Below are 72,089 nucleotides of genomic sequence, written 5' to 3'. Positions count from 1 at the left end.
TGTTCAACAAATAGTGTCATGAATTGCCTTGGCCTGAATAGAAAATGAATAGAGAAGAAAGAAAGTAACAGATATCCTTTATGGAGAAGCAAAGCTCTACACTGAGAGCAAAAGGTATTTTTATCAGGAAGTGTCCAAAGAATGCGGAACAAGCTCAGAAACATTTTATAAATAGATCAGGAAGCAAATATACTAGAAATATAAAACCACTCATAAATATAAGTCAAATGCAATGTAATTTAGCAACTGTAGGAGTCACTAAATCCTCTTTTCATTGTCTCCAAACTTCTTTCCAACTAAATAAGGGTAGATTAATCTGATCTTCTGTGTGTCTAACCCTGGTTATAAAATGCCCTGCTTCTCCAGAGAACACTTGATGAAGCTCACCTTGTTCCAACAATTCCAGTGCTATGTTAAATATGGTGGGAGAACCTTGTTCAAGTTTGAGGCCGCCATGGCTCCCCCCAAAGAAACGTGCAATCTGCAGATGCTCTGGGAATATCTGTTGAACAAATGGTGAATGACTCAAACCAAATCTTCTCCCCCAAGGTGTGACCACATCCAACTTCCTCACATTGTTTCCTCTCCAGCCCCCTTCAGAGGTTTGAGAGTCTTGCCCTGGACAGGTGAATTGGAGTGAAAGTTTATGCAAGAATCCAGGAATCTTAGTCTAATCTCTCTGCACAGCCTTGGGGGAATCAGGCAAAAGACATCTGGGCAAGTATGCACAAAGTGATTATGTCATCTCAGCAGTCCTAGCATTGTTCAGTGTCCTCAGTCACCTGAAAGCTTTCCTGTTGCAGTTAAGCTATGGAGACACCAGCTGGCTGGCTGCTCGGTAGGATGTCATTGCAAAATGGCCTTACCAAGGTGAGGCACCAAAGGCTCAGGGCCTCACCTTTTCTGGATCAGAAACTTGATTAGACCTACTCTCTCAAAATAAGTGTATTAGTCAGGGTTCTCCAGAGAAAAAGAACCAGTAGGATATATAGAGATATATAAGAAGAGATTTATAGTAGGAATTGGCTCATGTGGCTATGGAGGCCAGGAAGTCCCATGATCTGCAAGCTGGAGACCCAGGGAAACTGGTGGCATAATTCTGTCTAAGTGCAAAGGCCTGAGAATGGGGAAGGGGGGTGATGGTGTCAGTCCCTCCCTGAGTCAGAAAGTTCAAGAATCAGGAGCACCAATATCCAAGGGCAGGAGAAGATGCCTCAGCTCAAACTGAGAGGCAAAGTCAGCCCTCCTCTGCTTTTGTATTCTATTCAGGCCCTCAGTGGATTGGATGATGCCCACCACATTGGTGAGGATAATCTTTACTCAGTCTACTATTCAAATGCTAATCTCTTCCAGAGACACCCTCACAGACACACCCAGAAATAGTATTTTACTAGCTATGTGGGCATCCCTTAGCCCAGTCAAGTTGATACATTAACTTAACCATCATAATAGGGGTGATCAAACTCTGGGAAACTGGGTTGCACTCCCCCAAAACACTTCCCAAGAGGTCAAAGATTCAACCAACCTGAAATTCAGTCCTTCTATCCTAATGAAATAAATGCCAAACTTTATGCACAAAAAGGTAAAGGGATTTTTTTTCTTTTGTTTATAGGAGGAGAGGATTAGTATGTTACATTCTTTTACGCAGTTTGAACTTCTTTTACAATAGACATGTTTTACTTCTATATTAAGATAATCATTTTTAAATTATTGCTGGAAATAATTCATCTGTGAGACCATTTTTTGGTTCTGTGAGGGTGAGGACTGTGTTTTGTTTTGCTTTGCCACTGCACCTCTAGCATGTAGCTTAATGTCTAAGACATTGTAGGTGCTGAATAAATACCCCAATAAGCTTCCTGACTCTTGTCAATCTATTCTAACTTTAAAAGTGGTGGCAGTTGTGTAAATCAGGGAAAGGCTGAGTTTATAGACAATCAGAGTCTTTAAACAGTATATAGTCCAGAATTTTCCAACTTGGAGTTAGTGCCTATCAGTGGTTTGTAAAATCAATGTGGTGAGTCATGACTGGCATTTAAAAAAATAGACTAGAATTCAGTAGAAAAAAAACAGTACCTTTAAGAAAGATATTGTTTCATAAAATTTGGTTTCCGTTTTTACATCACACTGTGTAGTGATGTAAAATGTATTTCTTAACTCTTGGTTGTGGTCAAAAAGTTTGAGAGCCTTTGATCTAGTCTAACTTAGACACACACACACCCTGCTGTCCAGCCATAACAAACCACTTTCAGTTCCCCAAAACACCGTGTCGTTCTCTTCTCCTGAGGACTTGGCACTAACTGTTCCCTTTACCTGAAGTGAACTCGCTCCTTTCGTCTACCTGGGGGCACCTAGCTTACTCTTCAAGATGCTGCACAAGCATGTTGCCTCGGAACCCCTGTGACCCTTCTGAGCAAAGCCAGGCTGCCTCTGCATGCTTCCACCTCCCCTTCCACCTGACTCATCGCAGCGCTGTGCACTGGACAGTGGTCACTTCCGCAGGTGGCTGCCTCTTCTACTAGTGTTGCTCCTGAGAGTGGGGACTTTGTGGTCCTCACCTCAGTATGGCCAAGGCCCCACACGATGCGTGTAGAACTCAGTACATGACTGTGGAATAATTACAGAGAAAAGCCTTTATAAAGAATGAGGGGGCTGTTTATGTAATGAAATAGAATAGCATCCAAATTTGAGCATCCAAATTTTTCAGCAGTAAGTGAAAAAAGCGAGGTACAGTGCAGTCTTCATAATGTGCTGCCATTGTGTGTATGTGTGCATTTGATTGTGGAAAGTAGCTTTGGAAGAATACAAAGGAAACAAGTAACAATGGTTGCCACCTGGGGACAGGCATAGAAAGAAGATGAATATTTCACTGTCTGCCTCTCGATTTTTGTGCTATGTGCGTGATTTACCTATCGCTAAAACTAATTGTCTTCCAAAATATTTTTATAGGCAGTGAATATAAGAAAGAGAAGATTTATGGCTTCCAAATGTCCCATATGTAGAAAGGCATAATTGTTTTTTCTTGACTGACTGAAAAAAAAAAGGAAAAGGGAGTCTTTATTGTCTGTGAGGCTTAAAGGTAAACATAGACTTTTTCTGATTTACAGTAAAAAGGAGAAGTGGCATCTCCCTCTAACCAGGAGAGCAGCCCAGTAGAAGAGGGAGACTGGGGTGGATAGAATTGCAGTTTCTAAGAAATAAGCAAACCTCCAATCTATGGAAAACCTCAGATCCTTAGCAAGGCCTGACTAATGAACACTCAGCGGTTGGCAAAGGCAGCAAATGTAAGAAAGGACAATCTAAGCTAATGTTGTAACCATTTGAAGAGCAAGGTTCTTCCACCAGTCCTCTAGCTGGGCTGTCCAAATTCTTCACCTCATTAAAATATTCTTTTATGTAAGCCTAATTATCAGAATTAAAAGAGCTGCTTATTACAGACCTCGGTTTCTATGACAACAGTAAAATAAATTCCAAAGTGTCTGAAGCATCGAGAAAAATAATGTACACTAATAATAGGGAGCCCTGTGAATCCTTTTAATAAGACAACTAATTGAGAACCAGTAACTCTACATGTTGTAAGAAGAATGGCTGCAGAGATCTGCACACTTTTTAAAACCCGGCATAACGTTCTCTTTTAAAGTCACTGACATGATTTTGAGTCAAAGATATCTTCCTGGCTACTTTAAGAATATCTTTAGGATATTCCAAGCCTATCAGTTAGTGGAAGAAAAGATCATTTTCCCTTTTACATTATATGCTCAAAATCTGTCTCTTGCATTCTCTCTTTCTCTTTTTTTCTTTTTTTGCTTAAGTGCCGGTTGACATCCTGGCAGGGATGATCTTGGCCCCAGGCCGGGGCCTGCCCTGTGGCGGTGTGTGAAAGGGCAGGGGAACTTGTTCCCTTCTGCTGCATATGCCATGTTCCTCTCCTTAGAATGGAAGATGCACTGCGAACAGGGATCCTCAGATGGGCCCTTCCTAGTTCATGTTTGCAAACATAAAGTTCTTTGCTGAAATGTTTTTTTCTTGACTTATTGTAAAGCAACTGGCATAATCCTTTGTATTAGTTTGGTGGGGCTGCCATAATAAAGTACCACAGACTGAGCGGCTTCAACAATGAGCAATTGTTTTCTCACCATTCAGAGGCTAGAAGTCCAAGGTCAAGGTGTCAGCATGGTCAGTTTCTTCTGAAGCCCCTCTCTTTGGGTGGTAGATGGCCATCTTCTCCTCCCTGTTTTTCACATTGTCTTCCCTCTGTGTGTGTCCGTGTGTTAATCTCCTCCTCTTCTTGTAAGGACACCAGTCATACTGGATTAGAGCCCACCCTAAAGACCTCATTTTAACTTAATCACCTCTTTAAAAACCCCATCTCCAAATACAGTCACATTCTGAGGTACTAGGGGTTGTGACTTCAGCACATGAATTTGGGGAGGGGGGGAGGGGGGGACATAGTTCAGCCTATGACAGTGAGCATGCTCCTTTACAGTATGACTTTGCTGTCCTTCCCATCAAGGTGGGCCTTACACAGTATGACCAGTGCCCTTGTTAGAAGAGATTAGGACAGACACACATAGAGGGAGAACACCATGTAAATATGAAGACAGCCGTCTACAAGCCAAGGAGAGAGGCCTCAGAAGAGCCAACCCTGCCAACACCTTCATCTCAGACTTCCAGCCCCGAGAACTGCAAGACAATAAATGTCTGTTGTTTAAGCCGCTCAGCCTGTGGTATTTTGTTGTGGCGGCCCCAGCAGGCTAACGCACTTGGAGAGATGGGGAGAATTTCTGCAGCTGCCTTTTCAGATCCTTTTCAATCTGCCACACCAAGACCTGCAGCTCCTTGTGGTTTGGGTTTCTCTGGTTCTTAAATATTAAATAAATATTGCATGTTATTATGCCTGTTTTTCAAGACAAGAAAAGAAAGAGAAGATGGTAAAGGATCAGAAAAAATATGAGAGAACCAAAAGAATGTTTATGTCATGGAAGCCAAAGGAAGAGAGAATGTTGGGAAGAGATCTTTGGAAGTCTCAAGGAGGACGGGGATTGAGAAATAGCCATTGGAAGGGCCGACCCCGTGGTGTAGTGGTCAAGTTCAGTGCACTCCACTCCAGTGGCCCTGGTTCATGGGTTCGGATCCTGGGAGCCAACCCACACCACTTGTCAGCCATGCTGTGGCAGCAAACCTCATATAAAGTGAAGGAAAATTGGCACAGATGTTAGCTCAGGGCTAACCTTCCTTAAGCAAAGAAAGAGTAAGATTGGCAACAGATGTTAGCTCAGCGCTAATCTTTCTCAGCAAAAAAGAAGAAGAAGAAGAAAGAAATAGCCACTGGATTTGGCAATTGGAAATTGACACGTGAAAGAGTTCACAACATGGGAAAGGCTGGGATTGGTTGCAGGGAAGCAAAGAGTGTTGATCAAGGAGAGCTTTAATTCTTACTATGTATTTCTACTGCTTGAAATGTTTTACCATAAGAATATATCCATGTGTAAAAATTTTTTTTAACTATATGGTAATTTTTAAAGAAAGAAAGTCAGAATCCTCTCTGGATCCTCCACCCCTGCTTTCTGGAAGTACCCACTTCTAGGATTTTAGTGCACATTCTTATAGAACGCTGAGGAGTGCCAAATGGCACAGCCCCACAGGAGGGCAATTTGACAAAAAACATCTAAATTATACCTCAATAAAGTTGTTTAGAAAAATTACAAATGCAGAGCTGGCCCCATGGCATAGTGGATAAGTTCAGCATACTCTGCTGGGGTGGTCCGGGTTCATGGATTTGGATCCCAGGCGCAGACCTACACCACTCATCAGCCATGCTGTGGTGGCGACACACATGTAAAGTGGAGAAAGATTGGCACAGATGTTATCTCAGGGCTAATCTTCCTCAGCCAAAAAAAATAAGAAAAAAAAGCATGAATCCTTTAGATATACTCACACACATGCAAAATAACACTATGTACAAGGATATTCATTGCAGCTTTATTTGTCATAGGAAAAGTTTGGAAATAATCCAGATGTCTTCCAATAACGGATCGTTAAATAAACTGTGCTACAACCACATGATGGAATCTCATGCTGCTGTTTAAAAAAAAAAAAAAGAGTAAGGCAGCTCTCCTTGTACTGAAATGGGAAGTTTTCCAAGATAGATTAAGTTAAAAAAAACAAGGTAAAGAGCAGTTGTATCCTCCTTTAATGTAAGCAAGAAGGCAAAAGAAGAACATACTTATACATATAAGTATAATATATATATTATACATTTAAAATATTTGCTTATATTTGCATAAACACTGGAGAGATAAGAAACAAATAGAATTGGTTATCTGGAGAGAAAGGTGTAGATAGGAATGGAGATGAGATTATACTAGATTATTTTCTCAAGTAGGTAGACAATCTCATTAGATTCTTACAGCGAATCTGAGGCAAATATTATTTCCTCATTTTACAGATGAAGATTAGAAAGACTAAGTCACTTGCCAAGTTCACCAACTTACACAGCTGGTCAACATGGAGCCTGATTCCAGCCTAGCTCTGCCTAACTCCAAAATCCGTGCTTTAAGATCATTCAAACTGTCTCCTGAGTCACGGGTCCCTGGTCTTCAGGTTATGATCATAATAATCAAAAATAAATGACATCAAAGGCAGAATAATGAAAAATCATAGCTAAACATGTTTTAAGGTCTTTAAACAAATACAAGGGGCTAGAGATTTGGAGATTTTTTATTAAGTGGGCTGGTTCTACTGGTGGTTTGTGTTTATTTGTTCCTTTGTTGGCTTCCTGGCTTTTTATATGTCTGTTTAGGAAGAAATAAGTGGAGGAGGGGATGGAAAGATAATCTACTTTTATTGTTTGTTTTGAGGAAGATGAGCCCTGAGCTAACATCTGCTGCCAATCCTCCTTTTTTTGCTGAGGAAGACTGGCCCTGAGCTAACATCCATGCCCCTCTTCCTCTACTTTCTATGTGGGATGCCTAGCACAGCATGGCTTGCCAAGTGGTCCCATGTCCACACCTGGGATCTGTACCAGCAAACCCTGGGACGCCAAAGCAGAATGTGTGCACTTAACTGCTGCGCCACCAGGCCGGTCCCAAGATAATCTACTTTATGTGGTACATACAGTTCCCTTAGGCAAGTAATTTTTTGTGGAGGTTTTTGAAGTTTAGAGTTTATGCTGTTTAGCTCCAGGACATGTTGTCTAAGAAAGTGACTAGAAGTATAAGGAGAGAAAAGGTGAAGAAAAGTCCCTTCCTGTATAAGGCTTCTGCTGTCACTGCTGCCAAGTCTCCTGGATAGGAAGGACTTCCTGTCTGAGCATGAATAGAAAAATCTGGAGTCCATCCATCTGTGAGAAGGCTTTGGCACCCAGTTAAGATACACTGTGTGTTCTAGATCTTTTCTTAACTAATTGTATCCTTTTTTCCCCATCATGAGGAAATCTCTCTTATGCTAGATTTATTTTCTAAATGGAAATATCCGGGGATTTAATGAAGTAGCTCCTGCTCTGAGCTGTCTGGATCCTAAAGTCCATCAGTTGCATATTCACAGTTTTTACTTAGGTGTAAAACTTGAGTCATCCTTCACAGGGGTCCTAATTAGAGCTCCTTGGATGGCAAGAGTTTTTTAAAAAAGTTTAGCGAAAAGTTCTTAGAATCCCAAGATCCCATAGTAGGAAGTGGAGAGTTCTTTCCTTGGATTACTCTCCCCCTTGATTTCACCTACAAGTGGCACTGGTTTGCCAAGATGCCAACTTGGGCCTATCCCGACTGGTAAAAATGGAAAAATAAAGTAATTCCTTCTCCCTGAGGTTGATGACTCCTGTCCCCATCACAGTAAGTCACAATGCCAGGACCACACAAACCAGTTGCCCTAACTCCAAACCACCTTATGAAAGTTTGCCCTTGTCTTGCAGCAAAGCAGATCTCCAAGCTTGCCCCACAGGCCCTCGTGCTGCCAGCATACTAGAGCAGATCTCATGATGCTTTTGTTCTGCAGACCAACCCTTTCCTTGGCTCATCACAACTCACAGAAGATGAAGTGAATCTCAGCCATGACACTGATAAAGTTTACATAGAGTAAAACATTCTCTTTGCAGTCTTTTTGTTATTGTTTTTGTTTTTTGTTTGTTTGTTTTTTCTGGCAGTAGTGCTCCTTTATTCTGAGAATAGCATGGAGTAGCACGGGGACAGGACCAACGGGCAGTGAAGAGCTACAATGGGTTGAGAGCAGGGCTAAATTTATAAGGTATAGGTATGTGAGTTATTTCTTTACAATACAAAGGAAAGATCATGAAAAAAATCATTACAATGGTGTCATTGCAGGTGGGGTCTGGTTATTGGGTGGTCCTATAACTTTGGATAAGAATCAGATCGGATCAGGTCAGGACGTCCTATGCTTCCTGGAGGATGATACAGATCGATATGTAGGGCAGGAGGCCTTGGGCTTCTCTCCCTGGGGCAGCCTTGATCCTCATCATAAACACCCCCTGAGCCCATCTGGCCCCAAAATCTTTTGGGGATATGGACGATGGTCAATCTTCCGTAACTGCTTTCGGCTGTATAATCTTTGCAGTCTTAAGGAAAAATAAGAACCACTGGTGATCTGCCACACTTGAAAGAGAATTAGCACTCCCTTGGCAATGGAAGAAGTATAACACCCAAATCCCCCAGTCACTATCAGCATCAAAGCAAGAAGGGGAATGTGTTGGCTGGCAAAATGGTTTATTGGCTGGGTGAAGGGGACTCATCATTTCACTCAGCGACCCTCAGCTCGTGAGTTTCTCCACTTGTTCGTTTGTTATTCATTTACTCATTCATTCACATGTATTGAGCCAGAATTTGCATTAGGCACTGGGATTACAAAAGAGAACAAGACAGAAACAATCCCTGACCTCAAGGAGTTTACAGACCAGCTATTGTTCCCGCCCCTCATCACTGTCTCGAACTTCAAGCTGCTCTCTCTGTAAGCTGTAAGTAGTTCTGCCTCTCTGGTCTATAGAAATGCCAGTTATCACTGGGGAACTCTTTTAGTATATCAGCTTCCAACTTAAGGACATAATGACGTCTAAATATTATTATCATTGTGTAGTTTGAAATACTTTTCTCATCTGTAAAACAACTCATTTGAGCCTCACAATTTATCTGAGCTGGGTAGAAATTACTGTTTCATTTTTTTCTTTCTTTCTTTTTTATAAAATAGCTTTATTGAGATATAATTCACATACCATGCAGTTCACCCATTTAAAGTGTACAATTCAATGGCTTTTTTCTATAAAAATGAATACAACATGGGCCAGCCTGGTGGTGTAGTGGTTAAGTTCACATGCTCTGCTTCCGTGGCCTGGGGTTCGCAGGTTTAGATCCTGGGTGCAGACCTGCACACCACTCTTCAGGCCATGCTGTGGTGGCATCTCACATACAGAGTGGAGGAAGGCAACGGATGTCGGCTCAGGGCCAATCTTCCTCACCAAAATAAAACAAAAGAAAATACACCAAAATATTAATACAACCATCACCACAATCAATTTTAGAACATTTTCATCACCCCAGAAGGAAACCCCATACCCATTAGCTAATCTACTAATCAATTTTATGTCCTTGTAGATTTAGCTATTCTGGATATTTCACGTAAATGGAATCACATAATACATGGTATTTTGTGTCTAGCTTCTTTCACTTAGCATAATGTTTTTAAGGCTCATCTATCTTTTAGCATGTGTCAGTACTTCATTCCTTTCATATGGCTGAATAATATTCCATTATGTAGATATTTCACATTTTATTTATTAATTCATCAGTGGATGGTGTATTTCATCTTGTAAATGAAAAAAACCAAAGCAAATAAATGGCTGGGTGAAACCATTCAATGCCGAGTCTCCTGATTCCTGGTCCAGTGCTCATTCCGTTAAATCTATGAGGTCCCATAACTTTAAAATACATGTTCATTTCTACCGTCAAAACACATTTATGTCAGAAATTCTGCAATAGAGTATGAATCTAAGAAATGCAATTTAGCTTCCAGAACTGCCTTCTGGGCAGTTTAGGCCACCTCCTCATTATTTCCTATTGCTATTTCAGGGTTTTTCTCACTTTTGAGGTAAAAATGAATTTTGAGGGTGAAAAAGAAGTCAATAAAAAAAATGGTTCTTTGTAGAACATAGCCCTCACCATTGTCCTGCCCTTTTCTCTGATTCTGTGTCTCTCTTCTCTGCTGTTGTCTTTGTACAGGTCATGGGTCATTAGAATGGGCTTGTGGTTGTTGAGAGAGAGAGATTAAATTCTTGATTAAAGGGGCTGGCCCCATGGCCCAGAAGTTAAGTTCACACGTTCTGCTTCAGTGGCCCAGGGTTTGCCCATTCGGATCCGGGGTGTGGATATTTGCACGGCTTGACAAGCCATGCTATGGGAGGCGTCCCACATATAAAGGAGAGGAAGATGGGCACATATGTTAGCTCAGCAAAAAGAAAAGAAGAGGATTGGCAGGAGATGTTAGCTCAGGGCTAATCTTCCTCAAAAAAAAAAAAAGGAGTACATCAGAGATCAACAGTCATCACCATTCTTCAGTTGCCAAGGCACAGGCTCCAGAATCCACAGCCCATATGCAAGTATTATGAAACCCATCCTGATTACCCTTGTTTCCCTAACAGTTTTATACACTTAGATGAGGCCCTTGGCAGGAGGATATCCTAGTGGAGGCTACTATAATATAATAATTTTTTTCTGTGAAGAGATTTTATTCAATTTTAAAAGAAAATGACTACTTTAGATAAAGATTTGGCCCTATAAAAAAGCAAATCTGTCCAGCTTTAAACCAAATACCAAGAGTAGTCTACTTCTGTTTCTTAGCAGCTGGCAACAATACCCTTAATGAGCTCTATTGACATTTCTATTTTCTTCATCCCATATGGTATAAAACAAAACCAATCCTGACTCCTTGATGAGCCTAACGTGGTCATTTGAGTTTTACAAATGGTTTCTCTAACGGTATGCCGAAATCCTTTTGTGCTCTCCCCAGACAGCTGACTGGAACATACGGCAGTGTTTACCCTGGTAGTGAGTCTTCTGTGAATAGTCAACCAATGCTCTGTGTTATGGAAACCAATCTGTATGCAAATGAGACAATCCACAGGTTCTAACCTGGAAATACTAGGACAACAGTCTGGATGCATTAAGCACAGAACCGTGAAGATCTGCTGAGGCTGCTGTAAGAGGATACCGCAGGCCGGGTGCCTTGTTGCCTTGTAAATGGCAGAAATTTCTTTCTCACAGTTCTGGAGTCTGGAAAGTCCAAGATCTAGGTGCTGGCAGATTCAGTGTCTGGTGAGAACCTACTCCCTGGTTCATAGATCGTTATCTTCTCACTGTGTCCTCAGATAGAAGAAAAGGGCAAGGGGTCTCTCTGGGGTCTCTTATAAGGGCACTGATCCCGTTCACGAGGGCTTCACCTTCGTGACCTAATCACCTCCCAAAGGCCCCACCTCCAAACACCATCACATTGACGATTAGAATTTCAACATTTGAATTTTGGGGGGACACACATCCAGTCTATAGCATATAGAAAGGATAATAAAGTTGAATAAATTAACTCAGAAGCATCAAAATTAAGTAAAAGCCAGGCTAAGAGAAGAAAGCTGATATAAACAAGAAAACATTGTCAGGCCTTATTGTGCAAAATACCAGGTTGAGGTTTTGACCTCAGTGAGTTTTTTGCAGTTCCTCTCTCGCTTCTTTTGTTTCCAGCTTTCCTCTCTTTGTGGGAGGAATTGGGGCTTCCTATTCCAGGATCCCAGTTAGCTAACCAGCCTAAAACTGGGCAGATCCACCAGCCAGACTGTTCTCGTCAATAGTGGCTGCTCCTCCTCTTGTGAATATTTAAGTGTGCTAAGATCTAATTCTAAACCTATTCTGATTCCAATGCACCTCCAATTCAAAAGTAATGCTCTGTCCTGGCATGGCTGGGGACATGCTGAGTCCACAAATGAGTAATTCTGGACAAGGGACCTCCTGGGCTTAGCGGTTTCTATCTATTCTATACTTTTCCCAGTACGAAAGGACAAGAAAAGTAGGGCCCACTTTACAAGAAGCGCCCTCAAGGGACCTCCTTCAGGGGAGGGAGCCCCAAGGGAGAGAGAGAAGGGTATGTGTTGGGTTGGATGAGTATGTGTCTAAAATGAAAAACCCCGTCTTTCCCTCCTGCTGTAGGGAAGAACCTCAGTTCAGTCTGTCTCCTGTCTGTTTCTTTCACTACTCACACAAAACACTTCACTTCTGATACTTCTGGTCACCAAATGTGTGCAGGTTTTTCCTCACAACAAGCAAGTCTCTGACCAGCTGGGTGTCCTACAATTTAACTCAATTCTGACACTCTCTACCCAGAGATGGCGTCAGATACTACAGGTTAAGGGCTCAGTCCTACAAAACCGCCCGCCCCCTTCCACCCCCTCCCCAACACCTCAGATGCCAGTCGCTAAGCCCAGGTTATCACCTGTGCTTCTGAGCAACCGACTATAGATAGGAGATTCCAATGACCCCCACCTTGGATGCAATTAATTTGCCAGAGCAGCTCACAGAACTCAGGGAAATATTTACATTTACTAGTTTATTAAGGGATATGATAAAGGATACAGATGAACAGCCAGACAAAGAGATACATAGGGGAAGGTGTTGGGAGGGTCCCAAGTACGGGAGCTTCTGTCCCTGTGGAGTTGGGGTGCGTGACCCTCCAGGTGTGGATGTGTTTACCCACCTGGAAGCTCTCCAAACCCCACACTATTGGGATTTTAGGGAGGCTTCCTCACATAGGCATGATCAGTCATTAACTCCATTTTCAGCCCTTCTCCCTTCTCAAGAGAACGGTGGGCAGGAATGAAAATCCCAAGCTCTAATCATGGCTTGGTCTTTCCAGTAACCAGCCCTCAACCAGGAGCTATCGGGGAGCCCACCCAGAGTTACCTCATTAGAACAAAAGACACTCCTATCACCCAGGAAATTACAAAGGTTTCAAGAGTGCTGTGTCAGGAAGAGGGGCAGAGACCAATATATATTTTCCGTTATCTCACAGTGTCCTACCATAATTTCTGAAAGGGACTAGAAGCAAGACATCAGGCATGCTAATAAAGTACTAGGGAGAAGTGACCCCCTGATTTGGGAGGGGGTGGGTGACCAAGGGCACCTGTAAGGGTGAACAAACCAAGAATAACCAATAAAAATTGCAGAATACTACATATAGTATGATTGCATTGGCTTATTTTAAAACTGTATGTCTCCAGGGATGTATCCAAATTTGGAAAAAATTATAAAGACACGGGAATGATAAACACCAAATCCTGGATAGTTGCTACTTGGAGGTGACAAAGAAGCAATGCATTCAGGGAGAGACACACGAGGGAATTCAACGACATTAGGAATTTTATTTCTGAAGCTGAGTGATGGGTACAGGAGTGTTAGTAGCACCATCTGTTCACACCAGTGTTTGTTTTTTGAATTTCTCAGTTTTAATAACTAATAAACACTGATAGATATAGCCCACATAAACAAGAGCTCTTTTCAGTCCTCAGTTTGTTTGTTTGTTTCATGTGCCCAGTTAGTCCTTTTTTTTTTAATTGTGGTAAAATACACATAACGTAAAACTGACCATTTTAACCAAACTGGTGTTCTTTTAATACTACTGGCTCACATGTGAAAGGTGATTAGGGAATGGTATCAACATAACACAGAAACCAAGTTGGTTTATATGCGATTTTTCCAGTATGTTAATATTTTGAAGTCATCAGGGCAAGCTTTCTGACAAAGAGAAAGCCTTCATCATATTTGAGGTCCCTAAGGAAAAAGCTGAAAATCCCACAAAAGCACCTTCCTTTAGTGGATATAGTGGCTGACTTAGTGGCTTCAAGAAGCTCTACATTTTTCACTATATTAACCTGGGGAAGTTGAGAGTACAGATCAGAAATTATGAAGATACTTCTCCTTATGTTTAAATGAAGTGATTTAAGAAAACTACTTCTAGGGGGCTGGCCCAGTGGCATAGCAGTTAAATGCGCACGTTCTGCTTCGGTGGCCTGGGGTTCACCAGTTCAGATCCCAGGTATGGACATGGCACCACTTGGCATGCCATGCTGTGGCAGGCATCCCACATAGATAGTAGAGGAAGATGGGCACGGATGTTAGCTCAGTGACAGTCTCCCTCAGCAAAAAGAGGAAGATTGGCAGCAGTTAGCTCAGGGCTAATCTTCCTCGGAAAAAAACTGCTTCTAGATTTATTTTTAATTTTGGTGAAAATAGTCTCTTTTGGAAGCAAACGTCTTTAAGGACCCTCATCTCTAAAGAGGAAACAAGAGTGCCCGGATATAAGGCTGCAAAGAAAGGCCCGGCCATGTGGTTGGCTGCAAATGCCAGTGGAGAGTGAACTGTGCCCGGGTCTTTATTAGGATGGTTATCTTTGTCATCAGGGCTCTAATTACAAACTTCTTAAGATTTTGAGTGGCCTGTTCCTAACTCTGTATTTCCCATAAGCCCTTTTATTTTTAGTGTATGCTTTGGCTAGACATGAGGTTTTTCAAAAATATAGAAGAATTGTTGTTACTCTCTCTATGTACTTGTATGTTCTAAATATTTAATTTAAAAAGTCAAGAAAAGGCTGCAAAGAAGAAATAACCTAAGTAGGAGAATTATTTATTTTCTTTTCTGCTTTCTGGGCTAATATTACCCAGGGGTTAGGGAATTCAAAATGGCTTAAACAATAAGGAAAGTGTATTATTTCACAAAATATAAAGTTCCACACATAGGGGAGGCATATGTAGAGTGGCATAATGATGTCTACAAGGACTGAATCATTTTCTGTCTTCCTCCTCTGCCATCTTCAGCATGTTGGCTTTCATCCTCAGCTTGTGCCTTCATGGTCACAAGATGGCTGCCATAGCTCCAAAGCTCACACTGTCATACAACTGTGTTCAAAGGGAAAAAGAAGTTTTTGCTTTAGAGTCGTTTTTTATTAGGGAGAAAACTCTTTCCAGAAGTCCCGCTGCAGATTTCCCTTCGGGTCTCTTTGGCCAGAGTTGGATCACATGGCCATGCCCTAGCTGCAAGAGAGACTAGTAAATTAGTATCTGGCATGTTCAGCCTTTAGAGAGTGAGGCAGCACTACCAGCAAGGAAAACACATTGGGAATGGCTCTTTGGTTGACAAAAAGCACTGTTAGCCAAGGTGGTAGGTAACCAGACAAGTCTGTCTGTAGACAGAACCTATGGCTTTAACCTCTGCTCTCCGATGTCACCTTTAAGATTCTTCCAGCATTTGAATTGCCTTGCCATCACAAACACTATAATGTAACCACACCCCCAAACTCACCCTGTACCTTCTTGCCTCCCATCTTCGTACATGCAGTTCCTTCAGCCTGAGATTCTGCCCCCTTCCATGTCTGCTTTTAGACATAGAATCCACTCTTAAAGATGCCACTCAAACACCAGTGTCTCAATAAAGCCTGTCAAATAACTGGTCAAACTTCGCAACTCTTCCCTCTAGTGTCCCCTAGCGCAGGGGAGCTCCCCACAGGGTCTAGCGCAGCGTCTGCAAAGGGAATTGAGTTGAACTGTTTTGTCCTTTGGGCTGCAGAAGGAAGGGTACAGAGAACAGCTTTCCCTTCATATAGTATAGTATTTGGGGGATTTGAGTGAAGTGATATTACGCAAAAGAGCTATTCCAAAAGTTAACATTATCTTTTTCTATTTTACACTGGTTTCCTTATTAAAAAGAAAAAAATTTCTTGCCCAAATCATTTAGGAAATTTACCTAAAAGCTGCTATTTTTCTCTCCCAAATTATTTGAATGACCGTTTTAACCCTTTCAGATTCCTTAACTGCTAAGCACTGGTCGTCTTGGATTTTTAAACTGCTCCTCAAAATTAGTAAAATGTTAATAATTGTTGAAACTGGGTGATAGGTACATGGGAATTCCTTACACTGCTCTACTTTTGTATATGTTTAGAATTTCCATACATAAACTTAAAAAGAAATGGTTTTTCCATGTTTTAGAATCTCCAAAGTACATGCCTATGTATTTAGGAGAAAGTTTAGCGGACATTCAGATGTTACACAAGGCAAATTAGTTGCGGGCATGTCAATTCATATGCAAAATCTGCAGCCCCTGTGGTAGACTTTTCTTCTTTGCTTCCCCAGATTCGACAAGTTATAAAGCTTTATTTTTCCATTTACTTTTGGCAAAAGAGTGCCAGTGTGGTGTGTGAACATATGCCAGCTCATCAGTGATGTTAAAGTTCTTCACTGTTGCTGTGCACTTGTTTTCTTTCGACTGGAAACTTCTGTGACCATGCTGGATCTTTGTCAGGTGGGTTCCTAATGTGACAGCTTCGTGTTTGCTCAAATAAACTGAGAACTTTCATTTAAAAAAAATAATAACTTTGACTCAGCTGATGCCAAATTTTGTCAACAACAGTTAACCAGGAGCAAAATTAACCAAAATTCTTTTAAGTGACATAACTTTACTGTTTCAGTGATCTCAGTGAATGTCTATTTCAGTTCATAAATAAGGAACTACAGAGGTTTCATTTTATCACATTTGTTTTGTACAAGATATAGACAGTGGAGCTTCCTCCCTTGTTTCCTCTGCAAGGTTCTGTCTATTCTCCAAGGCTCACTTTAAATTCTGCCTCCTCTGTGAAACTGAAATATACAAATATGTACTGGGGGGATTTGGGGAGAAAAAGCAGGGGAAAAAAAAAGAAGATGGAAAACATTTGTTAGTTCAGGTGCCAATCTTTAAAAAAAAAAAAGATTTCCAAGGGCCTTCCCTAGAGATCCCAATTTGGTAGCTCTGAGGTGGGCCCCGTGAATCTGTGCTTTAATAAGGACTCCCTGGCTATTCTTCAGCCCCGGCAAATCTGGGAAACCAGGTAGAACCGTCAAGCCATGGTCCCTGGACATTCCCTGGGTGCAAACTGCCTAGGTTTGAATCCTGGCTTCAGCACTCACAGTGTGATCTTAGAAAAGTTACTTAATATCCATAAGTCTCAGTTTCCTCATTTGTAAAATGATGTATAACTATCTTGTAGCATTGTGGTGGGGTTTAAAAGAGATAGTACTGGTACAAGATTTGGGGGACCTGATTTAAGAAAAATAATTGCAAAAATATCTTAAATTTGCAAATTTTATAAAAACATATGACCAAGTGAATACATTGCCAGAGCCCCTCCTCGGGCCCTGAAGTTTCATTAGCTTCATGGAAAATCCACTTCTTAAGTGTTATTTTATTGTACTCAGCTTCATATACATTGTTCCACTTTGTTCTTGCAACAACCTCATGAGTAAAGTGTTATTATTTCCACTTTATAGTAGAAGAATCAAAAGAGGCTTAGGGAGCTGGTGGCCTGACCAAGACTATACCAAAAACAGTGGTAGTGCAAACCCAGGTCTGCCATGTCCCAGAGCCAACTAATGTTGTCAGGATTACATACTGAATATGCATACTCTGCCTTTCTTAACCCTTTTTTATGTGAATGACCTTGTCAAAGCTAAAGAGAGATACAAGGAGTCTTAAATTAGTCAGCTCCTCTGGATTATGATGAGTCACCATGGAGCTGAGATTGTTCTCAGCTTTGCAGCCAGAATCTCAAGGTTTCCAGTTCACTCAAACTCTAGCAACTAATTGCTTAACCAAACTCACAGGAGGCTGACTGAACACATGTAATGCCAATGTGTTCACGGACCATGGGAGGGCGCCTACCTGGTCATCAACCCAGTCAAGGGGCCAAATCACAGGTCAGAAAACAGTTTGGTAAATCTGGAATCAGCAATATGAGTTGGGTGCCATGGTGAGATATTTTCGTCAAGCTAGGCTAACCAAATGAATGACTATTTCTCCAGGAGAGAAATACATCTGCCCAGTGAAGAGGGATGAAGGTCAGGAATCAGCATCAGCTCTCTTAAGAAAGCACTGGATTAAAGGCAAGAAATTCTTACTCTCTGGTCCTCCTTCTAAACCAAACCTCCATAAGCACAGTTTGTAGAACTATTTTGGTTGTCAGTGTCTAAAAACCCAGCTCAACCTGGCTCACACAATGTGTTGGCTCACAAAGCTGCAAAATATAAGGGCAGGCAGAAGACATGGCCTCACCATGGCCAGATTGGGGTTCAAATGACTTGTTCCCCTCCATGTGTTGCTTACTTCTCAGGCTCCCCATGGATAGCTACAGCTGCTGCAGCCACAAAGTTCAAGTTCAAGAACAACACACACAAAAAAGAGCCTCTTTGTAGTGGCTTCAATTTAACAGGCTTAAATTACTTGCTTACCATTGAACCAATCATGAGGCAAGAGGAATGTGATGCACTGATTGGCCTGTACCTAGGTCATGTGCTGTTTCTCTTGAGGCAAAGGTGGAACCCCAGACACTTCATGGTTTGTTGAGGGGTGGATGCCCAAAAGAATAAAAGGCACTCTTGCTGGAAAAAAGAGAATAGAGGTAAACAAATGTCCACTAAACTATGACTTCATGCCTGGTACATTAAGGTACAGTTGACAATGTTAGTTTTTTTCTGACAATAATCACATTCCATTCATACCTTCCTTAGGATACACTCCAGTCAGCTTCTTTGATCTTAGATGTCTCCCACAAACCATTTCTTAGCATGGGCAACTTCTGCAGTTGACTAAACTCCTTTAACATGAATGGTTCGATTTCCTCACCCATTAAAAATGAGAATATGCTCTTTAAAAATGTATATATAAAATATAAAAATATATGAAGAACAAAAAACTTATCCAGTCTCACCATGTAAGCATAAACACTATTTCTTATGTGTTTCATCCCAGTCTGTCTTCCATGGATAAATTTTGTTTTTTGTCACTGTCTTGTTCTACATTGTTGTTATCCTCCTGCACATACTTCTACTTTTTTCCTTAGCATTATATCATAAACATTTTTCCAGATTATTACATAGACTTTGTAACTTTTCATTAAAATATTTTAAAGGATTATTACAAAAGTAATACGTTTGTGAGAGAATAATTCAAATAACACAGAAGTGTATAAAGTTAAAAAGTAAAATCACCAGGTTTTAAGAATGTGAAATAAACTCATGCTGTAATCTCCACTTCCTTAGAAGACCCTGAGAAGAGATTTTTTTTTTTTTTTTTTTTTAAAGATTTTATTTTTTCCTTTTTCTCCCCAAAGCCCCCCGGTACATAGTTGTGTATTCTTTGTTGTGGGTTCCTCTAGCTGTGGCATGTGGGACGCCGCCTCAGCGTGGTCTGACGAGCAGTGCTGTGTCCGCGCCCAGGATTCGAACCGATGAAACACTGGGCCGCCTGCAGCGGAGCGCGCGAACTTAACCACTCGGCCACGGGGCCAGCCCCCCTGAGAAGAGATTTTAAAGACACAAAAAGGAAGGAAGAAAGGGAGGGAGGGAGGGAGAAAAGTGAAAGACAATACAGCTGCTCTTGAAAATAAGAAAGGCTCTCTCCATAAGGGCTGAGCCGCATTCCTCAAGGAAGTGGAGATGGGAAGCCGCAAAGTAAGCTGAGGCACCCCTCTCATCACCTCCACGTGGTAACTGGTGCAGCCAGGCTGCAGGGGCAGCCCCGGGTGTAGGCAGAGGTGTAACCCAGGTGGCAGAAGGGCAGCTCGCTCAGCCTCTGAAAAATGCCAACACTATCAAAAAGAAACAAAAATCTCAAAGAAAGAAGCAACTTGTACCTGAGAAAACAGTTACCAGAACAATGAGGTCTTAAAAATTAGGGATTTCAGATCCTCGGAGACAATGGTTCTCAGTCTCAGTTGCATCCTGGAATCAGCTGGGAGCTTTTACAAGTCTGATGGCCACTGCTCCCCAGACTTTGCTGTCCCCCAGGTAAGTCAGAATTCTTGGGATGGGACCCAAACATTAGTATTCTTTTTTTTTTTTTTTTTCTCTTCTTCTCCCCAGAGCCCCCCAGTACATAGTTGTGGATTCTAGTTGTCAGTGCCTCTGGTTGTGCCACGTGGGACGCCACCTCAGCGTGGCCTGGTGAGCGGTGCCCTGTCCGCACCCGGAATCCAAACCAGTGAAACCCTGGGCCACCGAAGCGGAGTGCAGAGCTTAACCACTTGGCCATGGGGCCGGCCCCAGCATTAGTATTCTTCAAGTTCTCACGTAATTCCAGTGTGCAACCAAGGTTGACTTCAGATATTCAGTAGGGAATGATGTCCATAAAATGAGAACAGAAGGCTTTAAAATAACAAGACATGATCATGAGAAAGAATCAGCTAGGGGCTGGCCCCGTGGCCGTGTGGTTAAGTTCGCAGGCTCCAGTTCGGACCCTGGGTGCAGACATGGCACTGCTCATTAGGCCACACTGAGGTGGCGTCCCATGTGCCACAACTAGAAGGACCCACAACTAAAGTATACAACTATGTACTGGAGGGACTTGGGGAGAAAAAGCAGAAAAAAAAACCCAAAAAACAAAAAGAATCAGCTAAAGATGCTAAAAATAAAATACATATCATTGTTGACAGAAAAAATCAACAGTGGTCTGTTTTTTGTTTTTGTTTTTGTTTTTTTGATGAAGATTAGCCCTGAGTTAACATCCACTGCCAATCCTCCTCTTTTTGCTGAGGAAGACTGGCCCTGAGCTAACATCCGTGCCCATCTTCCTCTACTTTATATGTGGGACACCTGCCACAGCATGGCTTGACAAGCAGTGCGTAGGTCTGCACCTGGGATCTGAACCACTGAACCCCCAGCCACCGAAGAAGACCATGCAAACTTAACCGCTGCACCACTAGGCTGGCCCCAACAATGGTCTGAATATCAGACTGGACGTGACCTTGAAGGCAGTGTCTTCAGATGAGTCACTTCATAGCATTGGTTCACCTCTTTCCTCCCACCTGCCTGCCCTCACTCTCTCCTTCTCTTTCCCAATCCGAGACCCTGTAAATATAGTCAAAAGAGCACCATACAAAAGTCTAGCAAACAAAAGCAACAAAGAAAGTTTCCAGGAGCCCAGCAGCTTCAGGTCACAGGAGTACCGCTCTTTCTTTTTTTTTTTTTTTTAATTGAGTTAATGATAGGTTACAATCTTGTGAAATTTCAGTTGTACATTAATGTTTGTCATTCGTGTTGTAGGTGCACCACTTCAACCTTTGTGCCCGCCCCCCACCCCACCTTTCCCCTGGTATCCACTAAACTGTTCTCTTAGTCCACATTTTTAAATTCCTCATATGAGTAGAGTCATACACAGATTATCCTTCTCTAGCTGGCTTATTTCACTTAACATAATTCCCTCAAGGTCCATCCATGTTATTGCAAGTGGAATGATTTTGTTCTGTTTTGCAGCTGAGTAGTATTCCATTGTATATATGTACCACATCTTCTTTATCCATTCATCTGTTGATGGGCACTTAGGTTGCTTCCATGTCTTGGGTATTGTAAATATTGCTGCAATGAACATTGGGGTACATAGGACTTTTGGGATTGCTGACTTCAAGCTCTTTGGATAAATACCCAGTAGTGGGATGGCTGGATCATATGGTAGTTCTATTTTTAATTTTTTGAGGAATCTCCATACTGTTTTCCATAGTGGCTGCACCAGTTTGCATTCCCACTAGCAGTGTATGAGGGTTCCTTTTTCTTCACAACCTCTCCAACATTTGTTACTATTAGTTTTAGATATTTTTATCATTCTAATGGGTGTAAGGTGATATCTTAGTGTAGTTTTGATTTGCATTACCCTGACGATCAGTGATGATGAACGTCTTTTCATGTGCCTATTGGCCATCCGTATATCTTCTTTGGAGAAATGTCTGTTCATGTAGGAGTACCGCTCTTTCTGATGGCCTTGGCTCACCTCTGCTTGAGCCTTGGCAGGATTAGAACTCGGGGCCAGAGAGGCACACCTGGAACTTTCGGTAAGGGTACACGTGGAGAGGCCTTGGAGGAAGGAATAGTTTGGTAGATATCTCACTGTGCCTTCATATTCTCTTTTCTCCTCCCCCACTTCCCTCCTAGGAAATTAAAATCTGGTTAAAATGAACAATTAGGACAGTTCAAAAGGGAAAAACAAACTCAACAAAGCCACCTGTAAGGTGTGAATGAAAGAGGGCCCTCCCTCCCACCCACAGCCCATCTCTGTCTCTGCCTGGCCCCAGCAGCTACAGGGAGGACAAAGACTTGCTGTATCCTAGGGGCATCTCGGCATTTGGATAACACAGCTGGGTCACACATGACTTAATGCAAGCCACCTCAAGAGGTGACTGGCGGGCCAGGAAGGGTAGCAGTGAGGAGCTTGAGTTTTGGAGACAGAGACACCTGAGTTTGACTTCCTGGCTGCCACTTACTCGTTTGGGGCCTAGAATGCCACGGGTTTGAATCTCAGTCAGCAGTTGAGGCAAATGTCTTCACTGAGGCATTCAGAGACTCACTGTCTGCTCTGTGGGTAATGTTACTCACCTCCCGGTGTAAGGCTAAAGGTGAAACTGGGTAATGTAAAGGCCCTAGCGCAGGGGAGATACAACAGATAGCCAGCCAGTCAGTCTGCCCTCCTGCAGGAGCCAATAACCACAACCACGTCCCAGCTGCTGACCGGAAGCTACTCTCAGAACTGTAGGAACTGAGAGCTGAAACACACAGGTGGTATCTGTAACATTCTCCACACCGTTTTATAAGCATGCCCTCTTGCTACACACATGTATTTCACAAACTTACAATACTCTGTTACGATCTATTTTCATGGCTGTAGAAACATCTGGATTTACACAGCTTTCTCCAGATGTTTTTATATACATTGGATTTAATTTTGCCCACGATAAAGGGAGTTAATTTAGTTTTGGGGAAACATTAGCACTTTCAATCTACCAAGACCTTCTGAAAAAGTTCCATCCACCAGTAAACTTGCATCTGAGGGATCCTGGGCTGAGATCTTGCTTAATAACCTATTAATCTATATGAGACTTGTGTCTGGAAGTTTATCACATTCCTTGCAATTATTTTTTTAATTAAACTTTTTTATTTTGAGATAATTGTAGATTCACATATAGTTGTAAGAAATAATAAAGAGAGATCCCAGGAAACTTTACCAGTTTTCTCCAGAGGTAACATCTTACAAAACTTTAGTACAATCTCATAACCAAGATCTTGACATTGAGACAGTCAAGACACAAAACATTTCCATCACCTGTAGGATCCCTCTTGTTGCCCTTTTATAACCATACTTACCTCCACCCCCTCCTTAACCGCTGGCAACCACTAATCTTTTCTCCATATCCATATTTTCATTCTTGTCATTTCAAGAATGTTATATAAATGGAATTAAACGCTATGTAACCTCTGAGGGTTGGCTTTTTTTCACTCCGCACAATTCTCTGGAGATTCATCCAGGTTATTGCCTGTATGGACAGTTTGTTCCTTTTTACTGCTGAGTGGTATTCTGTGGTATGGATATACCACGGTTCGTTTAACTACTCACCCATTGAAAGACATCTTTGTTGTTTCCAGTTCTGGGCTGTTATGAATAAAGCTGCTGTAAACATTTGTGTGCAGGTTTTTGTGTGAGCACAAGTCTTCATTTCTCTGGGATAAAATCCACAGGAGTGCAATTGCTAGGTCATATGGTAGTTTCATGTTTAGTTTTAAAAGAAACAGCCAATCTGTTTTCCAAAGTGGTTGTACCATTTTATATTCCCACAAGCAATGTATGAGTGATCCAGTTCCTCTGCATCCTCACCAGAATTTGGTATTGTCACTACTTCTTTTTTTTCTTTTTTGCTTTTTCTCCTCAAATCCCCCCCAGTACATAGCTGAATATTTTATTGTGGGTCCTTCTAGTTGCGGCATGTGGGACACCACCTCAACGTGGCCTGAGGAGCAGTGCCATGTCCATGCCCTGGATCCAAACCAGCAAAACCCTGGGCCACCAAAGCAGAGTGCACGAACTTAACCACTTGGCAATGGGGTCAGCCCCTGTCACTACTTTTTATTTTAGCCATCCTGATAGATGTGTAGTGATATTTCATTGTGGTCTTAATTCACATTTCCTTAATGGCTAATGATGTTGAACATTTTTTCATGTGTTTATTTGTCATCTATGTTTCCTCTTTGGTTAAATGTCTCTTAATATGTTTTGCTTATTTTTTTAATTAGATTTTTTTATTGTTGAGTTTTTAAAGTTCTTTATGTATCCTAGATATTAGTCCTTTGTGGGATATGTGATCTGCAGATATTTTCTCCCATTTTGTAGCTTCTCTTTTCCTTCTTTTAAAGGGCCTTTCTCAGAGCAAGTTTGTAATTTCGATGAAGTCCTATTTATGTATCATATTTTTCCCTTTATGTATCATATTTTTGTGTGTCAAATCTAAGAACTCTTTGCCTAACCCTAGATTCTGAAGATGTATCTCCTATGTTCTTTTCTAAAAGTCTCGTAGTTTCACATTTAAGTCCATGATCTATTTTGAGTCAATTTTTGTATAAGATATGAGTCGTAGGCCAAGGTTTTTTTTTCCTCCATGATGTCTAATTGCTCTAGCACCACTTGTTAAAAAGGTTGTCTTTCATCAGTTGAATTGCTTTCTCATCAAAAAAATCAGTTGGACCTATTCGTATAGGTCTATTTCTGGGTTCTTTGTTCTGTTTCATTCAGCTCAGTGTCTACCCCTCCACCAATACCGAGCAGTCTAGATTACTGTAACTATATAATAAGGGCTGAAATTGGGTAGACTGAAGCCTCCTATTTTTCTTTTTCAAAATTCTTTTAGCTATTCTATTTCCTTTTGCCTTTCCATATAAATTTTAGAATAATCTTGTCTATATGTACAAAACATCTTGCTGGTATTTTGGTAGGAATTATATTAAACCTGTATATCAATTTGGGGAAGACTATGTTTAGTCTTCCATCTATGAACATGACGTGTCTCCATTAATTTAGATCTTTGATTTCTTTCATCAGCACTGTATAGTTTTCAACACATAAGTCCTACACATTTTTTTAGGTTTACATCTAAGTATTTCATTTTTGTTGAGCAGCTGAAAATGATATATTGTATTTTTAATTTTGGTGAATAATTTGAATAATCCTTTTTTCAAAAATATAACCAGAAGAGGATACAATCTTGCTCTCTGTTCTGAAAGTGTAAAGCTCAGCATGTCTGCAATGTTCTCTCCATGGCTCTGTTGAGGAAGAACCCTTAGAAGGTTCCTCACACACACACCTGTTGCCACAGATGACTGAGCCACAGACGGCACAAGAACTGCCAGTTCCTGGGCTGACCAATGGCTGATAAGGTGTACACAAATAAGAGCTTTGCCCAATAGGGACAAGTTACTAAATGGACCAATTATTCTTTCTCTCTGAAATTTAACCCAGAGATATGTGGAAAGAGTTAGTAGGCTATAGTAGAGGCAGAAGTGAAGGAAAACAAAGAAAGAAAGCAGGAGCTCTAAGTAAGCAGAAGCTAGGAGGCAGACATGGGAGAGAGCAGCAGGTATTGGGAACAGAGCCCAAAAGACACAGAAAGAAGAGATTTGGCAGTGTCCCAAATGACCTTCCAGTTCCTGACCCAATGACCAGTCTCCACAGGGTGCAGGGATGTCAGTGTTCCTGTTCTAACCCTGAGGACTGGTGGAGTGGCTTTCCAGTGTTCCCATGAAGACGATATTTGTTTTCCTCACTTCCATGAACACTCTTAAAATAAATCTTTCATTAAAACAATCACACACAGCCTGCCCAGCACAGGTGTTTATCTAATAAATCGACATCTACAAAGTCTGATGTGTAAGAAATATCACTTCCTTTATTCCCTTTAAATCAACCTAATTCTAATTCCCAAACCCTATCTCACCTCTGAGAGGAAATCTCAAATCAACTTTGCTTGTCACCTGATTGTTTACTGTCTGTCCCCTAGTGCCAGGTAAGCTGCACAAAGTGGCATCTTGGTCTTGTTTACCCTTCCTCCAAGGGCCTAGATGAACGCTCCATCTGGTACTCCCCAGATGTTCTTGACACACCTGGTGTTTTAGCGGATTTTCCATGGAGCCCCTAAGCCAAAAGAAATACCTAAAAAGTTCTATTTTACTAAGTAGTTAGGTCTAAACTATAAGTATTTGTGTCCTAACACCTTAGTAGTTGTTTGAAAAACATAAAGCACACAAACTGAAAGAAAAATAGTATTTTTATTTCATTCTAACCACCGTCACTTACCAATGGAACATGTGCATCTGCTGGGCACTGCCAACCCTTCCAAACTTGGAATTAGAGTGGACATTGCCTCACCTCCTATTCCATATTGATTTTCCTACAGTATTGGTTTTTTTTAATCACAGCAGCTGCTGAAAGCCCAGCTTCACAAAGATGGACGGCATCTAAAGAGGAATGTAGTGCGATCTAATGTTGAAACTGTGACCCTCCTTGAGTTAGTAGTGCATGCAGTGTTCAGATGTTTCACTAGAAAATGTAAAATATCCCCTGAAGCCTCTGTGAGTTCGCTGCAGCTTGCTAGAGTGCCTCAACACACATTTTAGGAACTATGGGCCTAAGCAGATGATAGGCATTCCGTAAATATTTGTTGCATAAACAATTTGGGGTCTCCTTTCCCTGTCAGGGTCACACTAGAATCCAGGAAGCTTATGTGGAATCAGGAAAACAAGAGAAGAGCTTCTAACCCTGGCCTGTACAATATAATAGCCACTGGCCACATGTGGCTATTGAGCACTTGGAAATGAGGCCAGTCTAGATTGAGATATGCTAAGTGTAAACTGCATACTGGATTTCACAGACTTAGTACAAAAAAAGTAAAATATCTGTAATTTTGTTTTATTATTACATGTTGAATTGATAATATTTTAGATATAAATATATTATTATAATTAATTTCACCTGTGTCCTTTTATGGTTTTTAACGTAGCTACTAGATTCTAGTAGCTAGAAAATTTGAAACTACATATGTGGCTTGCATTATATTTCTAAAGGTCAGTACTTCTCTAACCTTTGACTCCTCATGGTCAAGGATGACATCGTCATAGTCCAAGACCCCTGGAGTCTGGAGCTCCTTGCTTCTGGGTCAGGTGAGGCATGGAAGATGGGTTCTGCCTTCCATGGCGCACACGCAGCCATCCCCCTAAGGGGGTGCCACCACTCGGGGCCCTGCACAGGCCCCCAGCATCTAGGCCCTTCCCTAGGAACTCTCCTCCTCTTGCCCCTCTTCTTGTATCCACAGGCATCACCCACCTCCACCTCTCCTGCAACACTCAGCATCACCCATCACTTCAATGGACTTGGGCTTTCATTAAAGACTGGATGAGCCACTGGTTTCAGGCACCTTCTGCTCTCAGGGGCTCCCCGTTCCAAAAGAATCCCTCAAGCCACAGGTACAAGAGAGCACGGCCACCTTCTTGAAAGGGGGAGGGAAGGACAACTAGAGAAAGAAGAAACATAAATGAATAATATGAGTATATTGTCACATTATGTGCTTATTATGTTATGTGCTTATTCTTACTAGTCATATTGCTTTATTAATAAGTGATAGCAAGAAAAATGATCATTTACTTTGATTTTATTAATGTTTTTATTTAACAAGCACTTATATAGCAGGTATCACATACCAGTTATAGCAGGTATCACATACTCAGAGCTGTTTAGAAATATTAACTCATTTAGTTCTCATATCAGCCTCATAAGGTAGGTCCTATCATTATCCCCATTTTACAGATGAGGAAAAAACTGAGACACGGAGAAATTAAGTAACTTGCTCAAGGTCATACAGCTAGTAAGTGGCAGAGCCAAGATTTGAACTCAAGCAGTTTGTTTTTAGACGTTACAGTCCTAATTACATGGTAATTATTGAGAGTTCCTCCTGAGAAATGAATTTTTTAAGTGTACTTATTTTTACAATCAGAAACTCATTTTTCCTTTAGGTTGACCTTTACGAACTATTTTAAAGATCATGTCTTTGCTCTCTAGATCTGTCTTGCTATGGCATTGACCAAAACACTTAACTATTTTGAAAATAACCTCTTTCAACTTTACAGAAAACAGCTTTCCAGGAGAGCTTTCTTCCTGATGCTGTCAGAGCCATTATTTTTCTTATTTAGCATCTGTCAAATAGCTGCAATTTGATAAGTGAAGGGAGCGAAGTTGAGGTGACACTACCAGAAAATAATTAGTACGGTTGGTTGGTTTCACAACCAATGACACCATTCTTCAATTTGCAGATGAGTCAGAATTTTTAAAAATACACATGAAATATACGTAGAAGACTCTAGAAATAGAAGGTATGACTCTCTCTGTCTCCATCCATGAGAAACCTGAAGTATTCCCACCAGCTTTGACCCTGACACTGCAGCAGAAACTTTCAAACCGGTCTTTGCCAGAGAGGTAGGATGGAGGAGCAGCCCCAGAGGGAAGAACAATGACCCACCTGTTGTCACTCAGGTGCTTCTGCGCAAAGGCCAGCGGAGGCAGGATTGTACCCAACCTCTTATAGCGGGAAGTTAGATAACACGTATTGTTTGGGAATCATCAGTTTCATCCTCCAATTCCATTAGCTATTCCTTGACTTTCATTTCTGTGGGGTCAAAGCCACCTCAATGCCCACACTGGGGTTTCCAAGAAGAACTCATTTGACAGCTAGTGTGCCGACCCAATGCCCTGTCACTTTTGACCCTGGGACTGCAGGTCGGGACAGGGCCACCAAAGGCCCAACTGTGTGGCTAACATTCACTTTGTGGCTGGGCTCATTTTTGCTGTAATATTTTGGGATCCCAATTATGTTTGTATCTTTTGAGACTTTATTGTTTACTCCCTCAGAACAGTTTTTCAAATTTAGTTAGATGCAAACTCCTTAAGGGCAGACCTTTCTGAATTATCTTTGTAATCCCAAGATTTGGCACAGAGAGGCCTATACAGAACTCAGCAAAGGTATGCTGCATGAAAGAAAGGTAGCCATTCTTCCTGTATAACCTGGAGGAAACATTTTGATGGATTTCCTTTTTTCTGTAAATATTATGCCCATAGGTGATACTATAAGGTTTATACAATTTACAATCCTTTTTTTTTTCAATTAACATGATATAGGCCTTTTCCTGTGTGCTATAGTCTGAATATTTGTGCCCCCGCCCCCAAAATTCATATGTTGAAAACCTAAGACCCAAAGTGATAGTATTAGGAGGTGGGGTCTTGGGAGGTGATTAGGCCATGAAGGTGGAGCCCTCATGAATGGGATTCGTGCCCCTATACTAGAAGTCCCAGGGAGTTCACTTGCCCCTTCCACCACTTGAGGATACCACAAGAAGTCTGCAACCAGGAAAAGGGTCCTCACCCGACCATGCTGGCCCCCTGATCTCAGCCTTCCATCCTCCAGAAATGTGAGAAATAAATTTCCATCGTTTACAAGCTACCTAGTCTCTGGTATTTTGTTATAGCAGCCTAAATGGACTAAGACACTGTTTCCATAAATTCTTTCCATCTTTTGGTAAGTGTATGTGGTTGATTAATATTCCATTGGATGAATGTACCAAAATTTTCTAAGCCATTCTTTCGTTGTTCATCATTTGGATTATTTCCTGTTATTAACTGTTATAGATAAAACTGTGGCCAGCTCTTTCATCTGCATTTTGGCTTAGTTTCTTAGGATTCCCTGAACTGGAATTACTGGGTTAAAGGGTATGAACAGCTTTTGGCTAATCTGATAGTTTAAAATACGTCATCTTGTGGTTTTAATATGTATTTCTTTCCTTGCTAATGGTGCCAAATATTTTTCTTTATCTTTGTTTGCTAGTTGTATTTCCTCCTTTGTGAATTATCTATTCATGTCCTTTGTCCATTTACCTATTATGATCTTAGTATTTTTCTTAGCAATTTGCATGTTTTTTTCCATTATAAAGACTCTAACCTTTGTCCTATTTACTGAAAACAATTCCCTCTTGCTGTGGTCTGAGTTTTAATGTTATAGTGTTTATTGATATAGATATTTTCTAAACTTTTGAAACTTAATAAGTGTTTCCCCTCATGCTTTTATTGTTTCTAACATCGAAATTCTTGGGAGAGGCCCACACCCCAATAAGTCTCTTTTCTAAATTCCGCTCTATCCAAAATCCACCATCATCCAGCTCTTGGCTCTAGGACTCTTTGCAAGCCGCTAACTCTCTCTAAAGTCACCAATGACTTCTACCAACTTTCAAATACTGTAGCTCCACCTAACCCCTTGGAGGTAGAGACCACCTCTCTCCATAGCCTCCAAGGTGGACTCTGTCGATTGCCTCTCCAGTACTATCCACCCTTTCTTGTCAGCTGCTCCTTCTCAATCCCCTTCCCCAGATTCTCCTCATCCTCCCATATCCAAAGGTTCCAAGAGATGTCTTGTCTTGTTCATTAAGACTTATTCCTTAAGTGATCAATCCCACGTAGTCCTGTGGCTTTAAATGCCAACTTGATGTTTATGACTCCCAAATTTCTATTGCCAACCGGGACCTCACCCCTGAACTCCAGACCCCAACTTCCTCTGCAATATCTCCTCTTGGATATCTAACAGGCATCTCAAACTTAATGTGGTCACAAGACTAAAGTCAAATCCTTGATTTTCTATCCCACATTTGTCCTCCCCAGCCCAGGAAATGGCAACCTTACAGATGCTCATACTAAAAGCCTTGGAGTCATCTTTGATTCCTCTCTGTCATATTGTAAATCCAATCTATCCACAAATCTTATCAAATATATCTGGAATCCAGTCACATATCCTCATTTCCACCAATACAAGTCAATCCAAGACTCCATCATCTCTCACCTGGACTACTGCAGTAGAATTCCACCTAGTTCTTCTGCTGTCACTCTTAGCCTTTGTACCATCTGTTCCCCATACCACAGCCTGTCACACACTGCCCAGAACCTTCCAATAAAGTCTTTACCTAGTCCTGTAAATCTGTTTGTGGGAATATGTCTCCCACCCCACCTCTCTGACTTTATCTCCTCCCTTGCCTCCAGCCACATTTGTTGTGTGATTCACTAAAGGCACCAAGTAGGCTCCTGCCTCAAGGAGTTTGCATCTGCTCTTTGCTCCATCTGCAATGCCCTTCCACAGACACCCCCACTGCTGCCTCATCTGCTTCAGGCTCTACTCAAATGTCATCTCATGAGAGAGGCCTTGCCTTACTCTGCTTTATTTTTCTTCATAGCACTTATTGTCACCTACATATGATACATCTATTGATTGTTTATTGTCCGTCTCCACTGACTAAAATATAGCTCTGTTGTAGAGAGCCTCAAAGTTGCTCCCCATGATCCCCATCTCCTGGTATTCATGCCCTTAAGTAATCCTCTCCCCTTGAGTGTGAACTGGACCTAGTGATTTACTTCCAAACAAACAGAATATGGAAAAAGTTGACAAATAAAAATGGCAAGCAATAGCATATATTGGAGAATATGAGGAAGCCATTTGGTATAAACCTAATTCGGCCTGACCCTGTTTCCAAAAGGGCCTGACCGAGGCCCTTGAGCATGCATTGTATATCTGCTTTAGATATTCCCTATGGCAAGAGCAAAGGCCCTTGAGATAAAGGTGCAACTTCCCTCCCCCTCCCAAAGTTGGCATTTCTTTAAGGATTAAGCATTTTTCCTTAGGCTGGGAACTGATTGCTGCTCTCACCTGTGACCGCCCAGCTCAAGACAATAGACTTGCCTCCTGCTATGCCCTCCGAGAGAGCACACCCACTACCTGCTGTGTCCATCAAGTGCTGTGCTGACAGGGCAATCTTGTGACTATTGTGGGAGGGACATTTCAATCATATGTGGAACAGCCCGTATGGGGGTATATAACCACTCTGTATACCTCACTTCTTTGGTGCCCTTTCTTCCTTTGGGAAGAAAGGCCCCAGGCCATGGTCCTCAGATTTCAGCTCAGAATAAACTCACCCAAATTTTCATTTATAGATTGGCTATGGATTATTTTCATCAACAAATGTCACTTCCAAGATTAGGTTACAAAAAGACTAATTCTATCCTGCTACTCCCCCAACCTCTAGCCCGATGGAGAGGCCCACATTGCAATGAATTGATGTCTCTGGCCAACAGGCAGCAAGAACCAGAGGCTAACAGCCTTGTGAGTCAGCTAGGAAACAGGTCCTCCCCTACTAGATCTTGAGATGACTGTAGACTCAGCTGACGTCTTGATTACAGCCTTATGAGAGACCTCGAGTCAGAGGCACCTGGAGTCCTTAAGTCAAGCCATGCTCAAACTCCTGACCCACAGAAACTGAAATAATCAACGTTTGTTGTTTTAAGACTCTCCATTTTGGAGTATTTTCACATATTGAGGTATATGGGGTAAATATTTGAGTTCAAAACTGATTCAGCTTGAACTAAAAAGCCTAATTTATGGCCTATCAAACATACATTGTACATCTGCTTAACCATTAAAGTGAAGAATGCTCTCTTAAGAATGCATACTTCCCCTTCTATGCCCTATTGGTAACAACACCCTATTGGTAACGCCTGGATTAGTCCCTTTCCTGGCATTACAGTCATGTTGACCTGCTAATTTGCAAGTGAATATCTCTTTGAAAATGTATCCTGGGTGTGTTTAATGTATCTTCTTTGTTCTAAAAAGATATGAGACTGTACTGAAACCCATGCTTCTCCGGAATGCCTTCTAATCCTCACTCTGGTTCATAATAAACTCACCCCAATTTTGATTTATAGGTTGTTAATGGATTATCTGCATCAACACCAGCATCTAGGAAAATGTACACAGTAGTTACTCAGCAATATTTCTGAATGAATGGATTTCAGGACTTGTGCTAAGAAGATGGTCTGTCTTGCTCTGGACAATGTGGTGTGCATATGTGAATCCTGGAACTACTTCAGCCATTTTATTACCATCTGTGAAGCAGCCTGGGGGCAGAGCCAAGAAAATAGCAAAGTTGCAAAGCCAGAGCCCCAAGGAACACACCTGCCCTACCTGTAAATTTTTGGGGTTACTTGAACAAAGTTTAGCTTGGGCTGAGTTTTCAATAAATTGAAACTAAAAGCATCCTAACTATTACAGTTTTTTATGGGATCATTCTCTCCCCTGCCCCCAAATGTTCTTCTTTGTCATTTTCTTTCCTCTGTCTACCCACTTACGGCAGAGATTACAGTTGCCTACGCAGTTTGCATTCTCACTTCTCTTCTACCCAGACAACCCCAATTTAGATAAAGCAGTAAGGGCCTGGCTAAGGAACTGCATTTCCCAGCCTCCCTTTAAGGTAGGTCATATGACTAAGTTCTGGCCAAGGTAAGCAGAAATTATGGGATGAGTCTTCTGGAAAGAATTCCTTAAGAGCAGGCTCACTTGGCTGGCAGATACATTTTTCCCTTGGCCTCTTCTGCTTTCCTGCTGTCTCAAATGCGATGGTGGGACCTAAAGTGGCCATTTTGTGATTGAAGCAAATTTGAGGATGAAACACTCACTAAGTATCATGGAAGAAAGGAGAGAGCCTGGGTCTCTAATGAAGCCATCATACTAACCCTGAGAACCCCACCTCAGAACTTCTGTGATGAGAGGAATACAAGTCCTAATCTTGTTCCTTGTCTTTTCTGTTATCTATAGGGTAACTGACATAGCTCCTAAATAGGAACTTCCCAGGGTCTGTTCTTGTCTTCTTTTTTCACACCACACACTTTCCTCAGTTGATCTCATCTGCCCCTATGATTTCAGGTACCATCTACATAATAAAGACTCCTAAACTGATAACCTGTACCTCCTGCTTACCTCCCAAGCGCCACACTCAGAGTCCAGAATGACTCCTAGATAGCATTTAGAAGCTACTGAGGGATAGCCTGGAGTGTGGAGTCAGGTAGATATAGTTTCCAACCCCAACTCCATTATTCTCTGAGCAAACTTGGGTGAGCAACAGCATCTCTGAGCCTTTGTTTTCTTATCTGTGAAATGAACATAATAATACTACTTCATAGGGTTTTTATGACAAAAATATATGTAAAATCATGTCTGGCACATAACCAGTGCTAAATACGTTTAGTTCACTCCTCGTCATCACCCATCCCCACCCTCTACTGATGTCTCCACTGCCTTCTCTTCTTCAGGTAAATGGCTTTACCAACTACCCAGTCTCCCAAGCTAGAAATCTTGGAATCTTCAACTTGCTCTCTGCCACTCCCTGTCATACCCTCATAGCCAATCAATGACCAAATCCTGTTGATCCTACCCCAGAACTGTGACCATGCTTTTCTATCTCCCTATTACTCCCTGGTTTAAACTCTTACTAGCCCTTGTCAGGCTTCTTTCTATGGTGAACCACAGGCTCTTCACAACTCAATCTCTCACCCTTCTATCAGAGTTGCCCCTTAAGAAAAAAAGGATCTTGTCTCAACATAGCTTATTGAATTCTGTTTCCTACAGAATAAAATCCAAATTCAGCAAATGGTCATCCAAGGCCATCTCACCGTGTCCCCTCCAGCCTCTTGAGCCTCTGTGCCCAGATACTCACCATTCTCCACACGTCAGGCCCTTTCCTGACTCTTATCTTCACACCTATTGGGCTGTGCATGTTCTTCTGCTCTTGGTCCTTTAAACCATGCCGCCGCCACCATCACTGTGTGGCCCAATAATTCTTTGAAAGTTTAAACTTTTCTCCCTGCATTTCCCCCTTTTCCTCTGCCCATTCTAAAACGATCTATTCTTAGTCTCAAGGGAGGTTGAGCAGGTGGACAGCAGAGTTGGCCTGGAGACACTTCCCTTCCTGGCTTGTATTTCTCAAGTCCTAAGCCTCTTGAGCTGAACAGGGCTTAAGGTGAGAAAGTATGTCTCTGGTGGAAACAAGACTAGAGGGAGGTATTTCCCCCAAACCAAGAAGAGATGCCTGGGCCTGGGGAGAGGAAAGAGAGGTATCTGAGGCCCACCAGTAGCCAGGACCTGTGCCCTGCTTTCTAGAAACGCCAGGGGATGTATCAGGCACTTGGTGGAAATATCCATGATACATCAGGGAGATGGGATGCTATTGTCAGAGTTCCTGTGTCACAGAGACAGCAGCATAGGGGACTGTAAAACCCCGCAGGCTGAGTAACACACCAAGATCTTAGCACAGCTTTATGTGCAGGGGGAGGCCCCAGGAAGGACTAAGACTGAATTTCCTACCAGCCTAACAGGATGAGGCTGAGAGTGAAAATGAAGTTGAATGATAAGAAATCAGGAAATGGGGTATTTAGTACCCAGAGTTTCTTACCTGCTTGAGAAACAAGCCTTCACCCATCTTCCCAGGCTCTGTCCTGCCCCTCCCCACATGCCCTCTGATCTTTTGCTCTTGTCTTTCAGCCCCAGATTTCTGGCTCCCTAAACCTACTGTCAGGGTTTTTTTTCCAACCCTCACAACTCTCCTCCTGCTTCTTTGGACTTTGAGTTTCCTGCTGAGCTGTTGACTCAGCCGGCAGCTTGTCCCCACATGCCCTCAGCTGGGCCAGCCTCTGGCCTCCAAGGGTAGGGGTGAGAGGGACACAATCACAGAAAGCCTTTTCTCTCTTCTCTACCTGACAGCACTTTATTCATCCTTCAGGACTTTGCTCAAATGTCACCTCTTGGGAGCCTTTCTCGACCTCTCTAAGCAGATTTTCTTCTCTGGGTTTCCACAGCATTTTGCTTATACCTCTGTGCTTGTATTATTATTTATATGTGTATATGGTGGCCTTTTCACCTTGACTATGAACACCTTGGGGGCAGGAACCATGTCTCATTCACCTGGCATGATGTCAGCTACAGAATAAGGTCTCAAAGGTGCTTGTTAAATGCTATTTCTCATACAGTCCGCCAAACTCTCATGTACCAATCTATCCTTCTTTTACTCTGTATCAGATAAGGATGCATTTGGCTGCAAGTAACAAAGAACCTGACTACAGTGCATTAAATAGAGATTTTTTTTTCTCACACAAAAAGAAGTCTGGAGGTAAGTAACCTAGTGCTGTCAGAGACCTAGCTTCTTTCTTTCTATCCTGCCAGTTTCAATGTGTTGGTCATAAAATGGCTACTGTACCTCCAAGCATTACATATAAGTTCTAAGGAGGAAGAAGTAGGAAGAACGAAGAGTCAAATCTATCCCTTTTCATCAGGAAAGAACAAGTTTTCCCAGAAGACTTCTGCTTATGTCTCATTGGCCAGAATGATGTCACATGATCACGCCTACCTACAAGGGAAGCTGAGAAGGGGAAGGAAAGGGAGAAAGTGATGGAGCACGGGTATGAATAAGAACATTCTTGGGCCCTACCCCAGACCTACTGAATGAGAAATGCTGGGGCTGGGGCCCCGCAATCTGTGTTGTAACAGGCCCTCTAAGGGATTCTGATTCACCTGAGGTTGGAGAACCATAGTCATATTTAATGGCGAGTATTCTGACAGGAAACAAATCCCAGACTAGAATTGAAATCATCTATTTTTTTACTGTAAGTTTTGCTACTTGCCAGCTAGGAGATCTTAGTTTTCTGGCTTATAAAATGGGAATAATAATGGTTTCCCTGACTTCATTCACTGTTGTGATGACCAATTTAAATAATGTAGATGAAAACATTTTAAAAACTGTAAGTCATTGGACAATTGTATGATTTTGAAATTGTAGAAGTTCTCATTGAATGAATGAAAAGTTGGCTGGTGCTCAGGAAGGAGGAGAAGTTCTGCATGAGGTAGGTCTGGAGTTCAGAGACAAAACAATACTTAGAGTATGATGGCTAATTGTATGTGTCAATGGAGAACACTGACTAATACAGAGAGGAAGTTTTCTAATTGGCATTGAGTGATTTATTTTATTGTCCTCTGAATTGTAGGTCAACGTTTCAGAAAAGGGATCTTCTCTTGGAACAGTTTGCAGTGTTTGGAGATGATTGTATATAATCAATACAATGCTAAAAACATCCATGTGTAGGCCTCTTAGAGTCTTGGAGTCTTTCACAAGACATTTTCTGGGGGTAATAATAATAAAGGAATCTTGCAATAGTCTTGTCACAGTTTACGTAGCTGATGTATTTAGCAGAATGCAAATGCCTGGGAAAAGCACAACTACCAGTAAAAGATATGAAGAGATCGAAAAGTTACGACAGTAAGGGACAAAAATAGAAATTGAAACCACAGACATTCAAAATACAGTTATCAAAAACAAATGTTTGCAGCAGCCCCAGCAGTTGCTGCTACAGGTGGTTTCCATGAGAGGAGGAGGACAGACGTGGTTTCAAAACAAACGTTTTGGAGGATAATGAAATGGAGCATTTAGGAGAAAGGGTTGGTAAGAAGATGTAAAATAAATATAAAGGATTTGGCGTTTTGTCATTTGGATTAAAAATCCTGAGACGGCACTGTCTGAGCATGAAGTAGAGAGTCCATCCTTCATTGAATTAAAACCTGCTCACTCAATTCCACGTCTATTCATTCCACAGCAGTCGCCCACGTAACAGACGCTGAGTGGTTTTCACCGGTGAACTTGCTCACTAGGCACCAGGGAAATCACAGTCAGATCTACATTTACCTTCAGATAACCCTCCCAGGTTTGGAAACTGCCATGACTAAAATAGCAGAGCCATATCGATGTTGGGAGACTGACCTGTCTACTTAGGTGGAAACCACAGTATTAAGAAAGAAGTGTTGACAACTCTATGAAAACACTAAAAACCAATGAATTGTACACTTTAAATGGGTGGATTGTATGATCTGTGAATTATCTCAGTAAGGCTGTTACCAAAAAATAAATAAAAAGAATAAGAAGGAAGTGTTTGCAGGCAGAGACCCTGTGCAGCAGCTAAGAGACTTTGTGTGTGTGAATCCGTTAAATCTGTCTGTACAAAATGTGAAGCCAAGGGTGATTGATTGATTTGTTTAACATCTGGACTCTGACATGCAAGTGCTATGATAAGAGAGTTTGTAAAAGCAAAATCACAAAGCCACGTGCTACTTGGCGCTGATGAAAGAGGGTAGCAATCTGCATATGAAAAGCAGATGATGTAACCCTGTGAAACTGGTGGTGACCTGAAGCCAAGCTCAGTTCAAATAATTAGGCCAGTGCTGGGTCAGATTCAAAACAGTCCACCACTTTTGGAACTGGACTTCCTGGGGGTGTTCTGGTTCATCCCTCAGTCATAGAGCCTTGTCTATTTCTCACGTTCCCTTTCCATGAACCCACAACTGCCTCACCCCTGCAGAGCCCCGAGTGCAGTGGCAGTAGGTAGCCAGACCAACTCTAATTCCATATGAGAACATGTTTCTTCCGTTGTGGTCCTCTGCTTCCTTCCTGAGGGATTGTTATGGTTATTGCTGCTCCCAAGGACAGGTGTTGAAATGTAGTTGGTGGGAGAAGAGAGTCACAGAGTTAGAATTATTGGGATTAAGTGCCAGCCCCACCACTCATAAATTAGTGATCCCTGTAAGTCATTTAATAGCCCTTGATCCCATCCCCTCTAGGCTATTGGAGGACTTTGCTACTGTAATGGCCCCTCTTTCTCCTGCAACCACAATTTCAGCTTCTCTACCATGCCATTCTCACCAGCAATACCAGGAGCTGGCATTTCTCCCAGAGTAAAAATCCAAAATAAAGACAAAACCTCCCTTAACTTTTAGTTCCACCTCAATCCCTTGTTCTCCTTCATAACAAAATTCCTAAAAAAAGAATTGCTGAGGGGCCGGCCTGATGTCGCAGCGGTTAAGTGCACATGTTCTGCTTTGGCAGTCCGGGGTTCACTGGTTCAGATCCTGGGTGCGGACATGGCACTGCTTGGCAAGCCATGCTGTGGTAGGCGTCCCACATATAAAGTAGAGGAAGATGAGCACGGATGTTAGTTCAGGGCCAGTCTTCCTCAGCAAAAAGAGGAGGACTGGCAGCAGATGTTAGCTCAGGGCTAATCTTCCTCAAAAAAAAAAAAAAAAAAGGAGCAATCATACTGTCTGTGGCATCCGTTTGAGCAGGACAGAAATACATGTTCTACTCAAGCTTTCCCCATAATAGAGTGATTCATGGTGACAGACCCCACCTGGGCTGCCTCTGACATGGGCAGACTGCAGGGCGGTGACCCAGAAGTGGCTGTGTGAGTGAAGATGTAGCTCTGGCAGCGGGAGCTATAAAAGATCTTTGCTCACACGTTTCAGACAACCGCTGCCGCTGCCCCAGGACTGGTTGGCTCTGCCCCACACAGCGGGCCTCTTCAAGCTCCATGGCTCCTTGGGGCTGCGGTGATGTATGGAGGGACATTCTATATCACGGATCTAGGCATGTCCATTAAGGGATGATTCACTTTCTGCTCTGCTGGAAGGATAAGTTTTAATATAATTTTAAATAATTGGAGACTTACCTCTGCATTCCCCTAGAAACTACAAAGCCTCTGAAGTCTAGACTTTCCAGGAACTGGAGTAAGCACTCTGGGTTGGAAGGACTGCCTGCAATCACTCACAATCCAGCAGATGCTACCACAGCTCTTGAGGGCTCTTCTCCACAAACACTGGCCTCAGCCACAGCATAGACCCTTTTCATTTTAAGGGTCTGTTGATGGATAGATTGAAAATTACCTCGGCAGACTTCTCTTTGGGATTCTCCTCACTACAGACTGGACAACTTGTTGCTTTGTTGTTCCAAGGTTGCCCTGAGCAGCCATCCTATGGGGCTCCCCATCTGCGGCTTGGTAGGAAACAACATTCTTTAGCAGCCTTGACGCAACTGGCAGGGTTGATGGCCACAGTCTGCCTTTGTAAGCAAGTGGCACGGGCATTAGCTGTATTGTTTCTGGATGTTGGCATAAATGTGGTCCTGCCCTGTGGTGCTTCAGAACAAAACTGGAGGTTGAATCCCTTTTGTTGGGGTAGATAAGGGAGTGTATTGAGCTCCACAGAAAATAGACAGGAGGACCCTGACAGATGTGCAAAGGGTCACCCCCACAGCAGGGGTCAGCCTGGAAGTGGGTACTATAGCAACCCACTGAGAATTACCCTGCAAATTAAAGGACGGTTGGATTCACTGGGTCTGCCCAGGCAGGGAACCTAGCTGGGTCTTTGTCAGCCAACAGATGAGAGGCTGGTTAGCAGCTGTGTGATCTGACAGTTTGGTTGTGTTCAGAGAGCTCTCCGCTGTGGAGATGACACTACTGCAGAGTCTCACGGCAGGGATGTGTGTGAACCAGCAGCGCACCAAGGAGGAAGGCAGGGAGAGCCTCCGCCCCAGGTACGGGCAATAAGCCGTGAATTTCTGTGTGTGCGTCCGCAGAGAATTTAAAAACAATACTAAAACTGATAAAAGTCAGCTTGCTTTTTATTATTTTCAAGCTCCAACAGTTCCAAACGATGTACAGTGCTAAAATACTGCTCCCTCATAGGGGCAGACTTCTCCCACACCCCCTTGCCACCCCGCTTTAGACACCATAGGGATAAACAAGCACCAGGTGGGGAGATTATAAGTCAGCAAGAGAGTAAATGGAAAGCAAATAACTCCTGAGATAAGATAAAACATTTTTTATCCCCAAAACTCTACTTTGTGGAGTTTAGAGACAGTTAATCTGTACGCTATGGGCCTTTCTGTTGTTTAGTTTGGGTTTTAGTTACCTATTGCTGCTTTTAAAACCACCCCAACATTTACTGCCTTAAAACAACAATCATTTATTTGCTCACGATTCTGCAATTTTGGCAGGGCTCAGTGAGGACAGCTCATCTACATTCCACATGGTGTCCGTTGGGGTTGGAACTTTTGTTTTTTTTTGAGGGAGATTAGCCCTGAGCTAACTGCCGCCCATCCTCCTCTTTTTGCTGAGGAAGACTGGCCCTGAGCTAATATCCATGCCCATCTTCCTCTACTTTATATGTGGGACGCCTACCACAGCATGGCTTGCCAAGCAGGGCCGCCAAAGCGGAACTTGCGCACTTAACCGCTGCACCACCTGGCCGGCCCCTGGGGATGGAACTTCTTAGAGGGCTTTTTCACTCATATCTCTGGTACCTCAGCTGCGATGGGCAGAATATCTATGGGCTGGCCAGGCATCTTTCTCTTTCCACGAAGCCTCTCCACATCACTAGCTTGGGCTTCCTCAGAGCATGGTGGTCTCTTCTTATGCGGTGTGTAGCTTTCCCCAGAAGGCAAAGCAGAAGCTGTCAGGCTTTCTTATGCCTGGTCTTAGAAGTCCTAGCACATTATTTCTGCCATGTTCTACTCGTCAAAGCAGTCATAGGTCACAACTAGAATATACAACTATGTACTGGGGGACATTGCGGGGAAGAAGAAGGAAAAAAAAAAAAGAAGATTGGCAACAGTTAGTTCAGGTACCAATATTTGAGAAAAAAAAAAGCAGTCATAGGGCCAGCCCAGATTCAAGGGGAAGGCAAATAGACTCCACTTCATGATGAAATACTGTTGTGACCGTCTTTGGAAACATCATCTTCCTCACATTGCTTTCTCAATCATAACAAGGTATTATATGATTTCCCATTTTGCCATTAATGGTGATAAACCTTCCCAAGTTGGAAAAAGTCTCAATTTGACTTTTTAAAAATTAGATCCGCATAATTATTGTCATGCCTTGGTTCTAAATGGGAAGATGGTCTCCTCATGAATTCCTAAGAAGAAACAAGAGATAGTGGGGCTCCTAATGTAGCAATGACATTTGAGAGAAAATATTAGAATGAGCCTGATTTGCCAAACCCTAAAATCCAAAGCATGCCCAATTTTGTGAGATTGTCCAGTCTACAAGTTACAGTATTGGTCTATCTCCTGAGAAAAAAGTCAAATGGCCACCATATGTTGGTTATTACTCCAGGCTGAGAGACAATCACCTGCACTTTGATTTACATTCTTTAAAACCGGCATTGTTGGAAATGGACTGATCACAGGATTCTTGGAGGGTCAGAATGTGAGGCTTTCAGATACTCTAATGTATGATCTATCTGTTGAGAGTTGCTATAAACTTCACGCTGGGTCAGAGAATTAATTGCACCTCAGTCCAAACAGGATCCACATGAGTAGAGATGCCTCCACATGACTCTCTTGCCTTTGCCGGACACAGTTAATCCATCTATAGGTATTCAGAACTTTGGTTTGGAAAGCATTTTCAAACCCACTGTCTCTATTTTCTTCTCACTCTAAGTAACCCAAAGAGCAGGTAGGCCCTGTGTGAATGTCCACAGTTTGCAGGTATGTAAACAGTAAAACAGAGGTCATAACCTCCCTGGGTCACCTGAGAGCTTGGATGCAGAGCCCGAGGAAGAAGCAGAGCTAACTCTTCTTCCTCAAGGGTTCTTCTGGTCGGGTAGCACAGAGAGTCCTCCAGGCTCCTGACCTCTCTGCCTTTGGCCTGGTCTGAGGGCCTCTTCTGCCTCGGGGGCCAGTCAGTTGAACCCTGCGCCTACAGGCAAGTTCAGTCAGCTCCCAGCGTCAGTTACCACCTTGTCCTAAAAGGAGGTTGAGTGGGCCAGCATCCCCTATCTCTGGAGCCCAGACTTTCCTTCTCAAGAAGGCCAAAAAGTGGGCCTGTCTATGGTTTCACGCCTACGCTGGCCTGAATGGGCTCCTTGGGATCTTTGGCCACCATCACTCGCAATGCCATTAATTTTCCTCTCACAGCAAAGTATGTTTTGTGTCCCTTGGTGCCTCAAACCCTCGGGCCCTCACTTGGCCAAAGGGACCACTAGGGTGGGCTCTTCCTCTCGCCCTTCAGTTCCTCCTCACACTCCTAGGGTTCTCAGTTCTGTTCGCCTCCAGCCCCTCCTCTCCTCTCCCAGTCCCCCCAGTACCACCCGCCCCTCCCACATCCCCTTCTCCCCCTGCCGTCCGCCGGCCCCTCTTCTCTCGCCTCGGCACCCGGCTTTTGCTGCCCGGGCTTGTTTCTAACTTGATAGCGTCGCCCGGCTCGGCGCCAGGTCACGTGCGTTAGTGACAACCTCTCGCAGGGCGGCCCCGGGGCCCCCGCGCCGCCGATTGGTGGGGCCGGGGCTGGCGCGGCCCCGGGGCGGGGCGGCCGGGCGGGCGGGCCCGACGGGCGGGCGCAGCGGCCGATCAGCTGTTCCCAGCGCTGCACAACAACAAAAGGAGCGAGACGGGCCGCCGGCGGCAGCGGCGCCACGACAGGAGGGCTGGACCGGCCCCGCACCCGCGCCCGCCGTCCGGGAGCCGCGGCTACCTCAGCAGCCCCGCGCCGGCGCCCGGCCCTCTCCGCCCTGCACGCTGCAGCTCGGGCCCACGTAAGTGCGGGCAGGCCCGGCCCGGCGGCGCTGCCTCGACCGCAGCGCCTGCCCCGCGCCGCCGGGCCGCTGACGGGCGCCCTCCTCCCTCGCCGCCCCGGCCGCCCAGCCCCTCGGCCGCGCTCGGCGGGCCCGCGGCCCCGGGGTGCGGGCGGAGGAGCCGAGCCCCAGCGCTGGGCGGCGGTTGGGTATTTGGTTTCTGCCTCCTCCCCCGAGCGTGGCCTGTTTTCTTGGCCGCGGCGGGACCGCCCCCCTTTCTCCTCCTCCTCCTCCTCCGCCTGCACCCGGCAGTGCGACTCGGGCTGCCCGCTCGCGCCTCGGCGTCCGGGATCCCCGGCTCCTAGAGCAGCGACCGCGGCCGTCGCCCCGGGAGGCATCCCTGGGAGTCCGTGGCCCCGCCGCTCACCTCCTCCTCCAGCAGCCCTCCTCCTCAGCAGCCCTCCTCCAACTCTCCTGCTCCAGTCCTCCTCCTCCAGCAGCCCTCCTCCTCCTCAGCTGTTCTTCTCCTCAGGAGTCCTCTTCCTCCTCCTCCTCTTCCAGCAGCTCTCCTCCTCAGCAACCCTCCTCCTCCAGCCCTCCTCCAACTCTAATCCTCCTCCTTCAGCAGCCCTCCTCCTCCAACTCTCCTCCTCCAGCCCTCCTCCTCCAGCAGTCTTCCTCCTCCTCAGCTGTCCTCCTCCTCAGCAGTCCTGTTCCTCCTTCTCCAGCAGCCCTCCTCTTCCAGCAGCCCTCCTCCTCAGCAGCCCTCCTGGACTTAGGTCGAGTTTGGTAGCACAGGGGGCCCTGTGGCCACGGGGAACCTTGCTCTGTTACCTAGCGACTGGTGCTTAGGTGCCTGCCTGTCGGTTGTATGTTTCTTGACCCTGCTTGATCTTACACCTGGCTGTGTGAACTTAGACCTGTGGATAGAGCACTTTATTGCCCATCATAATTAAAGTCCTAATTGTTTTGATCACTCACACTGATTGAGCACTTATTATGTGTCATATACTATGCTGAGGGCTTTACATGCATTAGTTTATTTGATCCTCACAATAACTCTATGAAATAGGCTTTATTATCTCACAGATAGGAAACCTGAAACCCAGAGAGATTAAGTAATTTACTCAAGACCACACAGGCAATTAAAAGGAAATGATGTTTTCTCTTTCTAAGTTGCAGATGAATTGTAGGTGAGGATTCTTTGTTTTTATTATATTTCCTAATTGCATCTTCTCATTATCTTCTATGTCAATTCCAATTTAGAGTAGATTAAGGAAGAACCCCTTTCCATTCCTAACTTCCAAGGACTTGGACATCCATTGCTGAAAGAGCCTTTTCTGAATACACAGTAGTTTCAGGACGGGGGGGGGGGGGGTGGGGGGAAGTGACCCATGGGGTCATTGGACACAGGTAATAATGAGGTGCCCCAAGATCCTGACATCACTTGCTTTGTAATTGAAATACATTTTTCATTGCAGATGTGAAAAGCACTCGGAAGCTTTTGATTTTAAGTCACAGCCACTATAATCTGAAATGGGAGTGTAATTTTCAGAGGCCCCTGCCTGGAACCAGGACCTTACTAATTTCTGTGACCAAGGTCTCTTGTTTTTTCATCCTGTCTTTTGTTCTTTTCTCTGAATGCTCCCTCCATTGCCCCCTCATATTTCTCTTGGGAATGGCTCTACTTTCACAATTTAAGGTTAACAGGCACTGAATTACTGCTTACTGCTGTCTTTGTCCACTGTCATTCAGTCTTCAGCGCAGACAGTAGAGGGTTCCTGGGACACCAGCTTCCCTGTAGCTAGTTGAACAGGAGAGTGGAAGTGAAACAAGCAAAGACAACTTTCTTGGCTTGGTTTTTCTGCATTTTAAAATCTATTTTAAATTACTTGAATCAGCATATTTATTTTTCTAAACTGTTGAGAGAGGATGAGATATAAAGAGAAAGATAATTTTGTGGCTGCTTTACAATCAAGATGTGTTAGGATAGCCACCTGATATTTTGAAACTGTCAAGAAGCCACAACTCTACACATAGTTAGAAGTTAGATCATCAAAGTTGTGGGGTTTTTTTTTTCTTTAATTTAAAAATGTTATTTTTGGAGCCTCCTACTGGCAGCCAAAACCAGCTGAAAAGCACTGTCCTCTAAAGTTCATAGAGCCAGAGTTGAGGCTGGAAAGAGCCTGAAAGATCAAGTGCAGGGGAAGGCAAGGCACCTGGAGCCAGACAGACTTATGCTCTCATGCTGGCTCCACCCCTGACTGGCTCTGTCACTTTTGAGCAAGTTACTTAATTTCTGAGCGTCAGTATTATTATTAGTACAGTGGGACAAATAAGTACTTCAAGTCCCTGTCATATACAACAATAAGTATTCAGCAAATTGTAGCTCTAATTATATTATATGGACAGTTTGCAGAAGAAGATATTCAGACCCAAAGATGCTAAATGACTTGTTCACAGTCACACAATGGCTTGGAATGAACTTTATTTTTTCAAGTTATTTTTAATATTTCAAGTTACCATTTGCTGGCTGCCTACTATGTGTCAGGCACTATTCTAAGTGATACACACTTAATGCTCAAGTCAGCACTATCATCCCCATTTTAGAGATAAGAAAACTGAAGTACCCAAAGGTTACTTAATATCGCAGGTTCACACAAGTTGCAAGTAGCAAAGGTAAGATTTCAAACATAGCAGGCTTTGGTGACTTGTCTTAAAAATGAGAAAATAGGGGCCGGCCCAGTGGCGCAGCGGTTAAGCGCGCACGTTCCGCTTTGGTGGCCCAGGGTTCACTGGATCTCGGGTGCGGACATGGCACCGCTTGGCAAAAGCCATGCTGTGGTAGGCATCCCACGTATAAAGTAGAGGAAGATGGGCAGGAGTGTTACTCAGGGTCAGTCTTCCTCAGCAAAAAGAGGAGGATTGGCAGCAGTTAGCTCAGGATTAATCTTCCACCAAAAAAAAAAGAGAGAAAATAAGTTATACTACCAAGCTCTTCCTGACTAGCAACTCCTTTGCTAAGTTCTCAAACTAGAATGTCCTTCCCCGTAAATATTAAACTCAGCCACCTTTCTCTGCCCACAGAGCATTTCTCCTCATGTAATAATATGAAAAACATCAACGATAAAATGTTAAGTAACAAAGCAGGATACAAAATTGTGCATTCACTAGACCACAACTATGATAAAAAGAAACCTTATGTGTAGAAGAAAATGCACAATATGGTGCCGGGGATGCCACAAGGCAGTGGAATAATTATTTTCCTTATTATTTTGTAAACTTTCTATAATGTAGTTTTGTTCATTTTATAATAAAACAGACTTTTTTTTTAAGGAGGGGGTGGAGGCATTTTGAGCCAGCAAGACAGGGACAAAGCGGCCTTCTTGAAATGCCTGGGGGGGGGCGGGGGGAGGAGGGGGTGGGCAGACACTTTGTTTCTTTTCTCCACTAGGGTGAGACTGCCTGGCTGAAATTGGTTACCACTGAAAGCATGCAGGTGCCCCAGCAGCCCGGGGCACTGCCCCACCTACTCTTCTTTGGCTCTACCTCTTCACTGAATTCCAGAGCTATATTTGTAAATTTGTCCTTGTAGGACACATGCTTTCTCTGGAATTTTCCCTTTAGTTTTATCATTGCCCTAGAGTTGTGAATATCAAAAAGTGACGTGGTAAGGAGTGAAGTTTGAAGTTCTGCTTTGACTTTTAGCTCCACACAGAATCAGCCTCATCAAGAACCTCTGTTCCTGGGCAGCAGCCACTGTAAAGAGTAGCAATGACCGAGTAGGGACAGTCTCTGGGTCATCGGTGGGAGGATAGGCCATCAAGATTTTAGAGAGATATTTCTAGAATAGCACTGTCCAATAGAAATATATAATGTAAGCTATATGTATATTTAAATTTTCTAGTAGGCATATTAAAAAAGGAAAAGAGCAGGGGCCGGCTCTGTGGCCGAGTGGTTAAGTTCACACGCTTTGCTTTTGTGGCCGAGGGTTTCGCCAGTTCAGATCCTGGGCGCAGACGTGGCACCGCTCATCAGGCCATGTTGAGGCAGTGTCCCACCTACACAACCACAGGCACTCACAACTAGGATATACAACTATGTACTGGGGGGCTTTGGGGAGAAGAAGAAGAAGAAAAGAAGATTGGCAACAGATGTTAGCTCAGGTGCCAATCTTAAAAAAAAGGAAACAGCAGGCAAAATTAATTTTATTAATATATTTTATTTAACCTAATATATCCAAAATTATTCATTATTTCAACATAGAATCAATATGAAAATTATTGTGATATTTTACATTCTTTTGTGAGGGGTACTAAGTCTTTGAAATACACTCCAGTGTATTTATACATAGGGCACATCTTAATTCAGATGTAAAATTTTTACTGGAAATAATCAGTTGTTCCAAATGTACTTGAAAGTTTTCCCCAAATTGGCTCAATTGTCAGCTTTTAAGTTTACATTTTAAATGGATTAAAATGAAATAAAATTTAAAATTCAGTTTCTCAGTCACACTGGTTGCATTTCAAGTGTTCATTCACCTAATGTGCCTGGCAGTCACCTCATTGGACAGTTTTAAACATTGGGGTCTCTCCAACAGCTCCTTGTCCTTTGTGACACCTACAGAAAACAGGGCCAAAGGAAGTTTGCATAATTAGATCAGCATTACTTCATTCTGCTAGAAGTCTGTGGGAAGAGGAAAGGGGTGATCCAACCCAGTCTCCCCATTTTTCTCACAGTGAGATCGAGGCTCAGAAGGGCTAAATTGTGTAGCTCCAGCCACCTGTGGTAGAAGCAGAGCCAGAACCCTCTCTTGCTGCTGTCCAGGTCAGTGCTCCTTCTACCCCTCCCCAAGATTCCACTTTGTGTCCTTCCCATAGGGCCTCAACAGGTGTGTCATGTAAATACCACCAGTGGCGAGGGAGAGGTGAGGATGAGCTCTTTCCTTGCCTGGGTGGGCTCCTGGACACTACCCACCCAAGGTTGGTTGCCCTTGCAGGAGACATGAGACATCTGGAGGCAGCCTTACTTTGGGAAACCGAAAGAAGATCGACTTATGCTGCCCTATAGAAAGCTCCTCTGCAGATACGTTTCCTGTGGCAGTTACGTATGTTCCAGGCATAAGCTGGCTTCCGTTATATGAGTTTGGAGCTTTAGCCAGAGAGGGAAATTTGCAATTGGAAACCTGAAGCTGCCCAATTCTCAGTACCCCTAGTGATGTTTTCTGCCTTGTAGCTGCCACTTAACCAGCCTGGGCCCCACCTTACCCTCACACAGCATCACAGTCGGGGGACAAGGCACTCATTCAGGATGAGTAAGGGTTCCCCTGTGGGGTGCTCTCCTACTCCCCCAACAGCTCCAGTTTCCTTCCTGATGTCTGGCCTGAGCCCAGACCTGTACTCAAGAGAACTGGGATCATTCTAACCTGGTTCATCAGACACACAATTGTACCTGGGCCCAATATCTGCCTCCATAATTTTAGAGAAATAGGGGAAAGATTTAAAAAATATCTTTGTTTATATGCTCAAAACCTTATCTACATCAGAGCTTGTGAAAGTTCATCTTATGAGATCTAACTATCACACCCAGTAAGTCAGGCAAACTACACAGCCTGCTTTTGTTCTAATTTCTCTAATATGGAACATAAAGCTGAACTTGAATTCTCTTACTAGAGCTCCATCCTTCATGATCTGGCCATGTTGCTCTGCAGAAGGGTTTCAGGAAGACTGGTTAGGCAAGTGACACTTCCTGTTTACCAGTTTTTAATAATTAATTGCTGAGGATGATGGATTGTGACCAGAAAAATGTTCAAATGTCATTTATTTGAACACATTCATAATACTACACATTCGTAGTAGTGTGCCAGACAATTTCAGCAGTACAATTTGCACATAAAGAATTGAACCAGGAGTCTCATCAACCACAGATTCTAACTACATTTACAGCTAAAGATGTCTTTTTAAAATGAAATGTCAAGAGTCTGAAGTTATGGATTCAAGATTGATGCTTGTGAGAAAAAGAAGGGTCATTTAGCAAGGTGCCTGTTACCATTCCTGGATGATCTCATCCACTCTTATGGTTTGTGTTACCCCCTTTGTGTTGACAATTCCCAAATCTGTGCCCCCAGCAGATCTGTGCCCCCACCAGAGCCCTGTATTGAGCTCCCTTCTAAATGTCTCCAGGTGCGTGACTTACAGATTTCCCGAAGTCTGCATGTCCAAAATGCCCAACCTTCACCTTCTGTAGTATTCCTAATCCACTAAATAGTCAGGCCATAAACCTGGGTCATCTTTGACTTTTCCCTCCCCTTAACTTCTGGCTTACAAGGTCCTGCAGGATCTGGTTCCCGCTTAGCCCCCCATGTCTGTTCTCACAACCTTCCATCTGGATCTTGAGCCATGCTGAAGGTGCCACATCCTCACTCATCTACAGGTTTCCACCGTGTTCCTTCTCCCCCTTCCTCCATTCTTGATCTTCTCAACCACTCAAGATTGAAGTCATTTATTGCGGAAGTCCTCCCCTGACCTCCACGTGCATAGATCTGAGGAAGATCAGTATTTCTCCTTCTGTGGCATTCATCACCTGGGGTTGTTACACTTGCTGTGGAGGGCCTTATTCACTGCTTCTCCCTGTGCTGAGCACTATGCCTGCTGTGTAATAGGTGCTCAGTAAATATCTGCAGAATAATAGTTGACATTGACTGAGAACTTTGGGCCAAGTGCCTTGCTGAATATGTTGCCTGTATTATCATTTTACTAGAGTAGCTCATGGAGACCATCTAGGAGGTAGATATTGGCAAAGTCCAGAGAGACACCAGCTTGGCTTCAACTAGGACAAGAGTGTTGGAGAGAAGTAGGCGGCTTCAAGCTACATGTGCAGCTAGAGTCAGTAGGACTTGCTGATAGTTTGGATGAGGGGTTGGGTGAGGAGCATGGGGGATGGTAGGGCACAAGTCAAGGGTAACTGCTACCTTTTTGGCCTGAATAACTGCTGGATGCTGCTGAAGGACAGTGTACCTAAGTTTGTGAGGAAAAAATTAAAAGTACTCTTTGGTGTGTGTTAGGTTCGATATGCCCATCAGGTAACCAGGGAGAAATGGATATATTCTGGAGTTCCAGAATAAGATGAGACAAGGCTGGAGTTCCTCATTTAGAACTCACCAGAACTCCATGAGGTAGGAACTATTACCAACTGAAGTAGTGTAACTTCCTGATTCACATAGGGCATGAGCAGCAGACCCAGCACTTTAATCCAGGCACACTGACCACAGCACTAACTGCTTAGCCACCATGCAGTGAATGGTTGTTTCCAGTTCTACTCACTGTCAGCTCAGTTTTCTACATTGTAAATCTCTGCATGCCAGCTGTAGGAAGTGTTTTGAAGGTCAAAGTATGCTGCACTTACAGATTTTAATTTGGGATGCTTACAGTCACATGAGAAGTACAGAGCGGAGGAGAAAATGAGTCAGGAAAGATGAAAGCTGGCATAATGGCGGTCACTGGGCACTATTGCTGGGCTTATTTGGCAGCTTCTGGGCAGCTGAATATCATAGCAAGAACGTTAACATCTAGTTTTTGTTCCTCTACTTAGAGAAAAGCAGTATTGCAATTTTTCTTTTTTAAAGATTTTAATTTTCCTTTTTCTTCCCAAAGCCCCCTGGCACATAGTTGTATATTGTAATTGTGGGTCCTTCTTGTTGTGACATGTGGGTCACCGCCTCAGCATGGCCTGACCAGTGGTGCCGTGTCCACGCCCAGGATCCGAACCGGTAAAACCCTGGGCCCCCGCAGCGGAGTGTGCCAACTTAACTACTCGGCCACAGGGCCGGCCCCAGTATTGCAGTTTAAAATACATTTATTCAAATCTCTTATTATAAAAGCACAAATGTGAAAAAGAACCAACTCCTTCTCTTTTAGTTCACATTTTAAGATATTCACAGTTGGCATTTGAGTACTCCATTTATAATGTTTTGTAAATAAGAGATACTGCAATTCTTGTGTTTTGACTCCTGCAGGAGGGGAACAGCTGTAGATGTAGGCTAAGGCATGTGCTTTCTTCTAAGGGTGCGTGTGTGTACTTCTAAATTATTAAAATATATTCAAATATTATGTAAATACACGCTGGTTTAAAATAACCTTCTTTCTCTGTTTTGTTTTAGGGATAATGACTCTTCTTGCTTTTTGCCTAAGTTGAACAAGCACCTCGTGCACTTTAATCTCCTGTTGGTGCCATCGGGTTGTCTGAAGACGGGGTTTTGAAATCTCAGCTATCAAGGCATCCTGCCAAAGTTTCAGTTTTGCCTTAACAATGTTCCAGAGACTGAATAAAATGTTTGTGGCTGAAGTCAATACTTCTTCCAACAAAGAACCAGAATTTAGTGAGAAAGAAGATGATGAATGGATTCTTGTTGACTTCATAGGTAAGGTATTCTCAGTGGTTAATCATCATAGTAACAGTAGAAACTCTTGCATCTCAGTTTTTGCATAAGTAAACCAGTAAAATCTGAAGGTTTTTAAGCCTTAAAAGTAATTAAGCAGGAATTTGTCTAAAAAAATTACAGGAAACATCCCATGCCAGACAATCAATCAGTGAAGTTCATTGACATCACTTTCCAGTTTTGCAACTCTTCTACCCTGATCAAATTAGAGGCACTTTAATAGGAAACTCTAATACTCAACAAGCAGTAATCCACATAGCTCGTTATATGTTTACTCAGCAGAAGAGAAACAGTCTTAAAACTATTCCTGTAAAGCCAACATAATCCGTCCCATACAGTGATACACCATACACACATACACAGTGCTCAGAAATTATAATCACTATGAGTGAATATTACTGGTTTTGTTTCTGACCTAAATGAGGGGGGAATCTAAGCATCAGCTAACAGTATTGTCTCTTCTTTTTCCGTGCTCTGTGATATCACCATGATACTTGTCCTCCCGTGGGACTTCACCAATGCCTGTGGACTACCATCTAGACACTTGCACTGGTTTCTCAGCAGCAGAGGACGAGGAAGAAGACATCAGTGAAGAGGCACCTACTGAGCATCCTTCAGTCTTTTCCTGTTTACCTGCATCTCTTGAGTGCTTGGCTGATACAAGTGATTCCTGCTTCCTCCAGTTTGAATCCTGTCCAATGGAGGAGAGCTGGTTTATCACCCCTCCCCCATGTTTTACTGCAGGTGGATTAACCACTATCAAGGTGGAAACCAGTCCTATGGAAAACCTTCTCATCGAACATCCCAGCATGTCTGTCTATGCTGTGCATAACTCCTGCCCCAGTCTCAATGAGGCCAGCTGTGGGACTGACGAATTTCATGACCCAAGTAGTCCCAGGTATGTTGTATTTTACTCTCTCCACATGCAGTCTGTTTAGCATGCATTTTATTTATTTCTACTACAATGCAAAGCTAAGTTTTTAGAAGATGCAAAGTAATCTTGTTAGAGATTCATGAAAGTATCTGCACAGTGCACAAGGCAATTGATGTATGAAAAAACTTGTTCATTATAAATTTTCAAAAAAGTTAGTCATATATCCTTGTTTTATTATTTTCTTCAAAGCATTTGTTAACATTCTACCTCTGTATATGTGTATATATAAATACACACATATGTTTGTTATCATTTTGCAGACCTTTTGAAAGCAGGTTGCTGACATGCTGAGTGACTTTCAAATGGCAAACACTTAGGAGAAGAGGATGATTTTGTAGGAAACCAATGACATTTACATATAAGATACTGTGAAAGAAAAAAAGTTAGTTGTATCATGGCCCCAGTTATATAGTGGAGAGCTGTCTCATTTATAATATTCTGCTACTGAATGGAAAGAAAAGACTTGCATTCCTGCTAAGTATCTTAGAATATAACTCTAGCACTTTGTAGACTGGATTATTTGGGGTATCAAATTCGACAAGAATAGTACATCTTAAAATGCAACTCTATTTTCTTCCAAGTAGTCCTAGCTAGGTCACATCAAATGGCACTTAACCTTGAAAACCTGAGAAATCTTAAGCCTAAAGTAAAATGGCAGTTTTACCAAAATGTTCTGCTCAAAGAGTTATTTTCTGCCTTACAAAGGAAAGAGTTCACACCGAAACAATGTTTTGTTGGTCTCTGGGGGTGCCCAGTGGTCTGAAAGGCTCTGTTTGAATGGCAGGTGGGTTGGGGGTCTAGAAAGGTTCATGGAGGGTCCTGGTCAGTGAAGAGTGATATGTTCCAAAACAAACTTGTAGACGTCCTGTGGCCTCTATCCAGGGAATATATTCGAGATTGTTCCCACCCACTAAAATAAAGCCCATGGCCATGTTAATTTGCTCAAAGTTCTGCTGGTCCGTGATGCATGTTAGTGGAATGTTCCTCATGGTGTTACAGTATTTTGGAGATGCTGCACTGACTTAATTCCCTTAATAACTGTCAAGGGTACAGGTGAATTGGATTCTTAGGAGCAGTTCAGAATATTCCTGTGGTTAGTGCTATCATCCAAAGGGCCTCTTTTTGGATTGTCCAGGCTCCAAGTCTACTAACTAGACCATTGTATATATCTTCTGCTATTTCCTGTTTGCCAAATATAAACAAAGCCCAGGCAGCTCATTAATTTGTTAACTTTACCGGAGTTTGCTGCACTCTCAAGTCTCAATATTGTAGATGATCTGGAATGAGGATAAACATATGCTTGTACCAAATTGGAAAACACTTGGCTTATGGTTACCCAGGCTTTTCTTTTTTTCCTTTTTTTAAAGATTGGCACCTGAGCTAACAACTGTTGCCAATCTTCTTTATTTTTTCTGCTTTTTCTCCCCAAATTCCCCCAGCACGTAGTTGTATATTTTAGTTGTGAGTCCTTCTAGTTGTGGCATGTGGGATGCCACCTCAGTGTGGCCTGATGAGCAGTGCCATGTCCGTGCCCAGGATCTGAACTGGCGAAACCCTGGGCTGCCGAAGCCGAGCATGAGAACTTAACCACTCGGTCACGGGGCCAGCCCCTGGTTACCCAGGCTTTATACTGGGTAAGATCTTTGATGGGAAATGTTACTTTAACTGGCACTTTATTCAGCGCTATAAGTTTTTCAAAAAGTTAGTGTTTCAGGCATTCCAACAAAAATTTAAAATATAATTTTTTGGAGGTGATATTGATTTAATTATTTTATAATTGATTGAAATTAATTTCTTCAGTTCTTAAAAATTCTTCCCACCTGATTCACCTCTGAGATGTTCTACTCAAGAATTTAGCATGATTAATAGTCGCTTTAAATTTAGTGGCATTGTAGATTTACTTTGCAGTATTTGAAGAGTACGTGTGTGTATGTGTATTCAGCAGCTTTGTAAGTAACTTATTATAGAAGCAGTATGTATGCATTGCAGAAAATTAGAAAATGCGAATATGCAAAAATGTAAAATTTTAAAGTAATATTCTCACAACCTAGAGATGAATACTGTTAAGACCTCAGGGCATATATCCTTCCATATTGTTTTTTCGGTATGTGCCCGTGCCCACGCGCATGCACTCATGCACATGCACTCACACACACACCATTTTTAATCTAAATGGGATCAAGCTATATATACTATTTTATAATCTGCTTCTTTAGGCAATGATTTCCACCTTTTTCTTTTTTCACTAAAATTTCACTTCATGTCCTCCACAAACCATTCTCAGATTTCCTCAGTAGAGCCCAGAATATTTCATCTAGTGTGTACAAACCAGCATCCAGTCCAGGATGTTGCACTGCATCTGGTTATGTGTTTGCAGTTTTGATGCAGTGAGAATGTTCACTTTTTAATGTCTTGTTTGTTTTCATATCTTGTTGCATGTTTTGATACAACATATAGGATAGTCAAATATGTACTTTTCCATATATAAAGGATCAAAAGAACACACTTAACTTTATATGAATTCTTTCTGAACATAAGAAAGTACTGCAAATTATAGTTTTACAGTAACTAAAAATTTTTTAACATCCTTTTTTTGGATTTGAAATTCTTACAAGAAAGGCCCAAATAATCAAGGGAGAAATCAGATGTTACCAAAATTAGGGGGATGGCTATGTAGTAAATATGTATATTTTCTGAGCAGGAAATAAATCATGTGTCTTTTAGAAGTTAGATTGTTTCCAACCTGCCTTTGGGGATATTACCATAAAGCAGGTAAAAGTAAAGTACTTCATACTTACAGATGGGCTTCAGAGTGTGTGTTTTATTGCATTTTAGCCTTTTTAAATATTGTCTGTGAAGGTTCATGTGCTATCATAATCTGAAATTAAGTACTATACCCTTTAACGACCCTTAGTACACCAGTTATAATAAAGAAAAATTGACCACAGTCTAACATAAAATTACATAGCATTTTAAGTCTTACTAGTAATTTAATAGTTCACCATTTAACATTTGTAGGGCCAGGAAAAGCTGCTTATAAGACTCACTGGCACAGAGTAAGTATATTCCCTGTGAAACTGTGATGTGTGTTATCAGTCTGCGCAGGGAGGCTAAGGACTCGAGAAAAAACCACTATCTTTATTTTAACTTCTCTATGTTAGTTTCCTAATGTGACCTGCTTTAATTCCACTATTTAAAAAATAGATATTAAAAGGTAACAGTATTTTCCTCTAGTGATTATAGGCAGAATATATAACTGCTATTTCTGTGTAAAATGACCCTTAAAAATCTTAAAACTCTTCATGTTATGTGTTAATATAGTTTAGATCTATCCTATTTGATTAGCTTTTAATATAGAAACTATAAAATAATTATATGGTTTGTAACCATATTTTAAGATTATATGTTCTCCAAGGGTCTTTTTAACATTGCTATGCAATTGTCATTCCAAAATGTGCCCTGTTGTGATATGAATTGAAAACTCAGAGTTGTCTTCTGTAATACTAAGTGGGTAGCTTCTTACCTAGAAAAATGTTAAATGAGTAGAATTTCCTGATGCATATTTCTCTTAAATATAGATTTTTTAATTTATGGAATTCTATTTAAATGAGACTTTTGCGTTTTTTTCTTCTGGTTTTTCTCCCCAAATCCCCCCAGTACATAGTTCCACATTTTTTTTAGTTGTTGGTCTTTCTAGTTGTGGCATGTGGGACGCCACCTCAGCGTGGCCTGATGAGCGGTGCCATGTCCACACCCAGGATCCGAACCGATGAAACCCTGGGCCGCTGAAGTAGAGCACGCGAACGTAACCACTCAGCCATGGGGCCGGCCCCTTAAATATAGATTTAAAGCTTGTTTCCTAGAATGTGTTACTTAGAGACAGAAAATGTCTTCTGAAGGTGCTCTTGGCACAGTGCATCAGTGTTAACCCTGCTTCATGACCATGGTTTTTGGAGTAAGCCCTGTGTTAGAATCTTGGTTGAATCAGTTAATAATTGTGACCTTAACATCTCTGAGCCTTAGTTTTCTGATCAGTAAAATTTGGGAATTAAAATATTTTCCTCTTAACATTATGGTGAGAATTAAAGCACATAATATTTACAAAACAGTTGGCAAATGCAGATACTCAATAAATATTAGTTCCCCTCTCAGAAAAGCTTATATAAATGTGTTTGCTGTATAATTGAAATTCACTCAAAGTGTAAAGCATTTTTTAAAAAAATACAGTCTACTAAATTAACCACCTGTGGATTATTTGGCATATTTCTGTTAAAAGTTGGCTTCTCCTTTCTACCATTATTAGTCAATGTGGTCACAAAATATAAACTTATCTGTCAGCCATGAGACACTAAGCTCTTATTCAACCATAAACAAATGGTGTGGCAAATTGAATTGCTAAGTAACTTTTTCAGTTTCATTAATAACATACCCTGTTATTTCATACATCCTCATTTTTTTCTGTTCCAGAGTGGAAGCTCAAAGTGAAATGGGGCAGCACATTCATTGCTATGTTGCAGCTCTTGCCTCTCATACAGCTTTTCTGGAACAACCCAAGAGCTTTCGCCCTTCCCAGTGGATAAGAGAACATAGTGAAAGACAGTCTCTGAACAGAAATAGCCTTCGTCGCCAAAATCTTACCAGGGATTGCCACTCTCGGCAAGTCAAGCACAATGCTTGGGCTGTCCATCAGCCTTGCCCACGTCAGTACAATTACTAAGAATTTCAAGTTTGGTTGGTTGGTTTCTCTTGGTTTGTGCATATGTATGTGGACGTGCGTGTATGGACAATGAAAATGCTGTCTCTTTACAGCCAATTGATGACCAATCACATAGTTTTATCAGTGTGTTTAGACACTATCTTGAAAACCAGATTTACTTGCTGTGTATCACATAATGCCTTGCTCTTAACATTTACTTTTTTGTAAACTTTTTCAGAATATTTTTGGAAACATATCAATACAATTACAGTGTTTGGTGTTTAGGGATGTTTTTAAATCTGTTGAGGTGTACATGAGTTAGCATTTTAAAGACATTTCTTCCTGAGTACGAGAATAGGCATCTTTTCAATTTCATTTTATTTTGTATTACTTAATCAATCTTTTGAGTAAGCAAAAATTTCTCAGGGTCAGCCATACACTTTATTGACCAGTACTTGATAATCTTTTCTGTATATAATGAATACATTTTTACACACTAACCTAAGCATTAACAAGTGATAGTTGCCATGGATATAATGGAATTATGGCTGAACTTTCTTTTGAAAGATAACTTGATATATTTCTGTGTGTATGGGTTTTTTCCCCCAGATTAGCCATGCAATTCATTTTGGAATTCAGGTACATTCAGTGTTAGTGAACAGTGCGTTCAGTAATTCCGATGTGACTGTGTGATGTGGTACAGACATTACAGGTATTGTGGGACAAAAGCGCTTGTCTCACACGCAGAGGGATTAAATTAGACCTGTGAAATTGTATTTGGAAAAACATATGTCTGTGACTAACCCATGAGTTCACTATTTAAGTTGTTTGGATTCTTTCCTGCCAGCTCTGCCCACTTGCCACCTCACATCAGCTATAAATTCTGAAGTACTTGTCCAGGCACTTGAGTGACTTAATGCTTACTTCTGCCCAAGGGAAAAGAGATGGGCTTTGTATTTCTACATACAGTGATACATCCTCTGCCATGGAGCCTGTCCTGCCAAATGGCAAGCAAGTGTGGGGGGGCTTCCTGGTGACATCTTTTCATAGCATCTAAATGAAAAGTGACGAGTTGGCTTCTTGAGTTTTCATTTTTTGTCTTAATTCAGGCTTCAGGCAGAATCTTTAACCACTTTGGCCTCTGTTTCCTCCACCAACGGGGGAGTAGTAATATTTACCTCCTTCACAGTTGCTGTGAGGACTGTATACTGATTCGAAGTAGGGCTGTCTAGAACTGAACCTTGTGTGTAATTCCAAAGGCCTCTCTACTGAATTTAGTGATGGGATTGGGGTCTGTGGCCATTTTTATGCCACAATTGTTCTTCAGAGTGTTGGTGCTAATGAGGCCAGGTGCAGGGTTCACTTGACGCGGAGGCCAGTTAACTCAACACAGAGAAAATCTCTTTCCTTACCTCTAGCCAGTCACTTTATGTTTTAGCAGTTGTGATGGGTTTTGCTGAGCCATCCACTCTCTCACCAGTTTCCTCTGAAATTACGTTAAACACAGTTACAATCTAAAAGCAAATTCTACTGACAGAATGGTAGTATCACCTTCGTAATCAAATAGCTTATTTTTCCATCTCCTCTGCAACCCTAATTAAATAAGTACACATCTATACAATGTTTTCAAGGGAAAAGCATATAGTTATGCGAAGTATTATTATATTTTTCAGTAGCCCTGTAGCAGCTTGCTGCAGGGAACCATGGGAGACTTTTAGGTGAAGAGCTGGGCTCTTTTCTGACTGGATTGGGATGTTTGGAGTCGGCAGAGATCAGATGGTATAGTTAGATGGTGGTGTTAGGTTGTTCTCCACTGGCTATGATGAAGTGCCAGGAATGTCTCCTTAGAACAAGTCTAGATCCCCCTTTCTCCTTACTCCCCGTCCATTTCGACTACCCCTTTATTTATTTCTTTTCTAATTAGGGGCCAAGTCTGTAAAGTCAAACTGAGCTAGAAGTTATTTTGTTACTATTTTGTGTTTACCAGAGTTGGGAGATAAGATAGAGCTTTCCTGAAGGTGTGTGTGTTTTACACCACGTCTGTTACAGGGCCATATGTTGGTAACTTGAAAATAGACCAGCTAAATGTCTTCTGGATGTGAGCATCTGAGTACATGGGGGTCTCTTTTTTCATGTATCACATGCAAGTTGTTAGTACCTCACGAGTTACAGAAGTTCAGCCATTAGAATTTGTTTGGCAGCATGAACAGGTTTGTATATTAAATCACAGTGGTCTGTTTTTACTATTAGTTTTTCAAATTTCCTGATACCTTAAATATATTTACATCTCTGTCAGTTACTGACATTTTGTATGCCTTATCTGGGCCTAGTTTTTTATGCTTTGTACCTGGAAAACAAATGATTTCAGTCTTTGGGATGTTCAGGGTAAGGGTTACCACACCGTCTGTGATATCACACTGTGGTTTCTATATCAGTATCTAAGGTTTCTGTCTAAAATTGGCACATGTAAGAATTGAAGAAAGTGGTTACATAATTCAGTTGAAGTTCTTGGTCATTAGATGTTTGTTAGGCATCTACTATGTGCAAAACACAGGACCAATAATAACACAGAATGATGTTGACCTATTAAATATTCTTTGAAACATGGCCAAAATGCAGTTTATTAGAAGTTAATTATTATTTTTACTGTTGTAAATATTAGTGGTTTACAATGTGCTTTAGTGCACCTTCCTTTCAACTTCAAGCAATGAGAAATAAGACCCCTCTGAGTTTAGTGCTCTAACTGTTTCTAAACTGATGATACAGAATGTTACTTGGAAAAAGTCTGGAATATGTGGTGCACACAAGCAGTGCTTCATGAATGAGTTTCTTAGTTTTTACAGTGCACCATTTCTCAAAGTTTGTGTTTTTGTTAATAAAATATTTTATAATGTATATCCTATGTTTATTACTTTTTCTTCCTCAACTAATTGAATTATGTACTGCACTGTAAGTTGAAGATTAACCATCCATTATTTATCTTCTGTGGCAATGCATTTATATGATTGGTTGGGTGAGGAACTTTTTGCAGAAGATGCAAAGTGATTGGATTTTTGACTTTCTATTCCAGGGAGCTTTTTTTACATTAATTTCCTGTACATTTTTCCAGTTCCAGTGCAAACTGTTCCTGTTTACATCTTCTCTGTTGTATCAGTACTTTGATTTAGTGAGAAGACAGTTTGCTTAAAACTTGAGAAGGCCATTTGGCATCGCCTATTGTTTTTACTTCTCAAATCTGTGAGGTACACTGGTTTATAATCTTTATATTTTCATTGAATCTGAGTGTCTTTGCTATTTCTCTTCCTCAAGGAAATATATTGTCTTTATATACCCTTGAGAAAAGAGAGCAAAGAAGAGTATCTTCCTTATCCTCCTTTTCTTTGAGTTGGAAACAAAAAATGAAGGATTCCAACTAGAAAATAGACATTTAAATTTAAATAGGTTAAGGGAGAAAGTTTAAGAGTTTCCAAGTATTAGTTTTTGTTGTTAGAATCAGTTAAGAGACTGCTCCTTGTACTGGAGATACTAGCCTATGTTTGTATTGTTACCTTAAAATTATCTTTTTATTTTATAAGGCCCATACATACTGGTTAAATTCTTTTAAAAGTTGGGCTACTATCATGGATGGTTTCACTGCCATCAGCCATGTCGATGTATTATAAATGGCATCCATATCTACTTATTTTAATGCTTAAAGTTTTATATAAAATGCTTTATTTAGAAAACGTACATAAAACAGTGGTGTCAGCCTTGCCATGTACCAATTTCACTTGAAATTTGACACCAATTACAGTGGTTCGGGGTGGGAAAGCGTACAGATAAGGGTACCTTTTTTCTATTTATGATAGTATCCTTTATGTGGTAGGAGAAGTTACTATTCAAAGGAAGGCAGCTTAAGTGGATAATGTTTTGTATATTGTTGAGAATTTTCCTGACAACATTGTTTTTAAATTATGTAATTGTTAAATGCCCAGTTTTGCTCTTATTTGCCTAAAGTTTTAGTATTTGTTTTCTGGGTGGACTTCTAAAAACCAAACCAGTACTTGGGGCGGTTAGATGTGCATGTTTCCAGGCTTGGTGTGTATGAGTGCTTTTGCTTGCTTTTTGGTTGTTCTCCCCGAGAGATTTGGAACTTTAATCAATAATTGTGTGTGTTATTTAACAAAAAAAGTGGCTTTGGTTTTTGTCTTGAGTAAAATTGTGAACATGTTTGCTTTTCAAGGGCAGGGCATCAGTTAACAGAGATTGAAGAATATTGTAGGTTGTACTATGTGCCTTCTCAATGTATTTCTGGACACAAATTTTTTTCAACGACTTGAAAACTCAAAAGGGACATTTGGTTAGTTTATACTGTACATCAATCTATGCATAAATGGCAGCTTGTTTTCTTGAGCCACTGTCTAAATTTTTTTTCTGTTTTTATAGAAATTTTTTATACTGATTGGTTAATAGATGGTCAGTTTTATATACAGACTAAACAATACAGCACTTTGCCAAAAAATAAGTGTAGCATTGCTTAAACATTGTGTATTAACACCAGTTCTTTGTAATTGGGTTCAGTGGTGCATTTTGCACTGCCTGGAGTTATGGTTTTTAATCCATCAGTAAATAAAATGTCCTTTAACTTCACATTCGTCAGATGCTCTTATTTTATCTTTATGGTCATTAGTCTTAAAACTAGGTAAAACCTACTTAAAGTACTTGCTATTTAGTTTTACTTGTCCAAAAGAAGTGTTTAATGTGCACTTTAAAGTACTTTTTGTAAAACTCGTGTAAAATTAGTATATTAAAATTTTTTACCTAAAATGAGTAATCAATTAAGTGAACATGAATTTGAGGGTGACTCCCAGCCAGTACCATTTCCCTCCAACCAATCTGTGTTAAGAAACAAATACAGAATTTAATATACTGGTTCTTAGCCTTTTTTAAGGTAGCTTGGTGAAATCTCGATGTCTCTTTTCCCGTATAAATGTAGACACAATCTTATTTAAACATTTTATGACACTGTGGACATCCCTGATGTCCATTAATGCCTTCTATTGTGGAGCTCTAGTCTGAATAGGCCAGTAAACATTCAGAATGCTTCAATAAGAAGACCAAAGAATAACTCCCATGTTAATGAATCCTTGGGAAAGATCAGCATTCTAGAATTGTAACCTATTTCAAGACAGATTTTTATCATCTCTGAGATTCTCAGCTGAGATGAAAAGATCTGGGGGCAGGGGTGAGGAAGGGCCACCCAAAACTGAAAATAAGGTCATGAAAGTTGACTTGGAAAGGAGCAGCTTGAAATCAAAGAGGCTACCCTAGAATGGCAGGTGGATTGTTGCTACTGAGAATAGTGTTTACCAGGCCTATTTACAAGGTGGCCAGAGTGGCTGAGGAATCTAGCAGCTGGATCACATGTTAAGGGCAACGACTGCATGGAGTCTCAAAGGTACGCGAATCAGAAGTGAAGGTGGCTTGTGGGGATGGGCATGTCACAGTTTCATAGTTTGGCATATGGTCTAAGATTATCTACCTCACTTGTCTGAATCTGTACTGACCAGAAGGTAATTCATTGCAGTATTGTCTGTAAGTATAAAATATTGGAAGCAACCTAAATGGTTATACATAGGAGAATGGTTGAAACTATCATGTCACATCCACACAAGGGAGGTCTATGCACATCAATCAAAAAATATATATATGAGAACGAGCTCTATGAACTGATTTGGAGTGATTTCTGAGACTCCTGAGTGAAAAAAAGCAAAGTGCAAAAGAGTATCTATAGTAAGCTACCCTTCACGTAAGAAAGAAGGGAATATAAGAAAACATGCATGTATCTGCTCATTTGTGCAAAATACAGGAAGAATAAACCAGAAACTAAAGAGATTGGGTACTTACAGAGGATGAGTAAAAAAGAGCTGGAAAAAAGGAATGGGGCGCCGGCCCAGTGGCACAGCAGTTAAGTTCCCACATTCTGCTTCGGCAGCCCGGGGTTCGCTGGTTCAGATCCCAGGTCAAGCCATGCTGTGGCATACGTCCCACATATAAAGTAGAGGAAGATGGGCATGAATGCTAGCTTAGGGTCAGGCTTCCTCAGCAAAAAGGAGGATTGGCAGCAGATGTTAGCTCAAGGCTAATCTTCCTCAAAAAACAAAAAAAAGAGGAATTGGAACCGATTGATGGAGATAAGGAGGGAGCAACATTTCTCTGAGCATCCTTTTTTGTATGGCTTTGGCTTTTAGAACTATAGTAATACTTCCAACAGCCTCCAAAATAAAAATTGAAAATCAACAAGGGTGTGTGTGTAAGGGATGGGGCACCCAAATTGGAAACAAGAAATAACAATTGAACCTAACTGTTACAAATGAGTACATAACCACACTCAAAGGAAACGGAAAGAAAAGAACTAACCTAAGTAACTGGAAGTCAGTACTTTTACTGGGTACTGTAAGGCTAAGGCAGAACTGTGCACAAATATACTATTCTAATTAGTAAATCTGTCTCACAGGTATGAGTTAGCAATTGTTATTATTTTATGTGTATACTAGGGCTGAACAAGTGAATATGTGGTAGATAATGAGAGCCAGGTTTCTCACAGTGTGTGGCAGACACACCCTAAGGTGACCCCTGGTGAGTCACAGCTTCTGTAATCCCTTCCCCTTCTGTGCAGGTTGAATCTGTGACTGCTTCTAACCAACAGAATGTGGCAAAGGTAATGGGATGTCACCCCTTGATTAGGTTACATTATATGGCAAAGGTGGAGACTTTGTAGATATAATTAAAGTTCCTAGTCAGTTGACTTTAAGACCAAAAGAGAGATTCTCCTGGATGTGACCGACCAATCAGGCAAGCCCTTTGAAAGAGAATCTAGAGGTCACGGATTTGAAGCAGCAGAGACTCTCCATGGCTGGGTTTGAAAAAGCAAACTGCTATGAATTCTACAGTCACAGCCAGATGAATCTGCCAACAACCCCAGGGAGTGTGGAGGCAGACCTTTCCTCAGTCAAGCCTCCAGGTGAGAATGCAGCAGAGAACCCAAATCTGCTGTGCCAGACTTCCGACGTACAGGAACTGTGAGAAAATAAATGGGTGTCATTTTAAGCCGCTAATGTTGTGGCAACTTATTTTGCAGCATAGAAAAAGAATTATACTGTCAGACAAAGAACTTACAACTAAGGAAATGGAGAAGACTAGAATGAGCTTTATGGTGTTAAAGTGGAATGGGAGGTATTGGGGTGAACCTAATTTTTAATATATGTACAGATAGATATAGAAATAATTATAGATGTGTATGTATGCATTAGTATACACACACACACTTCCTTGAGAGGACCTATGAGAGTAGCAATGATAACACCTTGCACCCAGATCTTGGTTCCTAAACGATGAGGATCAAGGCTGCCCCAGGGAGAGAAGCCCAAGGCCTCCTGCCCTACATATTGATCTGTATCATCCTCCGGGAAGCATAGGACGTCCTGACCTGATCCGACCTGATTCTTATCCAAAGTTATAGGACCACATGATAACCAGACCCCACCTGCACTGATAACATTTTAACGATTTTTTTCATGATCTTTCCTTTGTATTGTAGAGAAATAACTCACATACCTATGCCTTATAAATTTAGCCTTAACCCTCAACCCATTGCAGCTCTTACTGACATGGGTCCTGTCCCCATGCTATTCTCTGAATAAAAGAGCACTACTACCAGACCTTGAGAGTCCGAGAAATCTTTCTTTCGACTCCTCGGCCTGCCGAGTCTGTCGTTTCTTCTGGTGGCCCATACAGGGATCTTGCTTCACCGGCTTGTGAGCTGAAGTTCTGGTAAGTGCACTTTTCTTCCTTGTGCCTTCCTCTTTTTCAAGAATGGATCTAAATTCATTTCTTCGTCGGGAACCTTCTCGGACAGGTGTATGAATCCAGGTTTGCTGCCCATGGCTACTCTATGGGGCAAATCATGACATTCAGCCTGAAGAGTATCAGTACCTTAAGCCTGAGGGTGATGGAGAATGAATTAATCCATTCCTTCCTAATCCTATCTCTAATATATAAATTCTACATGGGCACAGGTCGACCACCTAAGTCGTTAGGATGGTTGCCAATCTTCAAGACTCCTGTGGCAGGTTTCTTTTCCTAAGGCTGGATTGGGGTCCCTCCCTATGACTCCTGACCACACTCCAAAATGCGGGAAGTCCCAATTGGGACTCCGGTTCAAGGAAAGTACCAAATTCTAACCTTTCGTTGAGTATGGGAACCCCTTCTTGGGAGAAGGGCTCCAGGACGCAATTGGGTAGAATGTCCCCCAGACCGGCAGAAAATTCTTCACTGTTTTTCTCTATTCTTTTCCCTCTGGGACCATTCACCAGGCACCTATTACTGCCAGGCATAATAGGGAAGGTATACAAGAGATACAATGCAGGGGGACGCCCCCATCACCCCTTGCTATAGGAACCCCACAGGAGGAACAACAGGTAGGATGCTGCCCTAGGTTCAGGGGGGATTTTTCAAGGTAATAGACCCTTTTCTTTCATCTCTCTTCTTTTGTCTTTTTGCTTCTTAGGACCATGGGAGCTTCTAATTCCATTCCTAAGGACTCACCTTTGGGCTGCCTTTTAAATAATTGGGCAAAATTTGATCTACAAGATCTAAAGAAAAAGAGACATCTTTTACTGTAGTACTGTTTGGCCTCAATATACTCTAAATGAGGAAAAATGGCCCATGAATGGCATCCTAAATTTTAATACTATTTTTCAACTAGACTTATTTTGCCACCACCTGGGAAAATGGTCTGAAATCCCTTACAGTCAAGCATTTATGGCCCTATATCAAGATCCTGAACTCAGAGCAGTTTGTCGCACGTGTCTAGCTTCCCCAACTAAAGTAGAAAAACCCATATCTGATATATTAGATGATGACTGCCTTGTTAGACCTCTCCCTAAGGCCCCTGCAGCTCCTGCCGAATTAACCTCTCCCAAGGACTCAAAGACCAGAATACCCCCTCCCTCCAAGGAGGAACCTAAAATTGAGTCCTCAATCCCTGTAAGTCCTGCAGGTCATACGAGGAGTGGGACCTCTGATAATCCTGGACATCTCCTTCTCCGCGAGGTAGCAAATGGGGACCTTTTGAGTCCATGTGCCATTTTTGATGTCTGAAGTGGCTCAACTAAAGGCACAACTGGGTAGATATTCAGAAAGTCCTTTCCAATTTATTGACAGCTTTCAACAGCTTGTCATGATGTTTGATTTGACCTAGCAGGATATATATATTATTCTTACTCGTTGCTGCACTACAGATGAAGAAAATCGTATTTGGGCGGGAGCACGTGAATTTGCAGATGATTTATGTACTAGAGACAGACATAAATATCCAGTAGGAGGCACTATGGTGCCAGATACAGACCCCAAATGGGATTATAGGGATGAAAAAGAGGACAACGGAATCACATGGCTACTTGTTTAATAAAGGAAATGAAGAAGGGATTTACAAAGCCAGTCAATTTTGACAGACTCTGGGAAATAACTCAGGGAACAGATGAAAACTCTGCCCTTTTTCCAGAGAGATTAGCTGAAACTATTCAAAAATACACCAATCTAGACTCTACTTCTCCGGAAGGGATTACTATTCTAAACATGCACTTCATTAGTCAATCTGCCCCAGACATACGCCGAAAATTGACAAAATTGACAAAAAGTCCTACCAGACTTTTGGAGGTTGCTACTCAGGTTTTTAATGATCGGGACAGGATAAGGACAGAAGGGTAAAATTACACGGTAAGGTACAGGCTCACATTTTAGCAGCCGCCATTGCGGATATGCCACCGAAACAGGCTAGCGAGGGTCTCAAGTCTCAAACTACAAATGCCAGAGACCCAGGTAAGTTCCCTTGTTACCACTGCCGTCTATTTGGACACTGGAGCAAACAGTGGCCAAGAAAGGATCTTCCTCCTGGGCCTTGTCCTCTCTGCAAGCGAGAGGGACATTGGAAGCGTGATTGTCCTTGCCTCCAGAGCAAAGAGGGGCCAAGAACACACTTCCCTTCCTGGAGATGCAATCCTGAAGGCTCTGCCTGAAGGGGCCCAGAGGCCAGTCTGGCTCCCATCATCATCGAACAGACTGAGCCCCTGATTACTCTGGATGTGGAAGGTAACCAAATCAATTTTCTTATTGATACGGGAGCCACTTACTCTGTACTTGCTTTCCATTCTGGCCCAACTCATAACTCTCATCAAAAAATTGTCAGAATAGAGGGTGACTCTAAGTTTTGTAATCAAACTCTTCCTTTATCTTGCCAATATCGGACTCAGGTGTTTTCCCATAGTTTTTTAGTCCTACCTGCTTGTCCTACTCCATTATTAGGGTGAGACTTAATGAAAAAATTAGGAAGCCAATTTATTCTAACACGTGAGGAGGACGGCTTGTTTGCCACTCTCTCTCTAAGCTCTGTTGTTTCCCAGATACCCTCTAATATTCCACCCCATATATGGGAAGTAATTTATCCCCAAGTTTGGGACAGCTCCCTTCCAAGAAGAGCTATAACAGCACAGCCAGACTCTATTACCCTGCAGGATTCTTCTTTTGTACCCCATAAGAAGCAATACCCTTTAAAACCAGAAGCAATTAAAGCATTACAACCCCTTATATTAAAATTCCTCAGTCACGGCCTCCTTAAACAATGTCAGTCTCCCTATAAACTCCTATCTTGCCTGAAAAGAAGCAAAGTGGAGATTATCGTTTGGTCCAGGACCTCCATGTAATTAAGCCACTGTTCCTATCCACCACATCATGCCTAACCCATATACTATGCTTTCCCAGATCCCAGAAAACTCTACTTGGTTTACAGTCCTGGACTTAAAGGATGCTTTCTTTTGTATTCCTCTGGATGAAACTTCCCAACCTTTATTCGCCTTTGAATGGAAGTTTCCTAATGAAGTTCTTCCTATGCAGTTGACATGGACAATCCTCCCTCAAGGTTTTCATGATGGTCCACATTTGTTTGGAAATGCCCTAGGCAAGAATCTACAGGATGTCCAACTCCCTGTTGGTGGTTTAATACAATATGTTGATGATATTCTCATTTGTAGTCCCACAAAGGAGGATTATGATCACAATACTGTCCTTGTCCTTAATTTCTTAGGCCAACGGAGATATCGAGTCTCCCCACAAAAGGCACAAATTTCACAACAGCAGGTGTCCAATTGGGGCTATGATTTAACCCCAGGACACTGGGAACTTTCTATAAATAGGAAAAAGGCTATCCTCAAACCTGGACCACCAAAGACCAAAAAAAACTTTGCACTTTCCTGGGTATGGCAGGATTCTGTTGTTTATGGCTTCCTCAGGTTGGGTAATAGCAAAGCCTTTATATGAAGCAACCAGAGGACCTGATATGGAACCTCTGGAATGGACACAAAAGGAGGACAAGGCCTTTTGGTTGATTCAACAGCAATTGTCTTCCACCCCAGCCCTGGCTCTGCCTAATGTCAACAAGCCTTTTATTCTTTATGTTGCTGAAAACCAGGGCCAAGCCCTTGGTACCCTCACTCAAAGACTAGACCCAGAGACCCGAATTGTTGGATATTTCTCAAAAACTCTAGACTTGGTGGCTTTGGGATAGCCATCCTGCCTAAGGGCTGTAGCAGCTATAGCTCTGTTAGTTGAGAAGGCCTCTAAATTAACTATGGGACAACCTTTAACAGTCATGACTCTCCATCAGGTACAAGCTGTGTTATAGACCAAGGGACATCAACAGATGACTGGAGGATGTCTAACTAAATATCAGGCCATCCTCCTAGATGCCCCTGAGATCATCCTTAAGGTGTGTCAAATGATTAATCCAGCAGAGCTTATGCCCGGTCCTGACTACTCAGTCCAGGATTTGGAGCATACATGTTCTGAAGTCATAGGACAAGTGTACTCTAGCAGGCCTGACCTGCTGGATTCCTCCATAGATAACGCAGATGACACCTGGTTTATAGATGGCAGTAGCTTCATAGAACAGGGCACATGCAAGGGGGGCTATGCTGTAGTAAATGCCTTGCACATCATCGAGACACAAGCCCTTGCAGCCAATATGTCCACCCAAAAGGCTAAACTCATTGCTCTTATCCAAGCCCTTCACCTGGCGAAGGATATGGTTATTAATATTTACACTGACTCAAAATATGCCTTCTTGGTCCTACATGCACATGGGGCCATATGGAAGGAAAGGGGATTACTCAATACAAAGAACTCCCCTATCAAACATGGAGCAGAAATTTTGGCTCTTTTAAACTCTGTGCTTCTTCCAAAGCAAGTGGCTGTGGTCCATTGCTGGGGACATCAGAAGGATTTATCCCTCGAGAGCCAGGGTAATAACTTTGCTGACTGGGAAGCTAAACAGGCAGCTAAACAAAGTACTCTTTTTAAGCTTACTCCCCATTCCCTCTGCTTTAGGCCTTATTATTCCTACTTATACAAATCAAGAAATAACCCTGGCTCAAGAAAAGGATATACCCAGGAAACAAAACAGTCTTGGCAAATTAATGATCAGGGAAAAATTTTCATACCTAAAAGCCTTCAATGGAAATTAGTTAACAGAATTCATCAGGCTACACATTTTGGCAAACAATCATTGACTCAACTACTTTCTAAATCCTTTGATGGACATACTTTCCATGCCACCATTAGGCAGGTCTGCCACTCTTGTTCCACTTGTGCTCAAGTAAATCCAGAGGGGGCAGCTAAACCACCTCCTTTGCTATGGCCTGTACAACGATAGGGCACCTATCCAGGGGAAGATTGGCAACTGGATTTTACCCAAATGCCTCCATGTCATGGCTATAAATACCTTTTGGTATTTGTCGATACGTTTACAGGCTGGATTGAGGCCTTTCCTTGTTGAAGTGAACGGGCAATCGAAGTAACAAAGGCCCTTTTAAGGGAGATTATCCCACACTTTGGCTTGCCCAAGACCTTACAGAGTGATAACGGTCCCTCTTCCATAGCTCAAATAATACAACAGGTCTCTTCAGCTTTACAAATTAAATACTATTTGCATTCGGCCTGGCATCCACAATCCTCTGGGAAAGTGGAAAAAGCAAACCACACTCTAAAATGACATCTCTCCAAATTAAGTCTCGAAACCTGGGAAACTTGGATTACACTCTTACCTACTGGCCTCCTATGGATGAGAACTACCCATAAGCACAGTTTAGGATCAAGCCCATATGAATCCTGTATGGAAGGCCCTTTCTATCGACTGATATAGTATTGGACTCTCATTACCACCAACTATATCAATATTCCATTGAGGCTGCTCTAATATGAAGGGAACTAAATGATTATGTTGGTAATCATTTACCTAAGCTGGAAGCACTGTTGCCAATACACCTTCCCAGGTAAACCCTGGAGATATGGTATATTTAAAGGATTGGAAAACATATTCTGATGGGTTAAGCCCAAAATGGAAAGGATCTTATCAAGTCATTCTAAGTACCTCCACAGCTGTAAAGTTAAAAGATCATACTTCTTGGACTCATATTTCCTGAATAAAACCTATGACTTCTTCATAGGACAAAGCTGATCCAGATCCTGCTGTTCAACCAGACTACTCTTGTGAACAAACCCGTGATTTAAAATTACTTTTTAGAACAAAATGAACCCACTCTTGATTATTTTCCTCTTATCTCCTTTCGTAATTACAGACAATTCTTTTTTCAAATGGGCTCAACATTATGCTGAGCTCCATAACCAACCACGCGCTGGGTTTGTGGACTCTTACTTCTGTCTAGTACTTCTGGCCTCCCCTGGTGGGTCTCTCCCCTCCAGGGTACTGATTGGCGTGTAATGCTTCTCTTCACTACACAATATATTTCTAGTTTCTCTCTCCTACAAGATTCATCTATTACTAATCATAATGTCTCCTTGTGGCCATCCGTCTCTGATACCTGTGAGCTCCCTAGCCACAATCAGACCTTTTCCTTCAATTCCACTGCCCAAATACTAACTAAATTTGCTTTGTCACAGATGGATCATAAACAACAAGTTCCAAAGGTAAAGTCCCCAACCTGTCGATACACACAAGATGGACTATATCAAATTTGGGATGAATATATTTGGCTCACTACTACTAGTGGTCAACTCAGTCAAAAGGCCACTCTATGTTGGGAACAAACCAATCACACTTGTGATACATGGCCTAATAGCACCCGGCCTATGGGAAAAGTTCTCCATTCTATGTGTTCTCATATCATAGCCTTAAAAAATACTGATTGGTTTGGGACTGACTGGGATAGACAGCCCAGCACACATTGGTTAGCCCCTAATGGCACTCAGTGGTTATGTGGCTCCAACTTATGGCCTTGCTGCCGCCTAGATGGTTTGGGCGATGCACCCCAGGCTTTGTCTGGATGTAAGGTAGAACTACGTTTACCATATCTTCTCCTGCTAACCTACCCAACCTACAACAATGCTGGACCCATTCTGTCTTCCACTGGTATGATCACTTTGCCTCAATTTTTCTTCCCCAATTAGAAATTGAAAGTGTCATCTGGCACATGGAAGCCCTAAATAAATTTCCTGTCTGATATGAGTCACCAAATTAAATCCATGTCCAACCCTACCCTATCCCTAAATGATTTGTTGGACTCCTGGTCAGGTCCAGGTCTCTGGACTACTATCAAAGCTTTATTCGTTGGGTTAATCATATTGTTTGTATTTCTTATTATAATTTGATGTCTATTTCATTGTTTGTCTTCCATATGTCAACAAAGTTTCGCCTCATGGACCACTTCTCATCAAATGATTCTCTCGTCTCCAGAGGATCTGTATACCTCGTCAGCCTTGGACTCTGCGGGTGGAACCTTCCAGTCCACTAAACTTCCTGCCTGTATTCCTGTGGCCCCATTTAGGGACAGCTCTATGACCTTGTACAGCTG

The 72,089-nt window shown here is 42.1% G+C and overlaps 1 protein-coding gene and 1 long non-coding RNA gene across 11 annotated transcripts; one reads left to right on the top strand and one right to left on the bottom strand.

The window, feature by feature from the left end:
• Positions 1–13,382: 13,382 nt before the first annotated feature.
• LOC138915603 (uncharacterized) lies at positions 13,383–43,697 on the bottom strand. Its single transcript, XR_011421632.1, has 3 exons — positions 43,547–43,697; positions 18,296–18,445; positions 13,383–14,935 (listed from the first exon to the last, which is right to left on the bottom strand). It is a non-coding gene; the product is annotated as an uncharacterized lncRNA (long non-coding RNA).
• On the top strand, positions 42,906–61,815 carry TP53INP1 (tumor protein p53 inducible nuclear protein 1). 10 transcript variants are annotated; one of them, XM_070222360.1, is made up of 7 exons: positions 42,916–43,140; positions 44,601–44,719; positions 47,859–47,946; positions 51,278–51,538; positions 52,097–52,454; positions 55,509–55,546; positions 56,958–61,815. In XM_070222360.1, exons 4-6 carry the CDS (start codon positions 51,427–51,429, stop codon positions 55,528–55,530), a joined length of 492 nt encoding a protein of 163 aa, XP_070078461.1. In that variant the 5' UTR covers positions 42,916–43,140; positions 44,601–44,719; positions 47,859–47,946; positions 51,278–51,426; the 3' UTR covers positions 55,531–55,546; positions 56,958–61,815. The 10 variants fall into 10 exon arrangements, with proteins under 10 accessions (XP_023504486.1, XP_070078460.1, XP_023504484.1 ...); XM_023648717.2 differs by lacking the exon at positions 55,509–55,546; XM_023648720.2 differs by lacking the exon at positions 47,859–47,946 and having other exon boundaries at positions 42,932–43,140.
• The last annotated feature ends 10,274 nt before the right edge of the window (positions 61,816–72,089 follow it).

This window comes from Equus caballus, chromosome 9 (genome assembly GCF_041296265.1).
Source record: "Equus caballus isolate H_3958 breed thoroughbred chromosome 9, TB-T2T, whole genome shotgun sequence".
Taxonomy (NCBI): Eukaryota; Metazoa; Chordata; class Mammalia; order Perissodactyla; family Equidae; genus Equus; species Equus caballus.
This window is presented reverse-complemented; position numbering and strand designations above follow the sequence as displayed.

Excerpts from the sequence above, each read along its gene's own strand:
- TP53INP1 (XM_023648718.2), top strand. The coding sequence starts at position 51,427 with ATGTTCCAGAGACTGAATAAAATGTTTGTGGCTGAAGTCAATACTTCT. Across the intron at positions 51,539-52,096 it reads GATTCTTGTTGACTTCATAG|ACACTTGCACTGGTTTCTCA; the intron begins GTAAGGTATTCT and ends ACTACCATCTAG. Across the intron at positions 52,455-56,957 it reads CATGACCCAAGTAGTCCCAG|AGTGGAAGCTCAAAGTGAAA; the intron begins GTATGTTGTATT and ends TTTCTGTTCCAG.